A 72,089-nucleotide genomic window follows, 5' to 3' on the forward strand; every position below is an offset into this window, starting at 1 on the left:
ACGTCATGCGCGTGCACTTGTTTGCCGTGGCAAACCTCCGTACGAGCAAGCGATCGAGTTCCCGCAAGCATCGCACTGACTTAAAACGGCTAGCCGCTAGCTGCCAATGTAAAAGCTTACACAAATGGTAAAAAGAGTTTACAGGTTAGAATAAATTATTATTGGTATATTTGTTCTCCTATAAAAAGTATATTGACAGTCTAAACTTTCTATTAAGCATGCGGCGCATGCTGAGCAAGTCCAGGAAATTCGCCCCTGATCTAACTCCGTTCGCTAGATTAGGGGAAGTCATGAACGAAAGGACAACAGTGGAAATTTATTAATCTACAATTTTTTGAAATTATAGCCCAAAAATATATGTCAGCAAATGTAACTAGGAGTTTCTATTACAGTTTACTTTTTACAATGAACTTCCATGCCGTTTCCATGCTATACCGGGAATGTTCATGTATACATGAACATTCCCGGTAAACTGCTCTCATTTCTTTCATTAATACATTTATCCTCCAAACTACTCATATATATTCTAATTTTTTCACTGTTAAGCGTCAATATTACAGAGTTTAAAGTCTTAATTCTCCGCCTTATCTCATTTTACCCTAGAACCCTCAGATTTTGCAATCTAGGATAGAACTGTATTGTAGAGGCCCTTTTTTACACTATACTGATGTTCATTAAGTCTACCAAGTTTCTTTTGGTGACTCCAACATAATTCTTCTTTATTCTTAATTGCATGTTTTCATAAGGTATCCTGTAAACACATCTGCTTTCTCCTCACTCGTTAACTTATCTTTGTCATTTTTCAATTTACTGCAAATACTTGGCGCTCTTTCGAGAATTAGTTTAGAGCTTTTACGGTCTGCCATTTCTTTCATAATGTTCTTCATCATTTTGTTAAATGTGAACAATGGAACTATATTAAGTTTTCTGTTTTCAGTTTTTTGTAGGTGCTCGGCGACCGAACGCTTTCGATACGCCGCGGCGTATATCGAAACTTTTTTATGGTTTTTTTAAACGGTGCGCCGTTTAGAAAAACCATAAAAAGTTTAACTAGCGTGAATTGAGCTTCTATTATTCTGGAAAACATTTTGAATAAAATTCATTCGTTTTCATGCAATTTTATCTTTATAAGCATAAAATTAAAAAACTGAAGTAGCTCTAAGGGAAATCCTGGAGACCTTTGACTTATAGTCCCGGTAATTTTGCCAACACCTCATTGATAATGAGAAAGGTTTAAGTTCAGAATTTGAGCTTTCTAGACCCAGGTAGTTTTTCCTCTACGAACGCCAGCAGTGCTGCATTTTCTTCTAGGAACGAAAATAGCTTTTTTGACGATTTTTGCATTTTTCAATTGCTTACATTTTGGTAACCCCTTAACAGAAACTTTTGAAATTTTGCACACTACCCAAGAAGACAATTATCTTTCGAACGAGATATTTCAGATGATGGAATGGGAGAAAGCGACTCCCGAAATCAGTAAATTTAATTCTTGTATATAGCCAGTCAGTGACTTTATACTTGGCGGGGAGTCAATGTCGTGAATCTCAATATTCCAGCTCAATTATTCTGTCTTGCATATTTGCGCAGTGTGCATGGACACTTCATATCGAAGATCTGAAAGCTGCCATTTTTTATTTAATTGGGTTGGGACACGTGTGGTCTGAATAGCGGATTATATGTCGATTTTCAGTAGACATTCGTAGTAATTGTTCCTCCTTTAAACATATGCACTTCATCTAGAAAGTGAGCAGCCGTGTCGCTTTTTGTTTCAACTTTCTTCATATATAATATATAGAAAATTATAAGTAAAGTTACAGGGGTGAAAAAGATAATTTTCAAAAGTAATACTGCTGTATATGAATTACTTCGAAACGGCAAAGGGCCGATTGATCCTTCCTGTGTTCCAGGATATACAAAGTCCCCATAACGAACATCGGAGAGTAAACGATTTATGTTATGCAAGGGCTACTTTGAGGTTATTACCAGCGAGGATCAAGAACATAAAAATGACATCAGAAAATCCAGCCATAGTCCTACATTAGCGATTGTATTCCGCAATCACCATTAAGTATAAAAACTACAGACCGATGAATAAATAGACTATTACTTCACTTCATAAGTTAATGTGTCTAGATATAAAATCGATGTACCCGTATATAAAATTGAAAATGTCATGAAAAATTTAAATGAGTATCAGATACCAATAAACAATATAGAGTTTATTTTTAAACACAAATTATTTTATTTTAAAGTGTGTATAGATTATTACAGATAAAAATATGGTATTATCAATGGATCAGTAATCGGACCAAAGCTACCGGAAATGTGTGTGATTAATATCGACAAAACAAAGTAGCCAATTTAAGAGGTATAACATTTTAAGGTCAGGTAATATATGATGTTTGTTTAATTTATGACGATACAATTAGAACGAAACAAATAGAAGAATTTGCTAGGTTTACAGTTGAAAAATTGTATGCCAATCAATAGCATGATTTCAATTTCTGAACATTAAATGCGCAGGAAAATTGATTAGAAATTGTTTAAATGTCGATACTGGAATCCATCTTAACGAATTTCATTTGTAATTTTGTGTAAAAAGTTTGAGAGTGGAGGAAAATTATACTAAGTGAAGGAAATGGTCCAAAAATAAAACCTGCGTTAAAAGTAATTCGGATACACATATTCCCATGCTTACTAATAACGAATAAAATCGTCATCTATTAGAGATATGATACATGACTCCCATCTATCTTTCCATCCCTCAACCTATAACCAGCGAAATTTAATATCATCACTCCCTTAATACGCAAATAACCCTGCAGAATTTAAGAAATTTTCGACAAAAAGCACAGGAGTAAGGTTTAAAGTGGGTGAACAAAACCGTGCCCCCTACACATTCACTTACAATAACAGGTATTTTTAGAAAGAGGGGGAACTCCAGGTATCATTCAAAGGTACGACCTGGAGGTTGGGAGAGAAAGATAACGAAATAAGAGGTAAGGTTAAGAATAGGAGGTGAAAGTGGGTCAGGGTGGGGGTGAAAGTTGGGAGCTCATGGCGCCTGCAACGCATTTATTGACAACGTAATGAGCTTACAAAGTCAAAATACAAGGTACAAGATATAAAATAGAAATTACAGTATGACAGTAGGGTGCGCCTGGTATGACAGCTAAACAAGCCAATTGTTACAGAAAGCAGGAACATAGTTGACAAACAGTTGCTGTTACAAGAAATACAGGGTAACAATTTGTGTACCGATATGAAAGCGCGGGGCATTTACATTGAGAGGACGATAATGCAATTGAGAACAATACAATCAAGAAATTAAATATACTGTACAATTATACAGTGGATTGAACAACAGAGTGGAAGACAAAGCAGCCTCGATATAAGGCAACAGAATAAGCCAATTGCACTATTGAGTGAGATACCGGAACAATATTTACAAAATACTGCTGTTACGAGAAATGTAAGACATTATGCAAATTGGGTGCATTCCAGTACAGGTGCAGGACGGGTTACAGAAAGTAAACGCAAGGACAATAATAACAAGCAGCAGTTGATGCACGGAGAGCAGTAATGTATGAACATGGCGGAAAATAACAAACAGAAATACAATTATACATAATAACATCCATACAAAGAGGAAAAAACTTGCTTTTTGAATTTCTCGAATATTCGAAGTCCTCCGAGTCTAAAATTGTAAAAATATTCAGTGGGGGTGATCGCCATTCTTACTGTTATGTAGCCTATAATAGCCGGGAAAGTGAAATCTGAATAGCTATCAACCTTTCGTCATATTATTATTATAGTGAGTCAGAATATTATTTGCTCTATTTTAAATAAAATAATAATGTAATTTATCGACACATATGATAATCATAAGTAATGTATAAGCCATATTAAAATGAGAAAATAGTTTCAATACAACGTAAATAATAATTATGTAGTTAAATGTGATTTATAGCCGCCTATTAGCAGTCTTTATCATAGTTTACAAGAGAAATTTTCATTTATTTTAGAAAAGTTATGTCAAAAAGTTAAGATTAATGCGATGCTTTTAATCGAATCATGAATGTGCGATAATGTAATGTAATTATACACAGTAAGATAATAGAACTTACTTTAAATACTCACTTCATACAAAATCTTTAGCATTCACTTAATTCGCATCGGATAATCACTTCGATAAAAACTCGCTTTGAAAATTGTCAAGATATATTATTATAATTAATTGTTAATGTAACAATGGACATACGTGTGTAGTAAGCGCGGCGCGTCCGACGCTCGTGACACGCGCTGAAATCAGATAATTGCCCATTACATTGTATAAAGCTAATATAAATATATCGGATAGTTATCTCTAGTTTAAATAACTATTTGCGACTGGTTCCGCTAATATTTCTACGGCAAAAAATTGGTTCCGAATCGCGATTTAATATTTTTCTACGAAATGGCGCATTGCGTTGGGTTACTTAACAATTCTTCATAGACTGGGTCCGCAAAAGCCTTCAAATTTTGAAAATGAGTGTAAAAGCAAAGAAACTGAGTTCGTTCGAATAAACAGAAAGTTACTTTAAAAAATAAGAAAATATGTTTCTAAATTAAGATTGTGTGCAGTTCATGCAGTCCAAAAACGTGAGGATTCTCAAGGAGCGAAGAAAATCCTGAAATTAGTGCATTGATCGTAGCATTGCTTCAGCATATAAAGGAAATGACATAAAAAACTATTCTAGAGTAAGCAGAACAGAATTAAACGCCTAGATTTAGATTACACGAACGAACAAATAGAACACTAAAAGTATAAATTATTTTCTGACTAAATTATGTTTAATTAATTTTCGTCTGATAGGGACGAAACCGAATACAGAATTAAATAAACTTTAGTTTCTTCAGTAATGCTTGATTGTGGTGGTGATGTGATGTTTGGGGCTGTACGACCTGATTTTCTAAGATTTACTGACAATATTAAGAACACTAGATCATTTTTAAAGAGACTGGAATGTAATTTAATTGTATGTGGAAGAAAAGTGGTACGAGGAGACGATTTTATTTTCCAGCAGTATAAATATTCTAAAGATATTTCCAAGATTATAAAAGAATGGATGCGTTATAAATTGACAGAAAACTTTTCCATTGAAATCAAAGTACAGTTCTCCATTCCCTTGAGAATTTACCGCATATTTTGGATATAAAACATATGAAAATACAAGATAACTAAGAAAAATGTTAAGTATCAGTGGTTATTGGTAAATTTCTACAATTGTCATTGTTTTCGCGTTAAGTTTCTAACTTTCTTTAAAGATTGATAAAAATATATTTTAGAGAAGACAGCTATTATTTAATGCGATAAAAATTGGATATTGTATTATTAAAAACGCCGTAAGGTTGACGAAACTTTAAGGCAAGCTATCATATTTAATAAACGACCAACAAGAGGGAACACAATTAATTGGAAACCAGTGTCTAATTAACTTTAGGTTATCATTATCTTGTCACTTAATAGGATCACTGTGTGTTACCCGTGTGATGTAGAGTGATGGATTATCATCATAAGCAATGTTATATGTTACATCGTTATCTATTTTAATACTACGGTATTAAAATCTCGATTATTTTGGTATTATGTAGCAATAAGATGCACACGTTAATTACATTACGTGCTTGCTCCTCTCGTCCAGAAAGTGTACTCATTTACATCAATTAGACCTCACTTTTTAAACTCGTTCTTTGTGAAAATAAAGAGACGGCGTCAAATTGACGTTAAAGCATACAATTTCTATATGAAACGAATATGATCTTACACGTAATACGAGCAATTATTTATTGTGTCCTCGTCACATTGCAGGGCTGCAAATTTGTATATGCTGTTCATCTCAAATTACAGTAGAGAGTCGAAAATCGGAATCAATTGGGGACTGGGGTTGTTCAGATTAGTCATTTGTTCCGATTACCAATTATGTACGAAAAAATATATTAACCTGTCCGATGTTCAAATTTTTCTCCGTTGCGTGTCGCTTCGTGTTGAATTTTCGTCGATTTTAAGCCTAACGAAAATTTTTATAATAATAATCGAGGCTATCGTATCGTTAAAAATTATTTCTGCATTTTGTACAAACAAAATAAATATATTGAAGAATATAAAAACATGAAAATTATACTTTAGAAGTAAATTTAGTATCAAAAACGTTCGATTCAGCACGACACATTCCGACTGAAAATCGTGCCGATTACCGGCGATTCCGATTACCAGTGTTCCGATTAACGACTCTCTACTGTAGTAGTGGTTTGTTTCTGAACATCATACTTTTCCTGCTGGCAATACAGTCGTGCCAATCATCTTACCCCTTTCAGAAGAAAATTTAAACTGAAATAACGTGACTTCCGATCCGAACCGGAAGTTCATGCATCAGGACTTCCGACTTCTTTCCATATTTAGTCTCGACTTTCATCTATCTAGAATCGACAGTCATTCTTCCCGTTGTTATTTCCAGCAGAAGACTATTCTGTGTTGTCACTTATCCACTTACAGAAGGTTAATTCATTTGCAGAAAGTGCGTTAAAGTAATTCAGTTGTTAGAATATTGCTCGGAATCAGTAAGATAATTCTGTTCTTGAAATGAAAAAGGATAATCGGATTTAAAGCTCGATCGCAGTTAATTCTTCTTATGTAAACACAATACAAGATAATTTATCAAACACAGACTCTAGTAATATGTAATTTGATGTTTTTGTTTTTAATATTTTTACATAATTAAAATTACTTGATATTCAATTTTACATTCCTTCAAATCCCAAATAACTATACAATGTTTACTTTAAATTTGTAAATTTAAATATTCAATTAAACGTGAACAAAAAAAAAGAAGAAATATTCAAATTAATTATTCATTGTATTAATTTAATAATCACACATTAAAATTTTACGATTATTTTATGATTTTACACATTAAAATCATAAAATAAAATATATTCCCATATTTGAATGTATTCCATTCAGCATATCTTTTTCTAGAAATTTATCTGATATTTTTTTAATGAAATATAGTAAATTAAAAAATACTCTTGTATAAATAATATACAGGAAGTATTTGTAATTATCTCACTTATTTCTTTAAAATTAATATTTTTAGCTATTTTTTAAATAAAATAGTAAACTCCTTTGTTAAAATTTTAAAATGTAAAAGTAACAATTGAAAATTAACTAAAACTTTCAATCTATAATTCTTCATTTTATTAAGTAGAAGACGGGCATGATAACATGCAAAAAATATTGAAAAATTTAATATGTATACTGTACAATACAAAATTCAATACAGTACAAAGTATTTTTGTGAAAAGACAACGCAACACCTTGGCGATCAGTCTTTCTGGGGGTTTTTCTTCGGAAAATTGATCCCTATTTGAGTGATAAAATAGCGTTAGGGTTTTGCTGCACCCGAGAACTTAAATTTTGCTTTAGACTCGTGTTGAAAACCCGAAAAAGTCTTTACGGACAGAACTTTAACGAGGCACGAAGACTCAAATCTGAGAACAGTGTCAGGGGATTTATCCACTCGGTCATTGGTGGACAGAATTTAAAGAGAAGATTGCATTTAATATTAAATTGCATGACAAGGAATTGAAGTTTTTTCTCTATTGTTGCTGGGTTTGTAATTTTAAACACTTCGAATAAATAAATTTTGCTCTACATTTTCACACTTTACTTCATAGAAAACAGTAGTAATAAATTTTTATAAATACTTTAAATAAATACGGTATTTTCTTAATTACTGGAATTTTTAAATTTTAAATTACATATTCGAAATATTTTTAAAGCGTTCGGTTCGAAGCGGTAATGAATTCGAACATAAGTTGAGAATTTGACAATTTTCCGTAATGCGTCGAAATTTATTTATTTTATCCCTAATATCGATCGTTATTCGAATTATGGCTGATATAGGATCTGCTATTGAAACTAGTAATTATCAACTAAACAACGTGCAACCAATTATATTCAAACCGACTTCTGATGGTATGGTGATAATGATACAGAGAATAGCCTACAGATTTCGTTTTCGTCTACAAAAAGATAAATCCATGTTTCTTGCAGCAGCTAAAGTATTTATCTATGCAGATGATAAATTGAAAGCATACACTCTTTCTGAAATGCCGGGAATGTCTATATACCAAGGAGAATTAAAGAATGAAAATGGATCATTAATTATTGGTTATTTTTATGATAACCAATTTATAGGAATATTTCAACATTTATATAGCACATATTTCTTAGGGCCACGAAACGAATATACTTTTGACGAGAACGATAAAAGTGCAATTATGTATAACATCCGAGACATAGAATTAAGACCATCTTACCCGAATGGAAAATTAATGTGTGAAGCAAGAAGAAATGAAGAATATCTTAAAATGAAAGCTTATCAAAAAGATTTTCATGTTGATACTAAAATACAGATTTATAACTTGTTCAATAACAACTTACGAATGAGGTGAGTTTATAACATTTTACTTAAATTTTGAAAACCATCTTAAAACATTATTCGTATCAATTTTTATCTCTCTTTGAATATTACTGACGTTTAAACAATAATATTGGTATATCAAATATTGAACTTATTATGCATAGTAATATATCATTTATCTTCTATTCTCTGCATATATGAATAATTCAGCAAGGAGTTGTGTAAATTTCCGACTGTTAAAAGTAACTTCTATGATATTTTTAATTATAATAAATAAAAATTGTGTATGATTCAATCTGTTATAAGATTGTGTTATAAAAAAATTGTTATGTATTATTATTATTATAAAATGGCAAAATGTTTAATTCTGAGGGTAGTGATAGCATTTATAAAAAATTGTAAATGCTTTTTATATCCCAGTACGAATAGCTTTAGATAAAAACTAACGTTTTCGACCAAAACTTAGTCTTCGTCAGGCTATTGACCAGTAAAAAATTCGAAACTGAAATTCGAACAACGTGTTTAAAATTATTTTAAATTCTAAATTATTTAAAAATTGGAAACTAATTTTCGTTGTACATGCTACTGAAGTGATAAAAATATTGTTACATTTCCACAAATAAATAATACGATGTATTTGCTGGTGTAGAAACGTTAGCAACATGCTAGTGTTGTTTACGCTTTTTCTCATAGCACCACATCCATGACTACGAAATATTGGCGGCATCTTTCGCATTAATACAGTTGCCGGCCAGGCCGACTTTGTATGTTTCCAACGCTTTAAAGTTTGCGAAGATATTGAACTTGATCTGACATTTTTACCAATTTGACCCTATGATGGTCGGCTTGTATTTCAGGGTCTGTGGCGTAGGCAGCTAGGACGGTGATATGCCTTTGGTTGGCGATATCATACCCGTGTTCCTGTATTCTTTTGCTTAGTGAGCGCTTCGTGGATCCGATGTATACTAGATCTCGCTGGAATCTGTGGTCTCTGAGAGGAACCATATAGACACCCGGTGCTCGACTTTTCTCTGTCCTGTCTTTGTCATTGCGTAGCAGCCCATATATTGTGTTAGATCTCTTATATGCGATCTTTGTGCCTTTACGGTTAGCAATTACTTTATAAATGGAACTTAAGTGTTGGTTGTATTGCACTACTGTGCGTGATGGTTGCTACTGTGATTATGGGTGTCTACCTGTGTGCTATGTGTGTGGCGTGCCGTTAGTAGGTTGGCGTACCTGGGCGATAAATTATGTATTATGCTTTGACCATACCCGTGCTTTACCGCTATGTTTTCAATGCGCTTTATTTAAAATAATTTTAAATACGTTGTTCGAATTGCAGTTTCGAATTTTATACTGGTAGCCTGACAAAGACCAAGTTTTGGTCGAAAACGTTAGTTTTTATCTAAAACTATTCGTACTGGGATATAGAAACGGTTTTTAATGTGTTAATTTATTTCGAAAATAAAAAAATTGTATTTAGACAGAAACTATTGTTCTTTAAGTAAAGCCCGTGTTATTTGATAAATTATCATGTACGCATAATAATATTATTAAGTAAAATAAGTAAATTTAAAAATAAGGAATCAATAAACATAATTTTCATCAGTATAAAATAAATAGAGAAAGTTCATCTCTTATGGCACTTCGCACCAGAGTAAGTGTACGGTGGATCACGAGATACACGAGAGGATGCTTTTTTTATCTACTAATCATTCTTATAAACATAATTTTTAAATTTAATTTTCATTTTCAGACAAACCAAAATATGCTCGTTAGAACTTGTAGCAGATCATACATATACCGAATACATGGAATTTAATCAGGCTAAGATCGTTTCAGAAATGCTTTTATACATGAAGATTGCCGATCACATATTCAGAAATACTGATTTCGACGAAGACGGTGACAAAGACGATATCTCATTCAACGTCCAGAAAATTACCATATTCGAAACCAAAAATGATCCAGGTAATATTTTTGGAATGGAAACCAAAGATTATAAAGAATTTCTACAAAGCTTGACGAAGTATAGTCATCCATATTGCATGCTAATCTGCTTCACTCACAGAGATTTTTGGACACCAACTCAATGCGCAGTTTCCAAAGTCAATAAGATCGGAGGAATCTGTCGTGGACCGAAACCATTACAAAAGAACAATAATGTTGGTTTTGTTACCAATATAGAAAACAAAGAAATTATTCCTCGATTTAGAATACCGTTAAATTTAGTACACCAACTGGGACACGCATTCGGTTGCCGAGACGATCCTGAAAAAAATAAATTTTGCAGTCCCGGATATGTAAACCCCAGACACGGAAATTACATAATGCATCCGAATATATCTTATGGGGCTTTTAAGAATAATTGGCACTTTTCAACCTGTTGCAAAACCACTGTAAAAAACTTCGTGAAGCAATCAAGTAAATTTTCTATATATCTTACAGTTTAATATTATTTTTAAAATTAAGTAAGTTTATAGAAACCTAAGTATAATAAAAAGTTAATATATTCGTAATATTATGAACAAAAATATGGCATATTTCGTGACTGTTGCAGAAAAATATTTTTTCTACAGAAAATAATTAAACTCACATCATATAATTGAACTTTTAATAATCGGCAACAATTATAGACCTATTACAGTATTTACATACCAAACGTCGTAAAGAGATTTGCATAAATTACAAAATTACAGCATTTTAAACAAAGTAAGAGTTGAAAAAAGTACGGAATAATGATGATTAATATTTTGCAGGGCTCTCGTTTGTTCTAATTACTGCCTTTATTCCACGTGGCATTATAGAAATCAGTTTTTTCTACAGTTCTGGATCAACTTGTGACAGTGATTCTTTGTCTGCCTTCTTTAATTCCTTTATTGTTGTAGTTCTTTTTCAGAAATTATTTTGTTCAGTACATTCCAAACTTTTTTAATCGGAGATACAGTAGAGAGTCGTTAATCAGAATCAATTGGGGACTGGGGTTGTTCAAATTAGTGATTTGTTTGGATAACCGATTATGTACGAACAAATATATTAACCTGTCCGATGTTGAAATTTTTCTCTGTTGCGTGTCGCTTCGTGTTGAATTTTCGTCGATTTTAAGCCTAACGAAAATTTTTATAATAATAATCGAGGCGATTGTATCGTTAAAAATTATTTCTTTATTTCGTACAAACAAAATAAATATATTGAAGAATATAAAAAGCATAAAAATTATACTTTAGAAGTAAATCTAGTATCAAAAACGTTCGATTCAGCAAGACACAGTCCGACTGAAAATCGTTCGGATAACCGGCGATTCGGATTACAGGGATTCGGATTAACGACTCTCTACTGTATATCTAAACTGTTGCCAGGCCATTCTAAATGCTGTTCGTTATGTTTTTGAAACCATTGCTTAATTTATCTAGTCCTGATTGATTGTCATCCTGGTAGATGAAATCCTCATTACCAAATTGATCTAATATTTTAACGACCAAAGATTCTAATAACTCCAAATAACCATAAGCTTTCAACGTACTAACAGGGGTTACCATTCCACCAACCTTTTAACAGGTTATACGTCCCCACGTCATTACACTTGTAGCAAATTTTGCTGATAAATTTAAACAATCAGAATGGAATTTTTCATCTTATCTCCAGTATACTGATTTGCCGCCATCATTACCATAGCCAATACATATTTCTGATTCATCTGTGAACGTAACTTGTATTCAGTCATTAACACTCCAGATTTATGAATTTTGGCCCATTTCAAACGAATTTTGTTTTGCTTTTTGTCATATAGGAATTTGTTTAGTTTTTTCTTGGAAGTAAAATTTTTCTGCTAGACTCCTCCTTACTGTGATGTTTGATAACTGTCTCTCCCCATTTTGAATTAATGCTGTTTCATGACAAAAATCTGTTTTCCTTTACAATTTTAATTAATTTACGATCATAACCCTTGGTTGTAGATCTTGGTCTTCCAACTGTTGCTGAATTTTCAGTTTCAAATGTATTAATCTTGGAATTATTTTCGAAACCGTTCCTTTATAGAATTGTAATGTTTTTTCTATTATCATTTCTAATTTTCCTTCTAGGTGCATCGAAACTATTAATTGTTTCTTCTTTTCACTTCCTTCAGTACTGAATCCATCATTCACTTCAATATCATGTCCACTCCAATTTTATACTTTACCATAATGACGTTATAAAATTTATTTACAACAGTACTAATCATTTTAGTATGTTAAATTCAGTATTTTTAACACAATAATTTTTATTATAATAATATTCCATACTTTTGTTCATCTCTTACTCTAAAATACTGTAAATTTGTAATTTATGCAAATATCTGTATGATGTTTCGTGTATAAATTCTCTAATATGACTAATCTATATATATAATCGAGAAGAGTTGATGATAATAATAATAATAAGAGCCATAATCACAGATAAAACAATTTACCACAACAGACCAGACATCACACTCATTGACAAACACAATAAAATCACATACATTATAGACATATCCATTTCAAACACTCACAATATACAAAACGCATGCACTGAAAAAATTAGCAAGTACAAAAAACTCGTCCAGGAAATAAGGCATCTGTGGAGGATGGATAGGGTGCTTATTGTACCTGTTGTTCTCTCCTCTACATGTGTCATACCACACACACTACACAAAAGCCTGGGCACATTACAATTGAATAGAAACACATACATCACACTACAGAAGGCCACTATATTGAATACATGTCATATTGTGAGAAAATTCCTGAATACAGACACACACACTGATACACTTCTTTAATTTCTGTTTTGGTTACTATGCCTTGACTTTGGTCCGGCATAGTACACAGCCACCGGTGTTAACCGAGTATATCTCACTTACCCCAACATAATAATAATAATGATAATAATCAGCGCAGAGCCCAAACGGTTAAGAGTTGAAAGTTGAAATTTGGTACACAGTTAGGATACGTCACGAAAACGCACGCTAAGAAAAGAGTTTTCGAAATTCCTCCCCACGGGGAGAGAGACAGGATTAAGTCTTAACACTTTCATCAACAATGGAAGTGTTACGTAACAATGGAAGTGTTAAGAGAAAGCGAAGTGCAAGACGCAGATGCAGTTTTTTTTTCGAAATCGAACATATTTTTAGACCTATCTAAAAATTCTGTAATTAGTCTGGAAACAGGGAGGACCCAATTCTTGCATTCTGTGAAAACGGGTAAAGTTGACTATAACGTAATAATCTTAATATTCGCTAAAACAGTTAGGAGTTGAAAGTTGAAATTTGGTGCACAGTTAGGGTAACGGATATAAGTTTCAAAGAGTTAAGTAACAATGGAGAACAAGAGAAAGCGACGTGCAAGATTTACGGGCGCTGGAGAAAAGAAAAGAAAGAAAAAAGAGTAATATGTTAGAACACATTCGATTTTCAAATTGAAACAGATTAGTTCGGTTTTTCTCGACCTTTCTTCTTTAGAACATTCGAAGAAAATTGAACGATATAATCAGAACAAGTCGTGAAAATCGAACAATATTAGAACATTCGATTTTCAAATTCGACCTTTCTTTAGAAAAACTTAGTTCGTTGATGAAATTACTCTTTTTTTGTGACTATAATGTAATAATCTTAATCTTTGCTATCGTTACTTTTGCCCGAGCAACGCCGGGCCTACTTGCTAGTATAAATATATTAGACATATTAGAGAATTTATTAAATGTTCAATAATATTTTCGTGAGTTTATTATTTCAGGATCGAAATAATTTTTCTGCAGCAATTGTAAAATATTTCATACTTTGTTTCAGGGGTTGTGCAAATGTTAATACAATAATATAAATGTTTTTTGTTTTTTGTTATAGGAATAAAAACGTGTCTATTGAGAAGGGAGCTATCCAATTGCGGAAATGGAATCGTAGAAGAAGGAGAATACTGTGATTGTAATTCTTTAACAGAAAATTGCTCTGCTGTTCAGAAGTGTTGTAGAATTAATGAATACCCGTCTCAGTGTACACTGAGAAATGGAATGCTTTGTTCACCTAGCAAAGGACAATGCTGTGACGGCGATTGCGATATTATAGAATATGACAAAAGACAACCATGTTTCAGTAACATAGAATGTTTTAATGCTACTACGTTTTGCGATGGAATTTCTTCATTTTGTGCCGGTTTAATGCAACCAGACGGCACGCCTTGCAGACAAAATTCTCGAACCTGTCACCAGGGACAGTGCAAAAGTAACGTTTGTCTGGATCACAATATGAAGCCTTGCCAATGTAAGGCTCGTCATTCGGAATGTCATATTTGTTGTATGAATGAAACTCATTCATGTCGAAGTGCAAAAGACTTCCAACTTTTTCCATCTAAAGAAGAAGTTTATGTAAAAATTCCAGGTAGTTCTTGTGATAATGGATACGGGATATGTTCCAGGTACGGTACGTTCTATTATGTACTGAATTGATATAATTTCCAAAATAGTAAAATAATATGAAACACTTATGATGAATTGTCAGTCAGTCGGACAAAGTAATTGGGTAAATCATTCTTAAAAAGCTCCAACAACGAGTTGACTAACTTTCCTGGCAAAAAAAATTGTGAATGGCGCCATCTGACGTGATAATTAATCTTAAACTATTTTTATATTATTAATTATTTTGAAATGGAAATAATCTTAATTATGAGGGTAGAAGCTAGTTATATATGCAGGGTGGGCCAGCGAAAACGAAACGGCCGAGTGTTCGTCCAAGCAAATCGCTCGGACAGGTCGATTTTACTCTCAAGGGAACATCTTTTGCAATAAAGTTTTTGGGATTCTGAAAATTAACTAAACAAACATTTTTTTCGAAATAAATGTTTGTTTAGTTAATACAAAATAAATGAGTTTTTAAAATTTATTGTTGTCTGTTGTATTCAGAATCGCAAAAACTTTATTTAAAAAGATGTCCCCTCGAGAGTAAAATCGACCTGTCCGAGCGATTTGCTTGGACGAACACGAACACTCTGCCGTTTCGTTTTCGCTGGCCCACCCTGTATATAAATTCAAATGCAAATAAGGAATAAAACCTTCACTAAATCCCACCCCATTCGAGATTACTGTATATCTCTCGGCCCCCAACCTTTAACCACCAAATTTAAAATATTTTAAATTCAGCGTAGTGTTTAACTTATTATTTATTAATCGTGTATGCATACCTGATTGTGTGTATGACGAAACAAAAATACTGATAATTCTGTCATCCATACGATTGTGTACGAATACCACGGACAGGTGCTTCTGCCAAGTGTACTGGTACGGGTAAGTGTACTGGTCCTTAAAGCCGGATACATGTACCGGTACATATAGTATATACTCTTTAACGACGTTTTACTCGCTCGTCCCAACAATCGTCTCTATAAATATACTAACAAGTAAGCAAAGCTACTTGTTAGTATATTTATAGATTTGCGTTTTCCATGTAGTCACTATGCTTAGGCCTAGAGATACAAGGTCTCAGGGACGCAGAAATTCTGAATAATAATAGTAATAATAACATACATACATACATACAAGAAAGATATCGGCCGTATACGAAGTGTTTAGCCGGCAGAAAAGAGGGTAAAGGAAAGGGGAGGGGAAAAAGGAGGGAGAGGAGATATACAATACTCAATACTTTTATTCAGTCTACACAATGTACTGTACATTGCCAGCATCCCTGAGCACAGCTGGCTTAAGATACAGTATAATACATTGTACAATGTTTAATTAACATTAATATAGCAAGTTAAGAAATTACAAATGAGGGGAGAACCGCGAAAATGATTATAATTTACAAAAGAAGTTACAATAAATAACAATACTATATACGGTATACTGCACAATGAAGTGGTGCTTAATCAACATTGGGCGAGTTTTCCATCTTTATTTAGTTAGTTCCACTAATAAGCGCCACTTCGTTGTTGGAAAACTCGCCCAGTTTTGATTAAGCGCCAATTCATTGTGCCAGTATACCAAATATAAATAAGAACACGGTTTCGATTGAACCAAAAAATACTATATACATTATACATTAAGCGTAATAATGCTAAATAGAAACATCAATAAACGATTAAAGGTAAAATGTGCGTAAGAAGCATTGATGCTACATTGCTGATTGAACAGGTAATAAAAGTTAAAATACAAGTTAAAAGGCAGCTATATACCATCAGTTGAAACAAAGCATGGGAAAGCTAATTGCCATCCGTGCCCCTGGAGTGAGTGCTCTCAAGATTTCCACTAAGAGATATAAATGTGAGTACATGATGGAACATTGTACGTGTGTGAATGAGTTGGTGCGGATTGCAAAGCCAGTTGTACCCTTCAAGAATAGCAGCTCTCATTAAACTATCCTTAATGTGATTGTACATATTGCAGCGAAAAACTTAGTGAAGTGATGTTTGGTCCTCCTAAATACCACAATCGCATTGTGGATTGCCCCCAAGGTTAAATCAATGCAAGTATTACTTAAAGTTGCCGTGGCTTGTAAGAAGCTGAGTGAGAGTGTAATTAGGGAAAAGTGGCGAAGAATCTCAGTAGTGTCAACCTTGGGGATAAAAGTGTAGGTTAGCCTACCAGTGGTGTGACGGTCCCAGCTGCCTTCCCAGAGAATGAAAATTATATACAATAATAACATACAAGAAAATAATATTAGGTACAGTACAAACTAGTCGTAAAAGAATTAGTGCAAACTAAATATTTATGTAGGAATAAAATTAGACATGTCAGTTTAGTAGTATTAAGATGTGAGTATGAATAGAGTGATCGTTTTCAATAGCACAGGACTTTGTCCTTTTCGTTCTGGCTCTCGTTACGGCTAAACATAACGTTACCAGGCACGGAAATCATCTGTCATAGAAACACAGTAAGTAAAATCAATAATATGATATGTGCTATTGTATTAATAACTTTACTATATGCATTGTAATTTTATCACAATTTTAGTCTACTTCATCTTGTACAAGAATATTCAATTTAACCTGTACAAAGAAAAACATTACTATTTATTGTACCAGATCGTAAACAATAAATTAGTTTTCACGTAATTTAAATTTAAAAAGCATACGTTATATTTAGAATATTAAAAAATAACAAAAGAAACTAAATCGTCTTTCTTACTATCCTATCCAATCACCAGGAACAAAAACAGTCTTTTTTCACAGAAACGATTTTTTATTAGAGGCCTCAGCAGAATTATATAAAACAATTTTAAAAATTCACTAATGATAGGCCATAACAATTTAAGAATACATAATTACATAAGAAAGATGACAGTAAATTTCGGATCGTGGCTTACGATTTCCGGATCTGTGATCTGTCAGAAAAAAAGACGTTACGACTACTAAAACACAGTTCAAGTATATTTATTTTATAATTATTTACAATATATATATACAGCAATATTTCTTGATTGCTTCTAACAACAGTCTTAGGCCAGGGTTGTTTCTCTTTGTTCTAACGGTCCAGTTGCCTTATATTTAATTTCGAGGGTCGTTGGTCGACTAATCCGGGATGAGTCGGTAGCTTTCCTGCTTAGTCGATAGACCTCCTGATTTAGTTTCTTTTATTTTTTTAAATTGTGAATATACCGTCTATCTTTTTAATTAAAATTATGTATATATTTTTAAAATTTTTTTGCTATTTATTAGTAGTATATTATCTTTTAGGAATGGATCTTGTATACCTAAAACTATTTGGAAGATGTATAGTATTTGGAATTATCTTACACCTCTACCGTTCTTACTAATTATTGTCATTGCCATAAGTTGTTACCAAAGTCATCAACACGAAAGACCGAGTATAGAGATATTAATGAAAAAGTACCCTTTAAGAAACGAGGAAGGAAAACCCGAAATGAAACGGAAAGTAAAGAAACCTAGAGGGGAAATTACGAAAAAGCATCGTTTAAGAGAGAAGGAAGAAAAACCGGAAATGAAACTGAAAGTAAAAAAGAAACCCAAAAGGAAAATAAATAAGATAAAGAATAATGCCTTAGAACCTAAAGAATGATGTCAATTTCTTGAACGTTACAACATTTGAGTAATACGACAGCCTAAGTATTGAACACTTGAAATAAATACCTTTTCACTTTTATATGTAAATGTATTCTATAATGTTTGCGTGATTAAAATAAAAGCAACTTGAATTTTCTTTATATTCAGTAGCAAATGTATGCAAATGTAATGTGTGCAAATGCATGTAAATGTAAAATACTACGCAAGATTAGCATAATTCCCGGTAAGTATAAATTGTTGCAGAAATTTAAATTTCTTGGTGTGACATGAGGAAACAATATTCTGGTTATTTCGACAGTGCAGCTGGAAGTTTTTTTTTTATAAGTGATTATTTATATTCAATTCTATACATTAAAACATTTCAGCAAACTTGTCTCAAGCATTCAGCAAAGGAATACTTCACGATAAATCAAACTAATGGGAATATATATGTAGAATTTTTTAAAATATGTGTTTTTATAAGTCTTATGCAAAAACGTTCAATTTATAAAAAAATTATACAAAGCACATTTTCTTTTATTAGTTAGTATTAATAATATTTTCTATGTAATAATATTAGTTAGTATTAAATTCATAACACCTGTAGTAGACAAAAAAACAGCCTACAAGTTTCGACTACAAAAAGATAAATCGAATAAATAAATGTTAAACAAAATCTTGTTCATAACAGACGTACTGTACGTTATTATTACCTGTCGCAGTAATAATAATGTGCATCTATTATGCTATATCGATGTCACAGTAATTAAGTGAATATATTTTTAAAAATTTTTTACAAATAAATGGCGCTGCATGTAAAGCCAGCAAATTGAATGTAAAAAAAATTAATTGATATATAGAAAAGCAATGAATATTTTGTATTCTAAGTTTACGAAGTATGTTTAAGAAACTGCCGGGTTTCACAGCAATTTGCCTGAATGGCCTAACGAGCAAACTAAAAAAACAAACATCCTCATTTACAGTGAAACCTCCATAGACGAACACTCCCGAATAACAGACATTTTTACAATCCCCAGACCCTTCAAATAAGACATCTATTATATTTACCTCTAAATATATAGATTACACACTGAATAACGGTTGCAGTCATAACCAACCTTACGAAAACGCAATGTTCTGCCTTCAATATTCCGAAAGAATTAATTACGTACGAAATACTGTATTTTAAAACGAAACAAATCGGTTAAAATACTCTTTTAGACAACGAATTTTGATCGAAGGTATCGAATAAAGACTGGCTTAAAATAGGAATAGGGGAGGAGGGCAGTTTATAAGAAGTCAAACTGTTAGAGAAGTTTAATCTGGTTAAATTGTCAATCATCATTTATCTTCAAACATATTAATGTTATTAAACTTCTGTCTTATTGTTGAAATTAAGCTTATGATACCGAAAAAAACTATAAACTTTTCCGAAGTTTTTCATTTATTCGATAAGAACCGTAGTATAGTAGTAATGAAAAAGAAACCTAAGATCATAAATGCGAGAAAACCGAATATCTTTCTACACTTAAAAGCGGTAGGCAAATCGCCTTTGGAGCACGACTTTTGAACTTACACTAAACAAACGTCGTTGTCTTAACCGTTTTGGTGGGTAAAGTGTAATCTATATATATAATCGAGACGAGTTGATAATAATAATAGTAATAATAATAATCAGCGCAGAGCCCAAATGGTTAGGTATTGAAAGTTGAAATTTGGTACATAGTTAGGGTACGTCACGAGAACGCACACTAAGGGCTGTTTCACACTATGACCGACTGGGCCGACCGGTCCGACTCCTAGTCGTATTGCCATGGCAACAGCAGTCGGTCAACAGACTGGTCGTTCCAGTCGGACAGATTTAAAAAGTTAAATATTTGTAGTCGCGTCGGAGCAGTCGGTGAGCTACAGCCAATGAGGGCTTCGAAGCTATAACCAATCAGAGTTTAGATTTATCCGAAGTTAGAAAATGGCGGAAGGTAAAGTTTCTCGGAAGCTTTAATAAACGAAGTTAGAAAATATCCATGGCTTTATGATATTCGGCAAGCCGATTATAAAGGCGACATTGAAAAAAATAATTGGTTAGAGTAAAGCGAAAGGTATCCAGCTAAAAAATAGTCTTAAACTTCATATTAACGAATAGACGTAGACATATCTAAATGTAATTTGATACGCTGAATCGATTGGTATTAAAAAAATATTACTTACGATCAACCGTTTAAAAGTTACGAACGATTTTTTATTTCCGTCTATTTGCTTCGTTTAAGAACAACTTTATTAAGAAATACGCAGGCACTCATCGATATTAACAAAACGAATTACTTTAATTCACCATAATACATTTCATTTACAAGAGAAAGCGACATTAAAAATGCTAAAATGGTGTCGTTAGCCCGCGAACACACGACAACCTTATAAAGACGGCCATGTTTTCTGTTTAAATTGAAAAACTTACCACGATTGGCTAGTGTTCTGATCTGTAAGACGCGTTCCGATTGGTCCTTACGAGTCGGCCACCGACATAATCGTACTCAGTGTGAATTCTTTTACTACTAGTCGGTCCGATTATAGGCTCGGTCGGATCGGACCGGTCGGACCAGTCGGTGACAGTGTGAAACAGCCCTAAGAAGGGATTTTTCGAAATTCCTCCCCACGTGGGAGAGGGACGGGATTAAGTCTTAACACTTCCATCAACAATAGAAGTGTTAAGAGAACGCGACGTGCAAGACACAGATGCAGTTTTTTTTATTTTTGCGGAAAATCAAAATATTTTTAGACCCACCTAAAATTTCTCTAATTAGTCTGGAAACAAGGGAACCAAATTCTTGCATTCTGTGAAAACGGGTAAGGTTGACTATAACGTAATAATCTTAATCTTCGCTATCATTACTTTTGCCCGAGCAACGCTGGGCCTATCTGCTAGTTTTTAATAAAATCAATTACTAAAAAAAGAAAAAATGTTCGAAAAGTTACACCTAGTTGATAACTACAAAGCAGACAAATCCCTGTATCAATTTTTATTAGTCGCTTAAAATATAAATGACATTATAAATGTAATAATTCCGAATATATTTCTCATCTCTTGAAGTGGATAGCACGACATTCAAACGAGATTTAATTAAAACGAAATTTTTATAGCTTAAAAAATAAATAATATATTACGTTATTATAAATAATATATTGTGTTATTTTTAAATTATATGCTACATATATTTTTCAGTATATTCACATTCCTAACGTAAATTTGACGTTTTCGTAATCCACCGTATTCTTCACTTTATAATGGACTGGTTTAAATACAATATGACCGCCGGTATATGCCTCCGAATAGCGGATACCTCTAATTAGGGAACAAACTTCTCGATCTCAATGGTGTCCGCTATTCGGAAATTATACTGTATATTTACAAATATACATCATACACACCCCATATTATTCTGGCTTCTGAATTGCAAGTTATAGTAAAATACTAGTATAGAATATAGATCTACATTTATGATATCATTGGAGCAAATGATACTGTTTCTTCTGATTCCGCTGCAGAACTTCTGACACTCCCCGTACCAATATCTTTAGTCAGCGTAGGTCCTACTCACGCTGCTCTCTTTCAACACATAACCTATCTACTTCGGTCACAGAATCGGCTTCTGCAGAAAAATCTGCCTTTGTCGTATTCTCATTTTCAGCAATTTTCCTCCTGACTTGATCCAACTAAATTTTAAATTTTAAATGAGACGATTCCACAGATGTACTGCAGTCACATCGATTCCGTGTTCTCAACTTCAGTTAAGTTTGACTTAAAGATCGCTGGAATTCCACCGCGCTTCATCTTCGTACATGCCATATCTAAATTGCATTGACTTACATCACTAAAGTCCTGTCGGCCAAATGTTGTAACCCTACGTTACTAGGTTCGTAAATAAAAATTAGATACGACGAAAACCCAAAACATTAGGTTTATTTACCTTTGATACCATTTAATATAATTATATTAAGAGTTATGGATTGACATAACTCTCACCTGCAGAGTCTTCCCACCAAAACCAACCGTTTTTCTTTTTTCCTCTAGGGTGTGCAAATTTATTGCGATCCTACTCCTGATACCACTGTCAGGTCCGTGTGATATTCGTCATAACTCGATATCGATACGTTTATTAAAAAGGCAGAAATTTTGCCGAAGAAAACATTTTTATATGCCAGAATAGCGCGACAGAATGAATCACTTCAATAATAAAATCAATGGGATCGGTAAACTTTTAAAAAATTTAAAAAGGATTATCTTTTGCTTTAAAACAAGTAAAACTACTCTTTTAACCTGACTTTGAGGAAAACACTACAAGTTCAGACAGACGAACTAACAATGAAGAACAACCTCAGTATTTTTTTAAATCATTACCAGTTTTATTTTTGATGGAAGACCATACGCCAGTTACATTCCGATTGCCAGCGCCTATATGTTCAAGCACCCACCCAGGAGATGTAAAGAAAATAGAAAAATTAATTATAAAATCTGCAATAAAAAAGAAAGGTAAAAAGATTTTTATCTTACGTAAGAGAATTATAGGTTTAAAAAAAAAATACATCAGAAATAACAACAACGTTAGCAATCAAAAACAAAATAATTTTGATTAATATAATCTTGTGAAAGTTCGAACCCACCGGAATTAAGCCGGTAATGATATATCCTTTTTTTGCGTGGTTCCCACGAAAAAAATATGAATCAGAAGGAAAAAGGATATAAATCCAAAGGAACAAATCTGAATCAGAAGGAACAAACGGCGAAAAATGCTGGTTGGTGAAACTGGACACGCGACCGGGACGATAAAAGGGCGACGAGAGAGAAAAAGGGGGGTCGGTTACGGAGTCTCGTTAAGACAGTGTGTGCGTGTGCATGGAAGTCCGAAGGAAACCGACCGAAAGACTACTTTGACCCTGTAGCAAACCGACCCGGATCTCGAGGTATGACCCCATTTCGTGTAAACTCTCCCTCCGCAGATCCGAACTCAGGCGACAGTCGCTCGCCTCTTTTGTAATCGTAATGTTATTTTTCATAAATCGTTGTTATTGTTTTATCTGTTATAATGTCCTTTATTCGAATATTATCATCCGCCGCTCTACTGTTGAACTCATTCACTTCCTCCACTCGCGTAACGCGTAATGCGTAACTCATCCGAACCGCCATCTTGACGTGGGCAAGTCTAACGGACTTGTTAGCCGAAAAAAGGAGGAACGAGACTCTGTCCGCCTCCCAGCACCCACAAATTGGTGTCAGGAGTGGGGTTCGACTTCTTCGAACTATCGATAAGAAAACAAAGGCCATATTCGAGTAACATGGTCGATTTGAGTCGAATTAGGGACTTAATTATAAGTAGAGGCATAGGACAAGTATAGGAAGGATACCCAAGCTGCTTTAAGTTAGAAGAAATAATGGAACCCAATCCTCAACCCACGGCAGGGCCTGCAAACCCAGCGAACCTGCCACCGATCCCAAATCCAGGACCAAACCCCCTTACATTGGGCGGTCTAGGCGGAATAATTCCATGGCTGCCCGTATTCTCAGGAGACCCGCAAGGCCCCCGTGTAATGGACTTTTTCGATTCGTTAGCGGATATTATGAAGGTTGCCGCATGGTCGAAAGCGCAAATGCTGGCGGTAGCGAAATTAAAACTAGCGGGGATAGCCCGGGAATTCGTATGAAAGGATCGGCGAATGAAGGAAGTCGACGATTTTGATAAATTCAAAAGACTTATGCTCCAGCGCTTCGATCGAGTGCCTCTTACTTTTTGATTAAATAGATTTTATTCTTGCGTGCAACGAAGGGATGAAGATGTCCAAGCGTATGCCACCCGGTTGCAAGTGCTAGCAACAGAGATAGAAATCACGCCGGAACCCAGTGCGGATGCGGCAGAAACCGCTATCATTCAGCGAGTACAGAGAAAAGAGTTAGACAAATGCCTAAAAGTCCAATTCTTGAAACGAATCACGCCAAGGATCTAACAGAGAGTAATGAGCCATGCCCCGAAAACCTTTGATGAGGCACTAGATGCCGTGATTAATGAGTAAACAATTGAAGAACTCACCGCGCATTTCTGTGGGAACATGCGAACAATTAGAAATTCGGAGCAATCGACCGATCATCCCTCGTTAGACGATTTAACCCAGTTAATGAAGATGCTGCAAGAACTTAAAGGTAGAATGGATGGGCTCACTCGAGGTACAATTCCCCGTGATTATAGGACCCCATACGGGAGACGAGACGGTCAGAGAAGTTTTGCGAATCCCAACTGCAGACCTGACCAACTGAGCAACCAAAATCAACACCAGAACCGATATAATAACAATAACGACATAGGAAATGATAGAAATAGAGTTTGATTCAGATCCTAGTCTCCAGCAGAGGATCGAGATCGCTGGAGAGGTCAAGTGCAAAGTGTCAAAGGTCAACGACCTCGAATTAGATCTAAAAGAAATCCTATAGTTGAGCGGAAACGACGATATACTGATTCCTGCAGAACTTTTTCTCCCCCTTATACCAATTCGACAGGAGAGGAGAGCGACACGAAATGGAAAGGCAGGATCGGATTAACGAGAACCTCTTCCAGACCTAAACCTATCATTTTAGTTTACATTAATAATATTCCTGTGAAGATGCAAGTTAATCTCGGAGCTGAAGGCACGCTTATATCAACTAATCTAGCAAACAACATGAAGGGTAAAGCGCCTGTTAAATTTGGTATCCAAAGGAAGATGGCAAATTCACAGGGAAATTCCGTCCTGACCGTAGGCACAGTGGTTCCCATCTTTAAATTAAGGGGACACAAGTTCCCCCAGTTTTGCAGAATCGTTCGAGCAGAGATTACCTCTCCGTGTGACGGCATAATAGGGCGTGACATTCTCGAAACTGTGTGATTGAATCTCGATTTCCATAATAGCAAGGTGATTCTACCGGATTTAAAGGTCGTTCACTTTTCTTCACCTTCCAAACCCGTAAAACGGAAGATAAAGGGATCTAAAAGTCAGCAGAAATGTCCTCCTGAACCAGGGCAAATACGAACGCTCCGAGCGCCTTTCACCAGGGATGCTATAACAAATCGGAAAAAGAAACAACGAAGAAGTACGGCCCATAGGAAGATTAAGCGACCGAAAATACAGCGGAATAACGCTGATATGACCGTCAATCAATCGGAGGTATCACAAGGAGAAGACACATTAAGGACCACGCCACCACCTAGCGAACTACTCGACCTTTGGGATGAAACTATTCTGGCCTCTGTACTCCCTCCACTACCGAAAGAACCGTTGGAACCAGAAAGCGAAAGCGAGTTAGAAGAATCCGAGCTAGAAAGCGAAATGTGTGAAGCGGAAACGACTGGGGAACAAGAAATCATGCCCCCATATGCACTTCGAAGTTGCAGCCCGGTGAAAGACCAACCGTGGGTTATGCGTAGATGTAGCCGCATACCTCGATTAATTTCTCCTGTGACAAGTCGATCGTCCTCCCCTTAAACTTTAAGTTGACTATTGAAATTATCGATAACGCTATAATCACATGCTGAGCGTAGAAAAAGGTCGATCGAATTCTAGTAAACAACCCTTCTATATATATATATATATAGTCAATCATAACCTATTCCCTCCCCCTTGGAGAACCATTACACTCCAAAAAAAAACGGACGTTAATGCTAATACCCATATTTCCCTATTTTAGGGAAAAGAATTTGACTCGGGAGACGTGCCCTGGTCAAGTGACCATAGTCTACTCCTTAGACACCTTGTCAACTCAATCAGCTTTAAATTCAGAGATAGAAGCCATATAACAAAAAGGGACTAATTCATTTATTACGATACAGTTATTACGATCTCTTCTAAACGGGGCCTTAACCATAAATATATATCCACCAACTTCCAGAAGGTTACGCGATGGTCCAACTTATACATCCGGTTTTGCTATTTAAATATTATCCAGGGTAGTCAAACGTGGTAGCCCTAACTGTCAATTTAAGCATCTTTGCAAGTCGAGACTAAACATCCAAGGATTACGCTATCTAGGGACAGGCAGTCCTATATGCTATGGCAACGTCACGACTTAACTATGTGTAAGACCGCATACTTCCCTATGTACTCATTAGACTGCCCCATACAACGAGAGCTGCAGAAAAAACTGTGAATAGTCACTATTTAGTAGCAAGGAAACCAAGGTCAAAGCCAAAGCAAAATTTTGCAATAATTGTTAATCTCATTGAGGGTTCCTCCATAACCCCACTAACCCAAACAATTATCCATATATGTATATTTTTAGCGCTTCTCGTATTCATAGTTTATATCTTTCTAATTAACAATATTAAAGTTTCGTATATTCATAGGAATATCGGAAATTGTATTCGATTATTAATTTTTACCTTTAGAAGTTTTGAATATTAGCGTTTAGAGAGAAATGTTTATATTTTGTTATCTAAATAATTAGCTATAATTCTCCGAGAGAGAGTAATATCCCGATCTACGTATGTGTTTACATACCTCTATCCTCTATGCCAATGAACTTTAATCCAATTACTTTCTATGCTAATACGTTTTTGAATACCAAGACAGTATCAACCACCAGTCACACCGGACGAATGTCGACTCATACAACGTTACCACCATTCGACCCACCAAAAATTTCATCTATGTGCTCATCGAACTGATGACCAGCTCTCTTTACTTCCTATTAGGAACTTTACAAAAATCCTATCAAGAACTTACCTGCGATTTTTCGTCGACCGCTACCATCTAATATCCAGTAATATAACATCAACTTACGAACCAACCTACCAAGAACAAAGGAAATCTAACAACCACGTGTTTCCTCAAAATACGAACTTCCACTCTCACACCCAACCCGATCAACCGATCAACTGATTGACAACCGATCAACAAAATAGATCGAACGTACTGTAACCAGCCCACCTAGCCATTTGATGTTCTAATATTGTTTCTTAAAAAAAAGAATACAATTGTAACGCGTTAATCTATACAATCTCGATACAATCTTAATACGCTGCAATCTTATTACGATGTTCGATACAATTCTGTCAAGTCAATCTATACAAGTGTAACGCGTCTCAAATAACTTAGCTATACTTATTATAGTAGTATGTATCGACAAATGAGAGAGTAATAATCCATGTACCCCCGATATAAAATTAAAATCAAACTAGTCCTGTTTAGGACAAGTTCGATTTAGAAAGTCCGATGTAATGTTAGGACCGGGTTAAACCGGCCCAACAGATTTTAAAATTTTATTGTTCAAATCCCCTCGGGAGATCATCAGCGATCAAGATTCAAAGAATGTGCAGCCTTCTGCCGTCAAACACGCTTCCCTCCTCTCCGGATCCGACCTCTGAGTCACGGAAATCGACTCATCACCCACCGTCGCGATTGGTGATCGCAGCGGACTAGACCTGGAGTATATAAAGGGGGAAGATATCTAAGAACGGGGTCACTGAAGGTCCGCATAAGACGCCCGACCCGTAGGATCAGTCCTGAGAATCGAAAGCCGAACCCCCGAAGCCTCTGAAGCCCTGCCGACAACGAGCCGCCCCCGACCGATCCTCCTGCTTACCTCCACGACCGGAGAGCCGAGACGATTTCACCTTCGATTCCAAACGAGATATCAGAAGATGAGGTATGATCCCCCAACATGTGTAAACTCTCTCTCCCGCGATTAGGGACGGGACGCGTTAAATTTCTGTATTTTGTTTGTCCGTCTAAATAAATCGTCATGTGTTTTCATACTGGGTCCGTTTATTCGAATATCGCCGTAAACTTATCGACGAACCCACACACTTCCTCCACTCGACCTGACAATTAATTACCCAATCCCGACAAGTCGGGATATCATAAAAATTTAGCCATCCTTGACAGTGGGGCGGGTCTTGCCGACTTGTTTGCCGAAAAAAAGGAGGTACGACTCCCGTCCTACCTCCCGGCGTTTCCCACAATCTCAATAAATATGCTAAACTTACTGCTAAATTTGATTATCCTACTAACGATGAAAAACAGGAATGGATAAATAATTCAATTATTAACCTTACAGACGTACAAATACCAGATGATTATTTGAGGCTTTTATCGAGCAGAATTGAAATGAATTTCCCAATGTTTAATAAGTCTTTACCTATAATAGCGGAAATGGAAAATGCAATAAGGAAACTTCCAGGTAAAAAAGAAGATAAAGCGAAACTAAGAACGGCTATGAGTAAAGACCTGATGCGATTTAAAGGTAAAAATAAAGGTTATTTAATAGATAAGAAAGCAGTTCAAATAATTAAAATAATAAAAAGATTAAATAATTTTTAATAAAAATAATATTACTTTAGTTAAGGCTGATAAATCGCACCAGTTGGTTGTATTAAAACAAGAAGAATTATTGTCTAACAAAATAGAAATAGTATCATCTGATGAATATGAATTATTGCAAAGAAATCCTGTTGAAGAAATTAAAAGTAATCTCACTAAATTGTTAAAGAAATACAAGAATGAATTTACAGCTAAACAAATTAAGAATATTTTGGATTTTAATTATGTAAGAGAACCTAAGTTAAATATTAGAATTAAAACACACAAACCTGAAAATAGTTGTAGACCCTTAGTGGATTTTAAGAAAACAGTTTTATATAACCTGGAATGTTTCTTAAAAATCTTCTTGCAGATAATAGAAAAATCCATTTACAGTATACAAAATACAGATGATCTGATTAATGGATTATTGAAAAGTAAATTCAAAAAAACTTATCGCATTATGAGTCTTGACATAAAATCTATGTATCCATCCATTACTTTAGAAATGATTAAAGAAAGCCTTAACATAAATAAAGTTCCTGAATATATAATAAAATTAATAGATTTTACTTTTAATAATAATTATTTTAAAATGTCTACAGACTATTACAGACAGAAAGAAGGTATTGCCATGGGATCGGTCATCAAACCAAAATTAGCAGATATTACTATGAAAATAATGGATGAAAAAATATCAAAATTTAAAGGTATTCAGTATTATGCAAGATATGTTGATGATATATTAATAGTATATGATTCAAAAATAGTTACGTGTAAAGATATAAAAGATCATGCTAACAGTTTATACAGAAATTTAAAATTTACAAGTGAAGATGAGTTAAAACAAGAGATGAAGTTTTTGGATATAGTCATAAAAAGAAAAGAAACAAGAGTATTATTTAGTAAATACGAAAAGCCATGTAATATAAAAAAGACTATTAATTATAAATCTTATTGTCCTATAGACACCAAGAGGAACGTATTTGTTATGGAATTAAAAAGATCTTAAATAGAACAACCCTGCAAGAAGATATGGACGTAGAATTAAAACAGCTTTTTAAGAAATTTATGTTAAATGATTATCCCAGGAATATCCTTCGTAAGTGGTATAGCTCACATTTAAACCATAGATTTAATGTTAAAAACGAGGTAAAAAATACAGTTTATATAAAATTTGTTAACATATTTAAATTATATGAAAAATATAAACCAATTTTTAAAGAGTTTTCTGTATGTATAGTGGCATGTCAAAAAAACAAGATGTACAGTATGATTAATTTTGTGAATAGTGGGGAAAAAAAACAGCGCCGATGAATCAACTAGGAATCGCAGGAGTGGTTTATGAGTTAGTTTGTACCTGTCCAGTGCCAAACTTTTACATTGGAGAAACAGGAAGAAGGCTCGGCCTAAGAATGAAAGAACACGAGGCGGCGATCAGTACAGAGATCAGATACAGAGAAAAGAGTCAGTATTATTTTTACATTGTAATGAATTCAATTGTAACATAAATATTAATAATGTTAAAATATTATATAGAAAAGAAAGTTGTACTGAAAGAAAAATAATAGAACATTTTTGTATTATGGAACATGCAAATGTTATGAATTTGAATACCGGCATAGCCGTCGATGCATGCTGGGATAGATGTACTTGACATAAAAGGAATGTAAAGACCGACAGTTTAATTGTTCCACTGAAGAGGCTCAGCCATCGAGCGAAATGCATTTGGAATATGCGAATTTGTGATAAAGATGAAATAAAACTGGTAATGATTTAAAAGAATACTGAGGTTGTTCTTCATTGTTAGTTCGTCCGTCTGAACTTGTAGTGTTTTCCTCGAAGTCGGGTTAAAAGAGTAGTTTTACTTGTTTTAAAGCAAAGGATAATCCTTTTTAAATCTTTTAGAATGAATCACGTATGTGCGTGTGTGTTTGATACGGTCATTTAATAAGATCGTTTATTGAAAAACAGACCCTTAGGATTTGTTCCTCGATCATACGTCCCGATGCCGGTCCGTCGTTTTCATTTCCCGATTGGCTTCTTATACGTTTCTAGGAATATCTCGAGACTGACTCGAACCGCGGGCGAGGTCCATGCCGAGTTCCGATCCCAACCAGATATGATCGATCTCAAGATTTACATTGTTTAAAACAAGAGCCGAGTACTGGAAAATATATTTTTTTCTCATTTCGAATTCCTTGTTTCGGGGAGCAATTTTCGGCAATGGTTCGAGCCATGACTTCACAATATGAAGAGACACGATGAATTTTTTTTATTATTTTTGTAATTGATAAATACTTCAAATAAGTAAGTTTTACTCCATATTTTAACACTTTCATTTCATAGAAATCTGTGTTAATAAACTTTTATAAATGCAGTATTTTTTTAATTATTCGAAGTTTTTAAAATTTAAAATTACGTATTCGAAATAGTTTTTGAACACGTTTGATTCGAAGCATTAAAACATTCGAACACAAGTGCATTCTTTGACAATTTTCCATAATGGGTGGAAATTTATTTATTTTATCTTTAATATCGATCGTTTTTCAAATTATTGCTGATGTGGAATCTGTTAATGAAAGAAGTAATTACCAGTTAAGAAACGTAACAACTTTTCAATACAAACTCACTCCTGAAGGTATGTTTATAAAGATACAGAGAACAGCCTACAAGTTTCGACTACAAAAAGATAAATCGAAGTTTCTTGCAACAACTAAGGTATTTTACTACAGATTCCATCAAATTAAAATATATAATCTTCCAGACATATCGGGATTATACCAAGGAAACTTGGAAGGAAACAGCGAAGGATTAATTATTGGTTATTTTTACGATATATTTGCAAATGAAGAAGGTTATGATAAATTTATAGGAATTTTTCAGCATGGTTCTAACACGTATTACTTGGAGCCAAAAAACGAAAATCCTTATGTACAGAACTATAAACGTGAAATCATGTATAACGTCCAAGACATAGAATTAAGACCTTCTTACCCGGATGGGAGATTAATGTGCGAAGCAAGAAGAAATGAAGAATATCTTAAAATAAAATCTCTCCGAGAAAATTACCATATCGATACTAAAATACAAAATTATAATTTATTCAATAACAACTTACGAATCAGGTAGGTTTATTATTTTTTACGTTTTAAAGCAATTAATTTTTAGAGGCCAGCATAAAAATTATTACTCTATCAAATTTTATATTATTATCTCTCTAAATGAGAATTTTATTATAGTAAACATATTTTTATAATCGCTCACTAGACTGCATTTCATATACAAAATAAAGTTTCACAAAAACCTTTTTAAATTGCAGCCGTATTTATTACCAAATTCAAACGTTTTCGGTCATATTTAACGACCTTTATCAAGAATAACGTAAATCGAATTCTGCTACGTTTGTATTAACGATACATTCGTTTTGAAACGTTTTCAACGAACTTATCGATAAATTCGTTTATTTTAAAACGATCCAAAACGAATGCACATTAAGAAGGGATTTTTGGAAATTCAACTCCCAGAGAAAAAGGGGGAGAGAGTTAGTTTTAGTCAGTATAAAGTGTAAATAATAAAGAAGGAAAGTAAATAGTGGCACACATAATATACATTTTGGAAATTAATAAATATTTTAATTATTTACACTTTTCGGGTAACCCAAAAACAATAAATCCAAAATAAACGCTAATATTATTGTTAATTGTCTACTTGGACTTTACTTATTAATAGGACTTTATATTGGTGTTTAAAGATTGGCAACTGGCTCTCATTACTGTGCCAATCTTTAAACACCAGTATAAAGTCCTATTAATAAGTAAAGTCCAAGTAGACAATTAACAATAATATTAGAATTTAAGGACAGTAAGGCTTTTACAATTTCCAAAATAAACGCATTTGAACGAATATTTGAATTCGTTCCAAATTCGAAAAATTCGAAATACAATGTTCCAAACAAGTTATCTTAGATTTTAGAATTTAAAATTAATCATTTTATTCAAGTAGCCTAAGCTCAGGGCCGGATTATCGAATAGGCAAAGTAGACAAATATCTAGGGCCCGTAATTCGGAGGGGCCCGGCTTCAGTGCAGAAGATTTCCTTGTTTGAAAACGAGTTACAAATTATTTAAGAAATTCGATAGGACAGAAAAGGCTATATTTAACAATTCTTTTCTTACTAAGCTCCACTCAACTAGCCACTACCTAAAAAAAAAAAAAAAACAAGGTCAACAGCCACCCGTGCGTCAGAAGTAATGTACAGTACGCCACGGGATCTCTCGTGCCATCTAGAAATATTCCTAGGGCCGCGTCTCGTGGTAGTACTGATGTATGGATGGTTGATTTATTTTCTAAATCTACACTTATACGTCGCGACATCGCATATTCGATATAGCGTTCAAGTTGCTCGAGTGCGAAGATATTACAATTCAATAGTGTTTTATAAAAGAGTTAAAAAGGATGACACTACGGTGTGACTTGGGGTGACACTACGATATCTGCACCGGGTGTCACCAATGCTAGCTACGCTAATGTCACATTATATAAGATTTGTTTAAAAGCAACTTATTTAAGTGGGGCCCCAATTTAAATTTTGTCTAGGGCCCGCTAGAGGCTTAATCCGGCGCTGCCTAAGCTTATCATATTGATAGTTCTTGCACCCAGTGAAAACGAGTAAGATCGGCTATAATCTAATAATCTTAATCTTCTCTACTGTTACTTTCTGCCCGAGCAACGCCGGGCTCATCTGCTAGTTTATTATAATTTATCTTAAATTCAACTGAATACATAAAAAGTTTACAGGCTAAATTTCTCTGTATTACTTTGAATAAACATACAATTGCATTTAACATTAACACATTTAAAATACTAACTCGTATTATTCATTATCCTCAGTGACTATATTGAGAATAAAAGCTGTAAGTTCAAGCGAATCAAATATAAACAAATATTCCATAAATTAAAGTAAGATGCTAAGATGATGATGATAATTGAAAATGACTGAACACGTTTGTTCATAAGTTAGATGTTTTACTAATATATATAATTATTTTTACATAATTTATTTGGAGCAAATAGTTTTAAATTTATTGATATTGAGATTTCAAAATATAAATATAATAAAAACTAACATATGTTAACGACTTGAAAACGATAATAATAATAAACAGAAAGTATTCAGTGATAGCAATTATACATTGTTTAGAAAGTTGTTTAGCAGTCCAAACCTAATCAAATTTAGTATGGTGTTATTTCAGGACATGCAAAAACATTTCCGTAAAAACCATTAGTACAAAAACTTGCTATTATTTCACTGCAAGCAACATACATTTTTAATTTATATAAGATACACATGCTATACAGACAGGATTATATCAGACAGGACAGAATATATGCAGGATTGTATTGTCTCTGTTCAGAAGACAAAATTTAACAATTAACGAAACTCACTCAGCAAATAATAGACTACACAACTACACCTTAAGTTGTTGAAAAAAAATTTATTTAAACGTAACTAACGTTTTCGACCTATTCGATAAGCCGTCCTCAGGTTAATTAAGAAAAAATAATAGTGTTTTAAAAAGAATATATAAGATATAAATTCAAATACAAAAAAAAACCAATGGAACAAATTCACGAAATTCAAAATTAACGGAAGAATTGTAACAATATATATGTTACCAGCCAAACCTAATTTCAGGCCAAACTAGTTTGTCCTAGCCTGTCAGGATATACTAGTTTAGTCTAGGACAATCTAGTTTGGTCTAAATACTTTAGGCTTAACTAGTTTGACCTACGCCGAACTGATTTATGTACTACAACTAGGTGCCAGTGTAAAAAAAAAAAAAAATGATTTTGTGTAATTCGAAATGCCACCACAGTACACCCTGTGGTTAAAGTGTACCTAGGTAACCCCAATGGCGGTGCATCGGTTAGGTTGGTTTGGTTAGGTTAACTACATTTTTAATAGACGTTTCCTTTTCTCTTTTTGTCCAAGAACTACCGTGAATCAATAACTAGTGACGTTAAACACTGGGCAGCCTGCCGGCGGCTCCCCTCCGGAGAAGTCCTCCAGAAGCACCCCCATTGGGGCTACACAGGTACACTTTAACCCATCCTATAAAAATAAATAAAAGATTAAATATTTTATATGTTACACTATGAAGCACAAATAAGTTCATTTTTAATTTTAGTTTGATTCTAAAAGTTATTTTTATTATTTCGTTTGAATTTTTGAAAATATTTTCGAAAGTTAATTACTTTTAAAAGTGCATGGCTTAATAAAAAAAAATACAAACTGATAAGTACTGATTAGCTTATTTTTATTTTATAGTTTTGTACAAGTGTTGTGTCACTTCTAATCAATATCGTTTTTTATAATTAAGTAGACTATGTTTGAATAAATTTTGTTCATCTAATTGATTGCCTTTTAATTAATTTTATTTTAACCATTAATATATTTGAATAATAATTCTAAATCCGTTTGGTCTAGGACAAACTGTTTTTGCCAGTAACATATATATATACATCTATAAATATAAAATAAAATAATAATCAGATATAATATTATATATCATGTAATAATATCGTATATAAAAAATTAAGGCATAAGTCAATGGAGAAAATATATATCCTTTTAAGGTGTGACCGTAAAGAAATTTTCGCAAAATGTTTTGATTTGAAAGTACGAAGATTTGGTATTTACGAAAATAAATACTTTAAAACAAAATGCTGCATGGTTCGATAAGAACTCATGTACTGAATGAGTGGTGAGAAGGCAATACTAAATAAACAACAACTAACCCGTTATACATAAAGACTCCAACCAATGCCGAATTATCGGGCTAGAAAACGGCTATAGCAATATTAATAATTAAGATAATTTAAAACTAGAGTTAGGCGTTAGGCGCCATCTCTTGCTATATTTAATAATTAGAAATTTAATTAAAATAATTTAAATAAATTTAGGCCTAACTGGAAGAAAAGAATCGGCCTGAAGCGGGACTCGAACCCGCAACTTCTGCTCACTGTGCAGATGCGTTGCCAATTACGATGGTCGTAGCGTAAGCTTATATATACTGGAAGGGAAGATCAGACCAGAGGTCCGGGTAGCGTAATTGGCAACGCATCTGCAAGGTGAGCAGAAGTTGCGGGTTCGAGTCCCGCTTCGGACCGATTCTTTTCTTCCAGTTAGGCCTAAATTTATTTAAATTATTTTAATTAAAATTCTAATTATTAAATATAGCAAGAGATGGCGCCTAACGCCTAACTCTAGTTCCAAATTATTAATATTGCTACAGCCGTTTTCTAGCCCGATAATTCGGCATTGGTTGGGGGCAATTACTAATAAATACCACGTAAAAATTTAGTATCCTCGAGTATAACAAATATACACATGTTTCGCTTAAATCTGACTTCAACGAACATTTACTAGAAAAACACATACTCTCAAAAATTAATGAGGAGAAACACTCCTTAAAATTTCTATTTTAGAAATAAAATACTGTATAGGTATTTAGGCAAAAGCTATTGTAATTTAGAGAAAACTCATGTAAGTTGATAAATTTCTATGTATATAATGATATTATTAAGAAAACACATAGATATAAAAATTGAGTAAATATAATTTTCACTAGTATATAGTGAATAGAGAAAGTTCATCTCTTGACCATCCTTTACATCAGAATAAACCAATGGCATGATGCACTTTCTCGACCTACTACTGTACTAATTACTCTTACAAACATAATTGTTTAATTTTATTTTCATTTTCAGACAAACCAAAATATGCTCGTTAGAACTTCTGGCAGATTATACATATACCAAATATATGGACTTTGATGTGGAAAGAATCACCTCAGAAATGCTTTTTTACATCAAAATTGCCGATTATATATTCCGAAATACTGATATCGACGAAGACGGTCTCAAAGAAGATATCGCATTCAGTGTTGAGAAAATTACAGTTATGGAAAACGATTATCATTTCCGTAATATTTTCGGAATCCAAACCAATGATTACAAAGCATTTCTACAAAGCTTGACTAAGTATAATCATCCATATTGCATGCTAATCTGCTTCACTCACAGAGATTTTTGGACACCAACTCAATGCGCAGTTTCCAAAGTCAATAAGATTGGAGGAATCTGTCCTGGATCGAAACAATTAGAAAAGAACAATAACGTCGGTTTTGTTACCAATATAGAAAATAAAGAAATTATTCCTCGATTTAGAATACCGTTAAATTTAGTACACCAACTGGGACATGCATTCGGTTGCCGAGACGATCCTGAAGAGAACCAATTTTGCAGTCCTGGCGATTTAAATTCCAGACATGGAAATTACATCATGCATCCGAATATATCCTATGGTGCTTTTAAGAATAATTGGAAATTTTCTACCTGTTGCAAAACTACTATAAAGAATTTCATACAGCAATCAAGTAAATATTCTAAATATTTTGTAGTTCAATAATACTTTTGAAATGAAATAATTTTCTATTTGTGTAAGTTAACTATAAATTTAATTTTGTATTATTTCTCTTTTTAAACTAGGAATAAAAACGTGTCTGTTGAGAAGCGAGTTGTGGAAGTGCGGAAATGGAATCGTTGAAGGTGGTGAATCGTGTGATTGTGATTCTTCAACAGAAAATTGCACAGCTGTTCAAAAGTGTTGCAGAATTAATGAATACCCGTCTCCGTGTACACTGAGAAATGGCATGTATTGTTCACCTAGCAAAGGACAATGCTGTGACGACAATTGCGATATTATAGATTATCGCAAAAAGCAACCATGTTTCAGTAACATAGAATGTTTTAATGGTACTACGTTTTGCGATAGACTTTTTTTATTTTGTCCCGGTTTAATGCAACCAGACGGCACGCCTTGCAGACAAAATTCCCGAACCTGTCACCAGGGACAGTGCAAAAGCAACGTCTGTTTGGATCACAATATGAATCTTTGCCAATGTAAGACTCGTCATTCGGAATGTCATATTTGTTGTATGAATGAAACGAATATATGTCGAAGCGCAAAAGACTTCCAATTTTTTCCATCTAAAGACGATGTTTATGTAAAACTTCCAGGAACTTCTTGTGATAGTGGATACGGAATATGTTCCAGGTATGGTTACTTTATACAATACGGGCATTTTATTTCACGTGTTGTTGTGAACGCAACAGAAGTTATACAATTTCTATGCAATATTTTCTTTAATATTTACAATTAATCTTGGAAAGCAAGGTAATACTTATAAAATGTAGGTTTGGTATCGAAATAGAAGAAATTATTGTTCAGATTTGTTGTCATATCTTCCGGTTATAAGACACATTATAAATTTGTCTTGACGACAAAAGCTGCTGTACTGTACATGTTCCACTACGTCCTCGTAATATACTATATACTTTAATATAATACTATTTGATATTTGTAAATAAATAATAATATTAGGTGCCTATTTGCAAAGTCAGAGTGGCTTAAAATTTAGTCGATTTCACGACAGATAAAACATTTCACTAACACTCAACTGTTCCAAATAGATTATTAACATTTTTTAAAGTAATTTTAAAAAATAATTCTATATTCTAATTAGATACTATTATTTATTAAAATTTGAACAGTGCTTACAATGTAATTGTTATTAAATTTTCTCAGTTTTATTACTTAATCACATTCTAAAACTAATTAGACGTGTTACTTATGTTTCATTATTCTCTTCCAGAAATGGATCTTGTGTACGTAAATCAATATGGAAGATGTACAGCGTTTGGAATTTTCTTACACCTCTACCGTTCTTACTAGTTATTGTTGTTGCCATAAGTTGTTTACGTAATAATCAACAGAAAAAGGCAAAGAAGGAACAGGAGAGTGCATAAAAGAACAAGTTCGAATTTTGTTAATGAAAAACTGTCATTTAAAGGAAAATATAATCCGAAAGTAAAGATAATAAAAAAATATGCCTTGTAATTTAATGAATGATTTTCATTACTTGGATGTTATTAGAATTGAATAACCCGATAGCATAACGAAGTACTGAACACATAAAATAACTGCAAGTTTACTCTTATAATATGTAATTAGATTTTATTATCGTTTTTAATATTTTAATTATTTAACGATATTAAAAACGAAATTTCTTGAAATCTCAAAAACTTAACATTTTAAGTATTTTATTTAAAATTGTAAATTTAAATATTCAATAAAACCGTTTCAAATGAAGTATTACTTAAATTTAATATTACCAACCTCTTTATACATTGAAATTATGAAATGAAATATATATTTCAATTGTTTTTGGCTAATTATTGTGATATTATACAAAGTCGATGACGTACTGTACAGTTCTGTCGGATCAATGACAGTCGCCGTCCAAACGCTTTCAATATGTGGTTAGTAAAAAGTTTTAATTTGCATAAGTTACATAAGTCTTTTGTTATTATGGATAACATTTCGAATAAAAATCGTTCGTTTCCGTGCAATTTTACTCTTGTCAGCGTAAAATAAAGCCACAGAAGTAAAATAACCTCTCTGGGAACCCCCTTGAATTTTCACCTATCGCCCCGGAAGTTATGTCAGCATCTCACTCATAACCATCCTTAAGTTTAAAATTTGAGCTGTATTGACCTACTACTTTTCTCCAGGAAAGTCAGAAATGCAGGATGAAGAAAAAAAAAAAGAAAATACATCTGTTTTGGCGATTTTTGCACTTTTCGATTGCTTATATTTGGGCAATTCCTTTATAGAAAATCTTGAAATTTTGCACAATATCTAAGAAAACTATTATCTCTAGTAAGAATTATTTAGGCTTCTAGGAAGGAAAAATTAATCCTTGAAAATCGGCAGCTCTAATTCCTTTGTGTTACATATAGTCAGTCATTCAGTAAGTTTTTCACTTGGCGCGGAGTCGCAGCCGTGACTATCGATAGTACATACAGTGATACCTCGGTTTTCGTTGATAATCTGGCCGATAACAATCGGCGAAATCCGAAACCGACGAAAACCGAGGCAATTATTTCCATATGAATCAATGTAAATCCAATTAATTCATTCTAGACACTCCAAAATACATACCAAAAACACATTTTATAGACACTTAACATAGCGTTAAATACTAAGAGCAATAAGAAATTAACATAAAAGACTAATTAGCATAAAGATAAAAGCATTAAGATTAAAGATGAGATAATTAGCATTAGATGAAAGGCCACTATTCAACTCAACAACTTAAATTTTGCTTTAGAGATGTGTCGAAAACCCCGAAAATGTCTTCACGGACAGCACTTTGGTGACGTTCGAAGGAGCAAATCTAAGGCCAATGTCCAGGGGTTTTATTCACTTGGTCTCAGGTGGATAAACTTTAAAGGGAAAATGTCATGCAATTTAATATTAAATGCGAAAGAATTGAAACTTTTTATCTACTTTTGCTACATTTGTAATTTTTAAACACTTCAAAGTAAACAAATTTTGCTCTATATTTAACAGTTTCGTTTCATAGAAATCTGTGTTAATAAACTTTTATAAATAATTTAAATAAATGCAATTTTTTGTTAATTAATTGAATGTTCTTCAATTTTAAATTGCGTATTCGAAATATTTTTAAAAACATTTCATTCGAAGAGGTAACAAATTCGAACATATGTTTGATTCGTTGAAATTTTTCCATAATGTATCGAAATTTATTCATTTTATCCCTAATACCGATCGTTTTTCGAATTTCGACTGATGCAGAATCTGCTATTGAAACTAGTAATTATCAGTTAAGAAACGTGAAATCCATTCAATACAAACCGATTACTGGAGGACTGTTGATAATGGTACCGAGAACATCCTTCAAGTTTCATTTTCGACTACAAAAGGATAAATCGAAGTTTCTTGCAGCAGCTAAAGTATTTATCTACGTAGACGATAAAATTAAAACAAGTACTCTTTCTGAAATACCAGGATCGACTATATACCAGGGAGAATTAAGGAATGAAAATGGATCGTTAATTATTGGTTATTTCTACAAACACCAATTTATAGGAATTTTTCAACAAGGTTCTTACACGTATTACTTGGAGCCAAGAAAAGAATATTCCCTTGACGAGAACGATAAAAAGGCAATTATGTACAACGTCAAAGACATAGCATTAAGACTATCTTACCCGAACGGGAAATTAATGTGTGAAGCAAGGAAAAATGTAGGACATCTTAAAATGAAACCTTTCCGAGATTATCATGTCGATAACACAATACAAAATTATATTATTTTATTCAATAACAACTTACGAATGAGGTGAGTTTATAACATTTTACTTAAATTTTGAAAGGGGCGATCAGCTTAAAACATTATCTGTACCAATTTTTATATCTCTTTAAATAAGAATATTACTAATATTTGAACCATAATATTGTTATATTAAATATATTACTATGCATAATAAGGTTTTTTTTTTAACTCTTTCCGCCCTGTGGGTACTGAGAGGGCCTCTTTTAGTAGGCCCATTATGGGTTCGGCCAGGCCCACAATGGGGCGACCGGGTGGTGAGGGACGGGGCCCGACATATCCGAACGGACCACCCCCCGAAAAACTCCTGGGGATTATTCGACCCGTTTGGATTCGATCCCGGGTCCCCCAGAGCGGTAGGCTGCCACCTTGACCGCTCGGCCATCCGGCCTGCATAATAAGGTTAATATAATTTATCTTCTATTCTCTGCATATATTAAAAACTTTTAAGCGAAAATTCAATTTTGAATAATTGTACAATCGTATTTACCCGGAACACTTATGAAATACGAACGAATATTTTTCATCGTCTTCAGTGTCTACCTCAGGCACAAGCTTTTAAGTTCGAACAGTTAAAATATAAATAATAATTCGATAAATTAAATTAAGATGTTAACATTGATGATGATCATTGAAGATGACGGAACATATCTGTTCCTAAATTAGATGTTTACTGATACCTATTATTGATCCTATATGAGAAGTATCATATGCTTTGAAAAACTAACTTTTTGACACTTCTCAAATGCAATGTGAGAAGTATCATAAAGTTAATTTTTCAATTCTGCCAAAGTTACGTCTTCGATACACAACACTTATTAAACATCAATACAAATAGCATTTCTATTTTCTTGCTAGAAGCAGTAAAAGTGCTATAATGGTAAGTTTTAGGGCTTATCATCTTTACAGAAACATTTTCCTCATGTTTCAAAATGTCAATGTCTGATTTGTTGCATTTGGACTACTACATACATCTCTACATTTCGTTAAATAAAGGGTCTTTAAATAAATTTATTGGTGTTGAAACTCATTGGGAATATTGTGTTCATAAATTAGTTTCACATAACTGACGGAAAAAATTGAAAATAAATATATAATGAGTACTTTCGTTTGTTACATTCAAGCTTCAATAGAACGTTTAAGAAACAGAAAAATAGAACATGAGTATATCGAATAGATTTAAAATCAATATTTAAAATATTGGATATATAACGTACATAAATTCATATTTAATAATTAATATCTTATTATAAAGGTTCGTATTAAATAAAATCATATGTATATAGAAAGAAACTTGAAATAAATATTTGGGCATCTGAATTGAGACAAACATTTGAAATTTGAGCTGATGGCGTAGTGTAAACTCCTTTACATCGGATTTAAACACCTTCTGCCAAGAATAAAGAACAGATACATCACACCTTGTTGATACGGCTTCAGAATTATCTGGCATGCTCTACCCGTGTGATCGCTATATGCTACTATTTACACATACCTTGTTATTTGTTTACTACGGTTTTATTTCTGTGTAGAGTATTGCATATCAGCGAGCTACCAAAAATAATCAGTACCGAAAGAGAGTCATGTCATTTATTGCCTTCCTGCAGACTTCAGAGCTATACACTCTCAGTAATCTGTCATTCTTGCTAAAGCCCTAGTCTAATGCCCCTATACAAGAACTGGCTGGTCCATTGTCTTGCACAGATCAATGCTAGTCATGACATTAATGTAATTGAAATCAAAGATGATATGTATTATTTTCATTTTTTAAACCAGGTATAGAACTCTCATAACTTAAACCCGGAAATTTTGTTCTTAAGCTATCTGTAATTATATCTCTATGTTCGCTGACACGTTTACACGGGGATCTAATATTAATTCCAATCTAAAATATATGATATGATAATCTAAGGAGGTTACTGTGGAGTATTCTGTGCACTGTCTAGTGTTTCTAAACCTTTATTGGCTTTTGGCTGTTTTTCAACTCAGTATTTTTGTATGGCCCTAATAATCGCTCGGGGAAAAGTTAAGAAATAAGCAATCAAACTTCCATTTTTTAAAATATTACAAAATAGGTTTTTATTTAAGATAATTACCGGTATATCATATATCGCTGAATCATTATAATTTTTAACCTTCAACTTCGAAATGTATGTACTTACGGTATTACTACATAGCTTATATAATTGTTACTTTATAAAATACAGCACACTCGATTTTACACCAATTTCAGAGAGAACAAATGGTAACGCTAAATTGAAGATTTACGGTATATGTACTCTATATATATATATATATATATATATATATATATATGTATATATGTTACAGCCCTATATTTTAATAATAAATAACCTTCGAAACAAAATGAAAATGACATGCTATGCATACACGTGCAAGATTCGAGTTGTCTGTGTACAAGAAATAAATGTATTGTCTGATAACAAATACACCATTTAAATTTAAAATTTATTATCAAATGTACTATTGTATTTCATTTAAACATAATGTTTTAATAAATTAGTTATCGTTTATATATAATTTTAATATTTTATTCTGACTGTGGGCCCCTAGAGTTTGCCCTGTCTCCCCAAAACTTGACTTTTGACCTCGCTCCCTTGAAATTTTCCAAGTGAGCGAGGTCAAGCTCTGAGAGGACATTGACCGCGCTTGAGTCATACATCATAAAGATGTGTACAGCATATCTCTCCAACCACTGAATATAAATTACTATATTCTTATTTATATATATCGCTTTACTATATTTCGCTTAAATTTGACTTATACGAAAATTTACCCGAAAAGAGACACACACTCATAACAATGCAGAATTAGCTAAAGAGCATACAAATGAATTTTGTACTTATTTCCAGACCGAAACATTTATATTTATACAAAAGCTATTGTACTTTAAAGAAATTCCCTGATATTTGATAAATTTTGCAGTATGTACTCTACTTGTAATATTATTATTAAATAAATAAATTAAAAATTAAATAATTATAATTTTGATTAATATATAGTAAATAGAAAAAGTCCATCTATTGTGGCTCTCCTTTACTTCAGAGTAATGGTGAATCATGAGAATCACACAATCATTTTTTGATTTATGATGCAATTTTCGATCTACTAAACACTTTTCAGAAGATTATTTCTTTATGTTATTTATTATATTTTGTGGTTTTCAGACAAACAAAAATATGCTCGTTAGAACTTGTAGCAGATCATACATATACCGAATATATGAAGTTTAATCGTGGTAAAATCATCGCAGAAATGCTTTTATATATCAAGATTGCCGATTACATATTCCGAAATACTGATTTCGACGAAGACGGTGACAAAGAAGATATCGCATTCAACGTTGAGAAAATAACCATATTCGAAACGAAAAATCATTCCCGTAATATTTTCGGAATGGAATCCAAAGATTATAATGAATTTCTACAAAGCTTAACGAAGTATAACCATCCATATTGCATGCTAATCTGCTTCACTCACAGAGATTTTTGGACACCAACTCAATGCGCAGTTTCCAAAGTCAATAAGATTGGAGGAATCTGTCCTGGATCGAAACAATTAGAAAAGAACAATAACGTCGGTTTTGTTACCAATATAGAAAACAACGAAATTATTCCTCGATTCAGAATACCGTTAAATTTAGTACACCAACTGGGACATGCATTCGGTTGCCGAGACGATCCTGAAGATAACAAATTTTGCAGTCCTGGCGATTTAAACCCCAGACACGGAAATTACATAATGCATCCGAATATATCGTATGGGGCTTTTAAGAATAATTGGAAATTTTCTACCTGTTGCAAAAGTACTGTAAAAAACTTTGTAAAGCAATCAAGTAAATTTTCTAAACATCTTACAGTTTAATATTATTTATAAAGTAAAGTAAGTTACTATTTATATATATATCGACAATAAATTTAATTTTGTATTATTATTTTTGTAACTAGGAATAAGAACGTGTCTATTGAGAAGAGAGTTATCGAATTGCGGAAATGGAATCGTAGAAGAAGGAGAATCGTGCGATTGCGATTCTTCAACAGAAAATTGCACAGCTGTTCACAAGTGCTGCGGAATTAATGAATACCCGCCTCAGTGTACACTGAGAAATGGCTTTCTTTGTTCACCTAGCAAAGGACAATGCTGTGACGATAATTGCGATATTATAGAATATAGCAAAAGGCAACCATGTTTCAGTAACATAGAATGCTTTAATGCTACTACGTTTTGCGATGGAATTTCACCACTTTGTTCTGGATTAATGCAACCAGACGGCACGCCTTGCAGACAAAATTCCCGAACGTGTCACAAGGGACAGTGCAAAAGCAACGTTTGTCTTGATCACGATATGAAGCCTTGCCAATGTAAGACTCGTCATTCGGAATGTCATATTTGTTGTATGAATGAAACGAATACGTGTCAAAGCGCAAAAGACTTGCAATTTTTTCCATCTAAAGACGAAATTTACATAAAAATTTCAGGAACTTCTTGTAATAATGGATACGGTATATGTTCCAGGTAAGTTTTAGTAATTATGAATTAAAATAATATCCGAAATTATATCAATTATGTGCAAAAGTTATTATGAATTCTTAGTTTAGTCGTACAGAGTGACTGGGTAAATCATTCTTAAAAATCTCCAGCAACGAGTTGCCTAACTTTCCCTGTCACAAATAAGAAAATTGTCCCTAGCGCCATCTGTTTTGAGATTTTATTTAAGAACATTTTTATATTATTGACTAGCATGAAATGGTAAAAAGCTTAATTTTAAAGAGAGAAATGAGTTTTATAAAAACAAAAATTTTGCAAATGCTAATAATGAATAAAATTTTCATTGTGTCATACTCCGCTCGAAAATGGCCGGATGCCGAGCGGTTAAAGTGGCAGCCTATCGCTCTGGGGGACCCGGGATAGAATTTTTCGGGGGTGATACGATCGGATATGACGGCCCCTGTCTCTCACCACCCGGCCGCTCTATTTTTGTCCTGGCCGACTTCATAATGGGCTTGCTGTAAGAGTCTCTCTTAGTGCCCACAGGGCAGAAAGAGTTTAAAAAAACCCACTCGAAAAAAAAAGACAGCTTCCTTTTTCTTTTGCCTTTTGATCTTTAATACTAAATTTTTAGCATAAATTCTAGAAATAAAATTTACAAAGACTTAATAAATGTTGATAAATATTTCCAAATATTTTAAATTAAGCGTATTTAATACGTATATTATTCATTTAGCCGGATACATAATACCTGACAAGTAGCTTACAGGTTACCTTTACAGGCATGCACGTCCCGACACCTGGATCGTGGGGATCAGTTTTTTCTGTCTTTTCCACACGTTTTTTTCTTTCTTATGCACACGTTTAAGTATGACAGACAGGTGCGCCTGTACAGTTATACTTGCCACGAATACCGGTATTCGTGTATTCGTGTTTAGAAATTCTATTATTATTCATAAATCTGCTGATCTATCAATACTAAACTAGATCAAAGGCGTTACCAACATTTGAATAGAATGTTCGAAAATAAACAAAATGATAAATAACTGATTACAACTGATGAATGTACAGTACAATGGCGCATATAGAAATATGGCGCCCCCAAACTATTAGGTCTACTTTTGCACGGAATGATTCTAAATTGTAGTTTTAATTCTGAAGTAATTTTATCTTCTACAGTTTTAAGTACAAAAATCGTAAAAAATCAATTTCTTGTTTTTGAATCTGGTACAATAAAATGTAACAGCTCGCTTCGCTCACCCACTATCCTCGCGAGAATGGCCCTCTTCGAAAATACCCGAATCGCTTCGCTTCCTTAGCTCAATCCCATTGCATTTCGTTTTCCACTGAGTTTTTATCTCCATTCTCCAAGGGCTTCTTCTTGTTTCCAATATAAACAATTCGTAACAAAAATTTCGGGAACTTCATTCATTTTCGATGTTGCTGTTTCTATTTTTTTTTTCCGTACGTACGAAAGTGTCGTAATGACTTTAAGCTGACTATTTTATAGAAAGTAGAAATGTTACTTATTACTCGTGTATTATCTTTCAGAAATGGATCTTGTATACGTAAAACTATATGGAAGATGTATAGCACTTGGAATTATCTTACACCTCTACCGTTCCTACTGGTTATTGTTGTTGCCATAAGTTGTTATCACAGTAATCAAAATAAAAGAGCAAGTATAGTGTTATTAATGAAAAAGCATCCTATAAGGAAGAAGGGAGGAAAACCCGAAATTAAACGGAAAGTAAAGAAACCTAGAAGGAAAATGAAGAAGATAAAAAATAATGTGTTAAAACCTAAAGAATGATTTTTATTTCTTGAACGTTTTACAACATTTGAATAACACGACATCATAAAGAAGTATTGCACACTTGAAATACATATAAAAGCGAAGGAGAATTTGATTGTATTTTGCAATGTTTCAGTGATGAAAGCAACTTGAATTTTCTTTATATTCAGTTATATATTTCGTGATTATGTATTTAAATTCACATCTATAAATTAAATAAACATTGAATAATATTTTGTGTCAATAAATAAATATAAAACAAAATTTATCAATTAAATATTCTTAAATAAAACATTTTTAGTTTTCATGCAAATATAAAATAGTGTACAATAAGTAAATGCATTATTGTACCCAGCAGGGTTCTCATACGTCTCACTTCCACTTCCCTCTTCACTCTTCTACATTTCCCAAATCACTCAAAAAACCTGTTTTTCGCAACCCTCCCTTCCCTTAAGACCATCCCACCCACTATCTTCCCCTTCCTCAAGATGATACTTTTCTGATGCATCCTGTTCACTCTCCCACTTACAATTTGTGGACCATCCCATCGTGTAAAACTCTACTGTAAATTAAAACAATCTTCATATGTCCCTTTTATTTTAACGGTGCACTACCTTCACTTCGTCATATTGGTTGTTCCAAAGAGTTTTTCTATTGTTTTTACCGTAACCAAGATCACGGTTTCCCAAATTTTATAATCTTAACTCGGCTCTGTGTCATGTATACTGGAGTGTTTTTCCAACACTATGTACTGTACCATGCCGTCATGTTTGCAGCAAGTTCAAAACTTTTTACATCTATGTTGTTTGTTTTTCCCTTTTGTAAATCACTATTTTAGCTTATACCTGTTAATCAATAATCGCCATCCATATTTTATCTAATGTCACAACTCCTGCACTTCTCATAATCCATGTAAGTTTCCTAATGATCTTTTACAATTTTGTAACATTACAATAAATTTATGCTAACTTGTATGCATCATGCTAACCTGTATGTAATTTTCCCTGTGTAGTTATAACACAAGAGTTGAAAAGGGACATAATTGTCCGAAATGCATACTCAAAGAAATAAAGAGTTTTTCTAAAGCTTGTCCATCCTTTTTATTGATGGTATAATAAGTCAAGCAAAAAAGAAAAGCCACCTTAGCGCTCGAATAATTGAACACAAGACTAGACAAGAAGCGTATCGCATAATTAAATGCATTATAATTACACGCACCGTGAAATTTTGATATAGACCCTTTCAAATTATAAAATATTTATACTCCTCAAAAGTGAAATTGCAACAGCACGAAGGAATGCGCGTAATCACTTGCATACTGCAGGTCGGTGGAAATGACAGACATATGCAAATGATTAAAAGAACACAGATATGAAACAGACAACTGTTTCGTATCTGATTCATATCTGTGTTCGTTAGGAAACACAGCTATTTAGCTGTCTGTTTCCTAACGAATTCACTAATGAATATGACCACATTCGCAGCAATATAGACCACTATACGGTAAGGCATACTAATGTGACCGCAGAGTCAGCATCACGTCGTTGGTGCCACGACAAGATGATACCACTATAACCTTTCTGATTGGCACAGAAGCCGCCGAGGGCTGTTTATTTCCGTTTGTATTCGATATCGCGATATCCTACGCACGCGACTATGTTTCGCGATATCGCGAAACATAGTCGCATGCATAGGCAGTTGGATTCGGGATGGAAGAGGTCTAAGTTCTTGACAATGTAGCGGAAGAAGAGCACTTGGAAACAAGCTGAACAAAACAAATACCCGTTTATTTGAAAGAGGATATACATTCTTTATTTAGTGAGAAAACAGAATCTTGACACGAGTCGCTACGCAAGAAAGAGAGAGCTCACATTGGATCGCGCGTTGTGATCGTTCTGTTGAAACGTTCAAACAACGTGAGTTCGTCTTCAGTAGTAGGGTTGTGCGGACAGTTCGATGATAGAAATAATTCGGAAATAGGTGATATCGTGGGCCGGCTAGTTCCGTTGGTGGTGTAGGTGATATCTGCGTACAGAGAGTAAGTGATATCCGTAGATGGAGGAGGAGATATAAAAGGCACTGAAATAACACCTGTTCGAGGCATTGAAGACTACTCCCGAATCGGCCGTTCGTTGTTATATGGGTGTGCATATGGGTTAGATGGGAGTGATATACGGCGAGGTTGCCGGCCAGGGATGGAGGTAAATTCCGTTCTGGCTGGTGAGAGTTTGCCGTGCGACGCGCAGTCAGGCATTATCATGCGGGAACACCGTGTCGAGTGAGGCCTGCATCAGTGTCTGAACCATAGGCCCCACAATTCGTGTGACATATTGGTCTGCTGTCAAGAGTACCGGAAATGTGCCCCAAGTCTGTCCACTGACTGAACATGATGCTTCCCAAAGCGTGATATCTGATTTGGAGCCGGTAAGACGCTCAGCGAAACGGGCTGGTACGTATCTTTCCCCGGGATACCCCACACCCGTATAGGTTCGTCATTCTTCTGCAGACAGAAGCGGGACTCATTCGTAAACAAACCCGATGTCATTCGGTGGTCTAGTTACAATGACGGCGATACCATGCCAGGCGTGCAGCCCTGTGTCGAGCGGTTAATGGCATCGCCGTTGCCGTGCGTGCAAGACCGACTTCATGCAACCTGTTGCGAATGGTTTGAATGGACAGATGCACCCGTTGACGGCGACAGACGGCTTCGGATATCCGGATATCGCGTACCGTGGTGTATGGCCCGTCGGCACCCGTTTGCCACTGCTCGTCTCTCAGTCTGTGCATTTTGTCGTGTGTCGGTGCAGTCCATTCCCTCTTTGGCTGTTCGCAGATTTTCCTGCGTCCATCGTGTGACACATCACTGGATGATGCTCACGTCGTGCCGAACACGCGATGCAACTGTACCCATCGAGTAACTTTGGTTGCGCTGGTCCAGGATACAACCTCGATTGATACATTTACAGTTTGTGTGTTTACAGTTAATTATTTATTTAATATAAGGTAAATAATTTCACGTATATTAATTTCCAAGCTAATATTTGTGTTCATCTCCGTCATTTTAAGACACATTTTAGCGTATTATATTATTAAAAGATCTGTCTTAATTTATTTATATTCTTTATAAGTATAATTTTAACATAAAAAGCCTTTTATGAAGATAACTATTCACGATGATACTATGCAACGAGCAAACGTCTAAGGTTGAAATCATATAAAAGTCATGTAAGGAAATGAAGTACTTTAAAATTTAGATTTCAAAAATGAGCAAAAGTAATTTTAAATAATCTTGTTATAAATACATAAATAGATTTATCTATTTATTATTACTGTCATCAAACAATACAGGCTAAGGTCTAAGCTGAAGAAGTAAAAAGAGAGCACTTCGCATTTATTAGAAATTTAATCTTTTAATACTTAAATAAGTAATATTGAAGTGGGGATGAAAATCTATCTTTGTGAAACTTCGATATTCTCCAACTGCCATAGTAACTTTGGCTTAATGTTATCATTTGCTTGATACATATTACAAATACTTTATTATGTAATAATTAACACGAATTTGTGTTTGATACTTCGAAGAATAATACAACACGGTTTCACAAAAATCAACCATGTAATATTTAAATAATCAAGTTACAATTTTAACTTAACAAGATTCACTCCAGTGGCCTAATTACAACGTTCAATGGTTTTATCCACTGAACACTTGTAGTTAGTTGATCGCCTGTTTGTGACTCACCAAAAAGAGCTGGTTACGTAGAGTTATTCGAGTTTTTTCAGTGCCTAAAACCTAAATGGAGGCCCATTTTCTATAGAAAGTCACTCACTTCACAGATAGCTCGAGTGTCGTTTTGCTTTATTTCACTAATCCAATGCAATTTATAATGTTTAATTATTTCAATTTCAAAAAGCACTGGACGTAATTTTGATTCTTTTTAAGTATCTGGAACTAAGGTCGAGGAGATTTGACAAAAAGATAGACATGAAGTTATCAATAATAAAATACTTATTTCAGGAATTTTACGAAAACAATTGCTTAGACGATGACTTAGGACTTGCGATTTTCAATACAGATCAGAACATAGCTCATGAGCTCTTTGCAAGCGAATACCTCATACTGAATTCTTATGATGTAAAGTTTTTTTAAAAGTATTTTTCATTAAATAAATATTTATATTCATATGCATAAATAAAACCATTATTTCATAAAATTATGTTTTATTCAGATCTCTAGTAAGGCAGAAACATAAGCTCAAATCACAAAAAAATTTCACGTTAACTACCTTGACGATTAAAAAAAGTCTACTGTCTATCCAGAGGTCGTTAACAATTTTGTGCTCGCTGGTAGCTTTGTATAATGTAATTTTCCTATTCGAATGTCACCGTACCGGTGGATCCGATTGGAAGAAGGAACTGTTGCGGAAGGGGATTGAAGTTAATTCGACCACAAGTAGTAGCTTACCTTCTCCTGGAAGAGAGGATTGTCAACGACTATTATAATACTTAATACTAGTCTACCATTAATTTAAAAAGTGATCTGTTCAGATTGGGTATGGCCCCATAGTTGCTAACCTTAACGTCCGAAAGACTTCATACAACCCTTATTTAAGTAAGAAATCTTGTAAAAATGCAAGAATAATTGCTTTTATGTGATCCCATAAAAGATAAGCTGAGCTAAAACATCTAAGTAAAGAAAAATTTTGAAACTTATGGCATAAGAATCTACTATAAACATCCAAAACACCTTATTGCTGAGAACAACTATTTATTAACTACAACTAACGTTTTCGGCCCAATTTATGGGCCATCTTCAGGTTACAGTTGTTCGACTCTAATACAAAATCGAACACGTTCAAAATTAAACCAAATTAGAACATACGTTTAAATTAAACTAATAAATTCTTCTTGCCCGACACTCTTTCAAGAATTGTAATCTGGAGTCAATTTTTACAATTTTCACAGCCAGTTTCCTATAACTCCTATGTAGACAGGCCGGTGACGCCATAAGAATCGTAAAACTGGATTTGACAGTAACACTCAATCTTATAATATAATCGAGATGAGTTGATGATGATGATAATAATAATAAGCGCAAAACCCAAACGGTTAGGAGTCGAAAGTTTAAATTTGGTACACAGTTAGGGTTCGTCATGAGAACACACTAAGAAGAAATTTTTCGAAATTCCCATGCGGGGGAGAGGGAGAGGATTAAGGCTTATCCTAAGAAACAACTTCTACAGTACTATTTTAAATGCGATTTTTTATTTTTTTAACTGCGCTTTAGTAGGATACGCCATAAGAATGCACCCCCAACAAAAAATTTTAGGAAATCTCCCGCGGGGAAGAAGTAGAGGGTTAAGGATTACCTTGAAGAACTCGGCTTCTATTATACTATTTTAGATGCGGTTTTTTGCGTTTATGATTGAGTTTTAGTAGCCATTAGAATGTACACTAAAAAGGGATTTTGCGAAATTTCCTCCAGCGGGAGAGAGAGATAGGATTAAGGATTACCCTGAAAGAACTCGGCTGGCTCATCTGCTAGTTTATATAGCCTATATATAGGTTATGATGTCATTCTATAAATAATTAGGCCCAACTTTTTATTTATATTTCATCGATTATCTTTCAGAAATGGATCTTGCATACGTAAAACAATATGGAAGATGTACGGCGTTTGGAATTATCTTACTCCTCGACCGTTCCTACTGGTTATTGTTGTTGCCGTAAGTTGTTATCACAGTAATCAACATAAGAGAGCAAGTATAGTGATATTAATGAAAAACTGTCGTTTAAAAGGAAAGAGAGGAAAACCTGAAGTCAAACCGAAAGTAAAGCTAATAAAAAAGGATAGCAAAGAAGACAATAAAAATGTCTTGGAATGTAAAGAATGATTCCATTACTTGAACTTTATAACATTTCAATAGCACAATGATATAAAAAAGTATTGAACACACAAAATTTCATTACACTCTTATAATATATGATTTGAATTTTTTTACTGTTTTAAATAATTTTAAATAATTAAAGTAATTTGATATTCTATTTGATATTATTTGTAATCTCAAAAAATTACATTGTAATTACTAAAATAATAATGATAGATTTAAAATGTACTTTAATACAGTCAAATCTCGGTTTACGAACTTAAGTCATCGCTAAAAGTGGTTTAAAAACAGATTTGTTCTCATACTTAAACAAATTTTTCCACAAGAAACAATGTAAAATGGATTAATCCGTTTCCAACCACAATACAAAACTTATTTTTTACTTTGTTTGCTGTATTTCATGCATATAATGTTTCTTCCACATCCATACTTATATAATATATATATATACAGGGTGGGCCAGCGAAAACGAAACGGCAGAGTGTTCGTGTTCGTCCAAGCAAATCGCTCGAACAGGTCGATTTTATTCTCGAGGGGACATCTTTTGCAGTAAAGTTTTTGCGATTCTGAATACAACAGACAACAAAAAATTTTAAAAACTCATTTATTTTGTATTAACTAAACAAACATTTATTTCGAAAAAAATGTTTGTTTAGTTAATATTCAGATTCGCAAAAACTTTATTGCATAAGATGTCCCCTCGAGAGTAAAATCGACCTGTCCGAGCGATTTGCTTGGACGAACACGAACACTCTGCCGTTTCGTTTTCGCTGGCCCACCCTGTATATTATATAAGTATAGATACGGAAGAAGCATTATATATATATATATATAGTTTGTACGTGTGTGTGTGTATATATACAGGGTGGGCCAGCGAAAACGAAACGGCAGAGTGTTCGTGTTCGTCCAAGCAAAGCGCTCGGACAGGTCGATTTTACTCTCGAGGGGACATCTTATGCAATAAAGTTTTTGCGATTCTGAATACAACAGACAACAAAAAATTTTAAAAACTCATTTATTTTGTATTAACTAAACAAACATTTATTTCGAAAAAAATGTTTGTTTAGTTAATATTCAGATTCGCAAAAACTTTATTGCATAAGATGTCCCCTCGAGAGTAAAATCGACCTGTCCGAGCGCTTTGCTTGGACGAACACGAACACTCTGCCGTTTCGTTTTCGCTGGCCCACCCTGTATATACACACACATACAAACTTGAACATGAAAGCAAAATGTTCTCTCACCAGTAACCGAAAAACAGAAACCGAAACCAATACTTTACAAAGAAGTGTTATTAATACAGACTCAACTCTACCTGGATGAAATATAATTAAATCTATCCAGAAAGACAACAAATACTTTATCCACACTTTCCGAAATATTATGTTTAAATTGATTGGGCTGCAATTTGAAAAAATTTTAAACCTAAAAAATTCCCACTGTCATACGTCTGTCAATCTATCTTTTCTTAATCTCAAGAACGGAGTTAGATGGAAGACGATAAAATATATGGAAACTTTAGGGGCAGGAGGCCCCGATTAACTATAAAACAAGTCACGTTATTTAAATTCAAAAATTCTCCCGAAAGCAGTTAGATGACCGGCACGACTCTATTGTTAAAGGAAAAGTATGTTGTACAGGGGCAAGACACTTCGATTTTGAGATATTTTAAATTAAATACAGTAAATTAAAAATGATTAAAAATTGCATTCCGGTACTGTGACAATGTCACAATAAATAATTGCTCGTTTGAATTCAATTTTAATTTAAATTAGTTAATTAAGTAATTTTTATTTTAATTTCAGTTTCAGTGTAAAGGCCAGTTTTAATTATGGTGTTTAAATTTAATTATTATAATATATAATATTATATTAATAAGTTTTTGTTACTTAATTTTACTGAAGCATGTTTAAATACGAATTTTGAATGCTATTTGCATTACTTGAATGTGAATTAATGCGGTTTGTTTTTATTAATTAATTTGATTTAAATTCAACTAAATATTTTTGAAATAAATTTAATCTACTAGTTACATTGTGATCTTATATTCTCACTACTTTAAAAACTAGTGATAATATAAGATTGCAACGTAACTAGTAAATTAAGGCTAACAAAATAAGGTTGACAAAACTGCCTTATTTTAATAAACAGATTTATAAATTAATATAATAAATAAAAATTTACACTTTAAATCCTGCAGAAAGTAACAAAAAAATTGTTCATCATTTTGTTAATTAAAATCATCTTGAAAATCAGATTAAATATTGATGAATTTTGCTACGGATAATTATGTAGAAAGAAAATATTTAAATTATTTAAAATTAAATATAAAAATAAAATAAGGTATTTATTCTTAATTAAACTTTATTGACATTACGTTAAAAAAATAATTTGAATTTTTACATTCATATTAAATTTTATCTGTTTTTGTTTTCCCGACTGTTATATATAACAGAGGAAAAGTATGGCGATTGGTCATTAAATGACCATTCCCGAAGATTACATTTTTGGACTTGGAGAACGTTGAAACGTCGAGAAATACAAAAAATTCAGGGGTTTCTTCTGTATGTATTGATGTTAGTGTGTGGGGCGGCATAGTTTTCTTCACCCTATTTGAAGGTTAATAATTCCTGTGTTTTTGTCGAAAATTTCCGATATTTGGTAAAGAGTTTTATGTATTAGGGGAGATTGATGTTACTAAACTATGGAGATTAAATGCTGAGGGGATAGAAAAGGGTAGGACAATGACATTTTACTCATTATTAGCATGTACAATTTTTATAAAACCCATGTCTGCCCTTAAAATTAAGTTTTTTCTCATTTTCTAATAATTAAAAATATAAACAGTTTTTAAAATAAAATATCATGAGATGGCGCCACCAAATGTTGCCGGAAAAGTTAAGCAACTCGTTGCTGAATTTTTTTATATTGTAAATGTATTTAACTTTTAAAAAAGTTCATTATAATGTTTACCAAATAATCAATATTTATAAAAATATAATTTAATTTAATATTTTAATAATGAAATAAGAAGTTACAATAAATTTATTTTATAAATGTTACTTAGAAAACTTTTTAAAGACTTTAATCGGTTAATGTTACCTATAGTTCCAAGATGGCGGCGCTTCCGGTCGCCATCTTGGATTGGTCTGGAGACCGCGCGTTTAGCGCTATTTTGTTCGGAGATCACGTGTCTCCGAAAATATAATAAACTAATAAAAAGTATCGAAAAAAATACGGTACAATTCTAGGTCCGAATGACGCGGTTGGGACTTTAACAGAGCTGTAGAGCATACTGATAGGAACAAAAAAAGTCTAATGAACTATGGGTCTACGAGCGCGCCTTCGCGAGATATAGGCCCCCCAAAATGACTACATGTGAACTTTTCTAGACCCTCAAAAATGGGGTAAAATTTAAAAATCTTCGCTAATTCTGTCGGGCGTTTAACGGCAGTCTTGCCCAAATGAAGCCCTATTCTAACGACACTCGTCGACAACGACCAAAGAAAAGCCCGATTAACAAGACTAATTAGGCAACGCTTTCTCTGACGCCGCTCCTACGTAAACAGAGAGCGCTTCTTCTATCTCGAGCTATCTCTAACACGCTCTAACTACCGAAAAGGCCAAGAAAACAGATCATGTACTCACCTTCGACAGAGTCTCCTCCTCTCGCTACCTGACGACGTCTAGCATGTTTCCGATCTTGTGTAGAACGGGGTGAGGTCGCCGCCTCCTCCTCGGCTATGTCCCGGAGATCGACGACGACGAAGATGGTGTCCGAACAATCGCATATAATCCAGGTTTCGCATACAAGTATCCTTCGGTAACGAGCACTATATATATGCACACACACACACAAGCTTCACTGTTGGACGACGACGAAGATGGTGTCCGAACATTCGCATATAATCCAGGTTTCGCATACAAGTATCCTTCGGTAACGAGCACTATATATATGCACACACACACACAAGCTTCACTGTTGGACGACGACGAAGATGGTGTCCGAACATTCGCATATAATCCAGGTTTCGCATACAAGTATCCTTCGGTAACGAGCACTATATATATGCACACACACACACAAACTTCACTGTTCGCTGGGCATTCTTCTTCTTGGTTAAAAGGCTTGCCCGATATTGTTCAGCTTCTATTTCGCTATCTCTAACACATTCTAACTACCGATAGAAAAGGGCAAGAAAACAGATTCTGCACTCACTTTTAACAGCGTCTCCTCTTGCTTCTCCCGCGACGTCCTCCTCTCGCTACCTGGCGACGCCTAGCCTGTTCCTGATGTTCTGTAGGTGAGGACGGGGTGAGGCCGCTGGTCCCCGCCTCGGCTAGGTCCTGGGGGTCGATGACAAAGGTGGTAGTGGTGTCGTCGCCCGATGTTGTCTGAAAAAGCACATAATCCAGATTTCACATCCGCAAAAAAGTATCCTTTGGTCGCGCGCACTATACACAGGCTGCACTACTCACTGGGCGGTTGTCATCCCCCTGCCGTTCCTCTTCGTCGCCCTCGTGCACGGGAACATCGAAATAGGGCACGTCTGGCGGCAGATGTTGATCCACGGGCACACCGATCGTCTGGAGTTGAAGACCCTGGCGACCGGGGCCCGGGTAGACGGCCACGATGTCCCGTAGAAACTGCCGGAATTTGGCCGATGTTGTTGGCCACTGGGACAGGAACCGCGTCCTGTACACGTACGTGCAGGTGTAGCTTTGCAGGCTCCTGTCTGTGCGGAGCGACTTTATGGACTTCTTCAGCCAGCTATTTCTGCACTCGATGTTCTGAGTGTGGGCCTCCGGGTCATCAGTGTCCACGAATCTACAAAAAAAAAACAGATAAATGTCGCTTCTCCATAACGCCCGTTCATTTCTTTCAATTAGCACATAGCACAATTTCGTGCTTCTTACCTCCCGGGGCCCCGCTGGCTGTGGTTGACGATCTTATGTCCAGAGAAGCCCAAAAAAGCCGCACAACCGCGATATTGGGCCGCGCTGTCGGAAACGATGATGGAATGGAGAGCGATGTATCTGAGCATGTGGCTCCACAGAACACGTATTCTTTCAGGTGGACAACAAAACCAGACGAGAAAATATAACACGTCTGAAATGCGCCAATGTGTGCCGGACAGTGTGCCTTTCACGATAACTGAACAATAAAAGGATGTAATGTTTCGCTACTACTTCCATGCCAGTACATCAGCTCTCGCGTTTCCCGACAGTAGGCACCAAATATTGTAATTTGGGTGCCTACACCTACGCGGCCGCGGTTGTATTTTCGCCTCCGGGTGAAGGTCTCATCGATCTGAAAAGAAAGAAAAAATAACATTAATATAGACAGCCATTTCGGCAACGTCAGCAACGTGGGTCGACGGTCACCTCGACGTGCAAGCCTTCACCGCCAAGCTGGATGTTTTGAGCATGGGAGACGAAAACTTCCGCAACTTCCCGGCAGAAGTTGTACCAATCTACCGCTGTCGCGAGGGCCACGCGGCATTGCTCCGCCGCGATGGTGACCGGCAGCTGCATCACCCACGAATAGACCAATGTCAGCACCTGTAAAATACAAAGAAAACACATCTGTTATACATACGTCATCGTAATCGGCACGATCAAATTACAGAAAGCGACAATCGATTGTAATATCATACTTCTAGTGCTGACAGTTTCGCCCGTTCGAAGAAGGTGTTGTGGGTGCATGACAGGCTACCGGTGCACACGGCCCTCCTGACGGTGCCGCCTGTCTGTCGTTTAACTGTCTTTTTTTGTTTCAGTTTTTCGCAGCGGTAGACGAATCCGAACCTCTCAGATGGAGCCGGTTCCTTCAGCATGGGTCCTGCAAAATTACGACAAACACATTGAAATTGCTTCGAAACGTACCGAAACGCAGCGCTGCGAATATCGGCTGCTCCTGTATATGCGAGAATCAAGCGATGCTTACCTCCGCAACGAGGACACGGCGGTATGGAACCGGTGAGGTCCGGATGTGGCACGAGCCCCACAAGATGGCAAAATTTCTGAGCGGCCTCTTCGGTGGGGAGGTAGGTACGAAATTCGTACGAGGTCAAGTTGTCAAATATGTCGTCGGGATCCACAACGGGAGACGCTGATCCGTCACAGTGTAAATGGCATTCTACAAATACAAGTCAATTACAAATACTCCAAACACTGTTAAACACTGATTGTCAAATACTGCTTTGCAGTATTTGACAATCAGTGTTATACAGTAGAGCGCCGTTAAGCCGCGGAAAGAGCTTGGATCCCAATTTTGCACTATCGCAGATTAAATATTTAAATGCTGGCTTACAACTTCAAACAGGTTTTCATAGAAGATGAGTCTTATATTTATCAATAACGAAGAAAATAACTTACAATGAAATTCAAAGTAGAATGGCGAAGATCGAGAATAAGAACTAGAATAACGAATATCGAGAATAACGTAAATCACTTCATTTCTTGTAATTTATGCATTATCATAAAATCTTTCGGCCGCGGACCACGTACGCCGCGGCGGAAATATTGAATTATGGGTGTACTGTACGGGCGAGCCTTCGCGAGATCCGGGCCCCCCAAAATGCCTATATAAGAACTTTCGAGACCCTCAAAAATGGGGTAAAATTTAAAAGTGAAAATTTTCGGAAGTACAACTAAAAATTGCGTTTCGAAGGCTTTCGGTAGTTTGGACCCCTATTGCCGTGGGTTAATGGCGCTCTACTGTACTGAAAAATTTGTAAACATACTCTACATACCTGAACGCAGTTGTGAAACTAGGAACAATGGCCCGAAGGCGGCGTACGGGCTTATAAAACTTCGGTAGGCCGTGCCGCGGTCACGTGACCCGCGGCCGGCTCGCCATTGGCCGCGCGAGGGGCCCGCTTCAACTTCGCGGCCGATGTGGGGCCGCGTGGTCGGGCGCGCTGCATCTCTGGCGGAGGTGGGGCCCGCGTGGACGGTCAGTCATGCTCATATTGCAGGCATGCGTTCCTCGGCCTCGCATGCCTGAAATATGAGTTCCGAATAGGTTCTGGCAGAGCGACTTGACGGGCGGTGCGTACGGGAGTGGACCGGCGCCTGCTAGGACGGGGGTTCGAATCCCCGCTCAGGTAAGAGGCGTAATAATAATAGATACTTGTATTTACAGGCAATAGATGGCGACTCCGGACGACTGCGGGCGGGAGACTTGGCCCGCGGGCCGCGTGCGAAGGGGAGACGACGGCGGCGGCGGCTCGGACAGGAGGGGGGAGGCGCGCGGGGGGACTAGGAAAGGGGGGGCACGCTTTTTTTAAACACTGAGAGGCGGAAAAATCGAAAAAAAAAATATTGGGTCACGTGACCCGGCTTTTTTGCCCGCGAACCCGGGTGATGTCGGCCCAACTTTCGAGGGCCATATCTCGCGAACGCGCACATATACAGGTATGGTTGCTTTGACATTTTTGCTCCCCCAGGGGGGTCGACAGTTTGCCCCCCCTCCTCCCCGCGTCATTCGGACCTAGAATCTTGCCAAAAATACTCACGTTAACGATCCCTTTTTTATTCGATCCTACTTTTTTTCCTAGTTTGGTAGATTCCACTTCATTTTTTGGCAGGTCTTTTCTTCCCTGATGTCGTCGTTTCTGCTACAACCGTAGAAGACTTTTTGGTTGTCTTTTTATTCACATTTGCTGTTGCCTTTTCCTTTTCCTTCTCCTTCTCTTTTCTTAGTATTTGCTTGTTATTAATGTTCGGAAGTAGTACACACGGAACAGATTGTAGATCTAACCATTTTGGAGTTGTTCCAATCTCTAGATACATCATAACCAATTGTCTTACAAAACATTGGAAACTTTCTCCAGGTTTTCTTTACACTGATTGATGCATTAGACAGTGCCGAATGCCATAATTCCATTTTGCCGTACATTTCAAACAATGTGAGGGCGAAATGAACGACAAAAGACCACCACAATGGACATTGCCAAATGTGCTTTTAAAAGTTTCCTTCGTATGCTGAATAGTTATTACAAATCTTAGAAAACAGGATTTTATGTCACTTCAATACTATACTTAACATGTTTTAGCACACGAGTTGCACATTGCATGAATTCGTTGCAGTCCTAATTTTAAAGCAAATTTAAAACCATTAATATCATTTTCCCACCCTAATTTCGAAAAGTTGTTTTCATCTATCTATTAGAATGTACGAGGAGTACGACCTAACCAAAAGTTCATCCGAACTAATTTCTACCTAACTACTTGACACAAAATTATCAAAAAACCTAAAAAAGTTGAAAAATTTACAACATATTTAGTTGTTATTTATGTCGATTTCACAAATACTATCGTTTAGGCTCAACATATTTACCTTTTTAACTTTTTTGGAAAAACTATTGTAAAAAATAGAAATCAAATATTCTACTATAGATACAACGCAACACTGTCAGTATCGTCTACCTACTGGTTAATTTGCATATTTTCGCGAAAAACTACCGTCTACCACGTCATATTTTACAAATTTGCATAATCGTTCACTTTCTTTTTTTACATCACGTTAAACGTCATTACGTTTTACGTCAGTCAATTACATGATAGCTCCCTCTATCGCTATTACCTCAAGACACCCGGATTGGAGATAACCGGAAGCGCCGCCATTTTGGAATCATAGATAACATTAACCCTTTAATCATATTTTGATGTTAATAATAATTTAATAAATATAACAGAAACATTAAAATAAGAAACTTAATTACATTTATTTTGATTTTTCTTCGTGCCGATCGAATAAATTTTTATAAATATTTTTAATTGTTAGATTTCATATTTTAATTATTAAGTAAATCCTAACCTTGGTGTAAATTTCTTTATAAAGTATAGAATAAATAATAAATGATGTTATATATGAGATTTTATAAATTTTTATTCAATTAAATTAGGTTTTCTAAACGAATATTTTCATAAAATAGATGTAAGTAGCTCTATTGATAATATATATTTTTTTAAATGGCTGCATAATTATTTTTATATAGTAAAAAAGCAAATTAAAGTATTTACTATATTATTAACTTTTGTATCAACATAGCTGAAAAATAATATTTATGGATAATTTGTGTATAAAGAGTTACTTTTGAATTGTATTGTACAACCGTACAATACAATTTTTATTCATTTTACAGCAGTGAAATTCTTTTCTAACAATGTTTATGTATAATATAAGATTATGGTAGAGAGTCGTTAATCGGAACACTGGTAATCGGAATCGCCGGTAATCAGCACGATTTTCAGTCGGACTGTGTCGTGCTGAATCGAACGTTTTTGATACTAAAGTTACTTCTAAAGTATAATTTTCATGTTTTTATATTCTTCAATATATTTATTTTGTTTGTACAAAATAAAGAAATAATTTTTAACGATACAATAGCCTCGATTATTATTATAAAAATTTTCGTTAGGCTTAAAATCGACGAAAATTCAACACGAAGCGACACGCAACGGAGAAAAATTTGAACATCGGACAGGTTAATATATTTATTCGTAAATAATGGGTAATCGGAACAAATGACTAATCCGAACAACCCCAGTCCCCAATTGATTCCGATTTTCGACTCTCCACTGTATATCTCTTTTCCTGTTTTATTTAGGGTCAAAAGAATTTTATAAACGAAATATTTGTCAACATAACAGAGAAATTACGTATAGAATATGGCAGATAACAAAGAATTTGAATTAATTATTGAACTTAATTAAATCAAGCACTGCTTAACTCTTGGACTCCATATACAACGGACGTTCCCTAAGATTATAATGGAGCTGAAAAATTCGTAGCCTCTAACTTTCCTGTGTTTAAATATATTTAAATACGTAAATGCTTATCATATGTTAATAAATACCTAAGCTGTTTATGATACATATATAAGCTATATGTATTTTCGCGGAATGACAGGCATGCCGGTATATCCGGGAGAGACCACGAAATCAGATATTTCCGTATGATAAAAGCCGGATGCTAGTTTATCCCAGAGGAATAAACCGTTATGCCGATTCAAGTGAGGTTATACATTCCTTTCTAGAGGGCATATTAAACAAAACGAACAAATTTTTGTTCTGAGACTGTGAAATTGTCAGCATTACATCAAAAACTAAGATTATGTTTAATTTCTTCATTTTGTCTTCTTTCTAACGACGTAAAATATTCTTGGAATTCCGAAAGCACCTTTTTTTATGTGTATTTTACTATTATTTGATTCAATAATGCAACTTCGAATTCTGATTATAGTGACTGTTCTGTTCACATGCTTGATTCTGTGAGGAAAAACCAGTTTTGTGCATTTTTCTTATAATTAGAACACTATCATTTGTTCGTGCCTTGTATGTAACTTACTGTTTCAATAATATATATTAATGCTAACTATTCCCTCAACTATTAAAATACATATGAATAAAAGATTTCGCTTTATCTCTTTCTGTCTAGTCAACGTCAGAAACATAAAATGGCGTGAAGCGGTAATGGGACTCAACGAGAATCAAATGATAAAGAAGACGATGACATAGATGCAAGCAATGGTAATAATACCTGCATCATCTGTGGAGAATTTGGTAGAAACATAGAATTGTGGTACAGATGTACTGTCTGTGCTGCTTGGGCACATTCTGAAAATTCTGAATGTAGTGGGTTTGATTCTCCAGATGTTATTTGTGTTCATTGTATTGAATGATTAAAGTTTTTAATTTAAAGTGCTTAAACTTATCATTAAACACAACACATAAACTATTTTGAAAACAATACATATATAAAAAATTAATAATTCATATGCAAAAACTTAAGTTTTCTTGTTTTTGAACAAATATTTCTAACGTTTCAGTGTTTTTTAAATGTTTTTATAAGATGATTGCCATTGCTGGGTAATGGTGCTCAGTGGAATATTTTTTTTAATTAAGAAAATTTGGAGAGAGATACTTTGATACATGCACTTTATTTCTTAGAGTACACTGTTTGCATCATAATATTGTTAAGTCTTCTTAATAATGTGGGAAACGCCGGGAGGTAGGACGGAAGTCGGACGTCCTTGTTCTCGGCGAATATTTCGGCAAGACCCGCCCCACTGTCAAGGAGGGCTAATTTTGCGCGATATCCCGACTTGTCGGGATCGGTCAGTTATTTGTCAGGTCGAGGGGAGGAGTGTGTGTGGGGTCGTCGATAAAGGAAGGCAATATCCGTATAACAAGACAACACAGATAATGGTTTATGGGAACATAGGAACTACTACAGAAACGCTACGTATCCCGTCCCTAATCGCGGGAGAGAGAGAGCTCACAATGGTTAGGGGATTCATACCTCTCGGTGATCGTTTTTGATCGAGGATGTTCGTCGACTGGGGCGTTTTCCTGGCGGAGCGACAGGTGGGCGGCAGGATTGGCTTGTCGGCGGAGGCTTCGGCGTCTCGACTTGGCTTTCGAATCGGATACGGTGTCGCCGGGCAGTTCGTCTTCTTCGGACGTCAGCTACCCCGTTCTTAGAGATCTCCCCCCTATTTATACTCTAAGTCCCTTCCGCCACGATCACCAATCGCGATAGAGGATGATGACTTGAATTCCGTGACTCAGGTCGGATCCTGAGAAGGAGGGAAGTGAGTTTGACGGCGGAAGATTGTACATCCTTCGAAACTTGATCGTTATCGCGGATCTCGATCGTTATCTCCCGAGAGGACTTCGAAATAATTAAAATTTAAACTCGGACCGGCTCAATTCGGTCCTTACAATAACATGCAAAATACCTTAGGTGGGCCCCATGCCACTACTTTTCCCTACACCGATTAACGTCGCTATGTGTGAAATTTGACAGAAATGTGTTATTTGCCGGTCATTCCGCGAAAATACAGTATGTTACATATAGCATATATGAGTAATAGGCTATATTATGCAAGATTTGTTTAAATGCACTTTACGATGTTCGCTTAAGTAATTGAAATATTAATTTAATTTATTAAAAATCCACCAACGTGTGACTTTGAGTAACTTTTCCGGAAAAAATATTTAGAATTGTGGTGGTGCCATCTTTGTTATAATATTTTCTTTAAAATCTCTTATTATTAATTATAAAAAAAGATTAACTTTGAGGGAAGAGGTGAGTTTTATAAAACATTTTAAATGCTAATACCGAATAAAAATTTTATTCATTAAGTTCAAAACTAAATTATTAATAAATTTATATAAGAACGTGACGAAATTTATTTTATTATTAAAATGTTATTAGCATTAAAAAAGAGATTTTACAGTGAAAATTATGAGAAATAAAATAATATTATTATTATTATTATTATTATTATTATTATTACTCAGTCTTTGATGCTTTATTTATTATATAATAATTTAATAAATTTTAAAAATAATTTAGCAGAGATGTTCACTAAAGACTCTAAATTTTATATTTAAAAAATTTAAAACTTATTTCCAGAATCAGAGGGAGAGAAAGAAAGACAAAATCTCTCTTCAGTAGTAGAATATTTTTTCCTACTAATGATTATTCTTGTAATTAAATTGTTGAATTATAATTAAACAATTTAATTACAAGAATATTTTCAAAGGCTGATAATACGTATGACGAAAGATAAAGCTAGATTTATATGAAGAAGATCTATTTATATCTCTTACACAATCTATTTGTCTAATTAATGACATATACGTATTTATAAAATTTATTATGTTTAGAACTGAATTTCTGTCATCCAATGAATCTATTTTATACACAGTAATTTTTGCCGTAAAAATAAGAATTTAAAATTCAAATTAATGACTTAATTCTTATAATATTCTCACTATATACTTTTCTCACTATATACATATTCAGGTAACAAAGGCAAAGGATAAACACTGTTTTTGAGCTCAAGAAAAAAATGAAATTAAATGTACGTAATGAAATTTTTCTTCATTAAATTACTTCTTAAATAATAATATTTTAGTATTTTTTTTTACTTTCGTGGGGCGTAAAAACATCAAAAAATTCCAAGTACCCAAACTGATTGTTGTGTTGCTTATGAGAGTTCTCATCACGTACAAAAATATCGCGACCCTGTCACAAATAAAAAAATTGTAAATGAAAAATTTGGATTCGCACTGCAATTGTGTTAAAAATTACTGCAACTCTCAAACAGTCCTATGGACTTGAGACCTGATGAAGTTCGTATTGAACTGTATGGAGATAAGAAAGTCTACTGTCCTTTTCTGCAATACACAATATAACGGGTTTCAAAACTTTTCATTATCACATTTAAAGTAATAATTTAGTTTTTAAAAAATAATTTTTAAATGAATTTCATTAAATATGATCTGCTCTTAACAAAGAAAAAAATTCTTAACAAAAATTTTTTTTTCTATTCACTATAGTGACACAATTTTGTTTTTATTTGCAAGGCTGTAAACACGAGTAATTTTAATATTAAATAAGAAATTTACAGTAAACCTTAAAAAATTGAATAATTTTATTTATTAAAAAATTATACACATGTAAATTATTCATAATTAATTTGGCAGAATTCTTTAAATTCTACAGCAAAGATTTTGCAGTCATCAATCATCGCATTGTATTTTTAATATGCTTAGAGAAGAATCTGACGAAGATTGAACAGGAAATTTTATAGGAAAAAAAACATTTTATACAATCTGTTAGGCTAATAATATCTTCATTATATCTTAAATTAAGCTTGAAATAGATTATCTGATAAAACTTTTTAAAATAAAATTTCCTTACACTTCATTTTTATAAAGATTTCTATTCATTTCAATTTGGTAGATTTAATTACAATTTCAAAACGTTTATTTAAGTTTTATTAAATTTATTTTTAAATATTAAATAATTTATAGGCTATAATTTGAAAATTTGTCTAAGGTTTGGTTTATTTCTTTATGGCAACGCGACACTGCCGATGAGGGTGCCCACTGGAAGGATTTTAGATGGGAAACTGGTCCCAATTTAGGTGTTAAAAAGGTGAAGAAAAACCCGGAAAACGCCACGTGGCCAGCCTGTTGGCGAGGAGAGAACCCACAAATCCCTACCAGTGTTCGGTGGTGTTATCCACTCGGCCACTGATGGGCTCGTATTTTAGAAAGGAGTTACTTTGACGACTAATCATTGTATCTGAATTTTTATGCAGTCGTAATATTTTCGATAAGCGTATTTATAAAACAAATAATAATAAATTGTTGGTGAAAGTTGTAGCCAAGTTGTATAATAAATTTTATATTGTTCCGCCATGTTTGTACCGAAAAGTTTGTTAACTTAGAGAAGAATCTGACGAAGATTGAACAGGTTTGTACGTGTCTCACCTCTCTATTTCGGAAAAATGTCTTATTATGAAGGAACGAGAGACGGAGCTAATATCATACATGTGTTTTAATATAAACAGAGTACATATTCCAATACAGTTCTAATAGCGTGTTTTTTATTTATAGGACACACTATTATTTTATTGTATTGACACGTGTAAATATTGAATATGTTTTCGTTTAGATTAAAATGTGTTCATTTGCTAAAAACTTAATATTGTCTTTTTTGGTGCGATATCTTCAAAATTGATGAAAAAATATAAAAATGAAAAAAATATTTATTCTAACATGTCGTATACTATTCTAACTTGTTACTAGCATTGATTTTTCCTCCTACCCACAGTGCGTCATCTTACCAATCCTAGCAGGAGAGACGGCAAAAAGAAGTACCTTAAATATATTTGTTATAATTAATTTTTAAACAGCACTTTCTCTAAAGAGATTAACAATCATGGAATGTTCTACTATGTTCATATAACAAGTAAAAATTATTACTCTTTCCATTTCCGACTTCGAGGATTCTATGAGCCAAAACAAGACAAACAAATAGCAAGGAACAACAATTATTTTATTAATTTATCCATATGCATTTCGCCATTCTAGGCCTCATCAGTGGATAAATCAAATATGAAAAATAATATTTATTCTAACATTGTCGTATACTATTCTAACTTGTTACTAGCATTGATTTTTCCTCCTACCCACAGTGCGTCATCTTACCAATCCTAGCAGGAGAGACGGCAAAAAGAAGTACCTTAAATATATTTGTTATAATTAATTTTTAAACAGCACTTTCTCTAAAGAGATTAACAATCATGGAATGTTCTACTATGATTCATTTATTAAAGTGTGCCGTATTATTGGATACAGAACGATTTTCCGAACAATGCATCCTGTTCCCTCGCTTTATCTTCATATTATCTGTAGTATTACTGGCATATGAATTTGTTGTTATAAGTCTACTAGCCATGTAAATAAACTATTATTTAAGTAATACGAAGCCAAGATCAGACGCAATCTTTTATAACAAATTAAATTGGGCATTTGAAAGTACACATTGCAAGCTATTTTTCTACGTAGTTGCCATTCTTTTCTAAACATTTTTCCCAGCGGGAGACAAAGGCAAACATTTCTTTCTGAAAAAATTTTCCACTTGACGATTTGAACAAGTCTTTAACAGTATCTTTAACTTTATAATAAGTTGTGAAAGTGTAAACCATCAAAACTTTTCTTAAGAGGTCCAAAGTAAAAATTAAAGTGTGCTAAATCCGGACTAGGTCTGGATAGTCCATTACTTCCCAATGGAAGTAATGAACTGAAGTCTGATGTGCAGTACGGCAAGTTGCATTATCGTGCAGCAATCAAATATTGCAGGCGAGTTAATTGGCGAATTGAGCTGAAAAACTTAAATACTGTTAAAGATAGAGCCAAGGAAAATCATTTTTTGCTACTCTTTATCTTTGACATAAAAAAACCAATTTAATTATATACAATATCTGAGAATTACGAAAGAACGAATTTAAAAAAAGAATCTAAAACAAAAATATAGTATTTAAAACAATTCTTTTTTCCATTTTTATTTGTTATCAAAAATGAGTTTCAGACTTCATCATCTTGAGTAGTAAAATAGCATTATTTACTTTGAAAGAATTCGTCCGTCAATCTCCATAAATTACAGAGCTTGGAATTTACGTGCAGCTATAAAGATAAGTTTCCTCGATAAACATCAACAACATCAATCAGCGATGATAACCGATGCAGAGTCATAGCTTCTGCATAATGATTTCTCAAGTTGCTGCTTTCCATATCGTTAACCATAAAAGAACTATTAAGTCACCCCATTAATATTATACTATAAAACAGTTTAAAATAATGCAATATAAGATTTAAGAACTTTTAAAAATGAAAATCGATAATAATACAGTATATAATCGTATAAATTTAATACTTTTGTAAACAAATTTCCAGATTAATTGTGATCTTGAATGCTAATTTAGATGTTAAAATTTGAGATTTAGGAAATCTAACAGAATACATTGTATACTCTTTCAATATTCATGTCATATTAAAACACATTTAGTTCTTCTAAATCTGTTATCACAGTAGATTATGATGTTAGATAACAATCTCCTAAAAGTACAATTTCGATCGAAGGAAGTCAATCAATATAGTTATTTACATTAAAATTAATATAATTTAATTCGGCTGCAATTTGAAAAAATGTAGAATCTCAAGAACGGTGTTAGTTAAATGAAATTGAAAACCAGATATGAAAATCTTAATTTATTTAAGTTTTGCTTCTTTTTACTATAAAAAACAGTTAATAATTAATATAGTTTAAACAGAGAAATATCATATGTAACGAGAGATCCAAATCCATTAACTTTAATGATAATAATAACAGAAATTTTAAGAATAACATAAAAGGAAGCACAACGCTATCCCTCACTTATCCATTCTAATTCCAATAATCACAGCCATTGAGTCCCCACTTTTTATACTTCATTTTTTGGCTTTTCTGCAGTTTGGGCATAAAAAAGATTTTCATTCATTCCCACCATTCGTCCAGCCAGGTGGCGACGGACGGGTTCTGACATATCAGAGACTATAGAGCTATCGAATTCAATGAGATTCGTCGTTAAAGATGCTTCATTATATCACAATAGGTCAATTGTAGCATTATTAAATTCTATAAATGTAACAAGATATCAACTGAGTATTGCATTTCGCTACATTAAGATATAATTAGATATTATTTTATTCATAAACAATCAATACGTTTATTAATCATATACGAATATTGTTTTAATGAAAACAATTCTAGCTTCTTGCAGGAGCGATAGGTTATATTTATTTATTCAATAAACCAGTTTACGAGACGTGTTATTAAGTTGCATTTGATATTAGGCGTATAACCTCAAGTTGTAATTAATTTTATATTTTAACTGTTTAATTTTTATTTTTTATTTTTATTTTTTTACTTTCCGGCTGCTATATATAACAGAGGGAAAAGAGATCGAATCAAAAAATGAGTCCCAAGTTTTTACATTTTTGAAGTCAGAGGACCTTGAAAATACGTTGAGAAATGCAAAAGAAAAAAAAAATGTGGGTGTTTTCTCTACGTATGAATAATTCTTCACCTTTAGGTGATAGGAAAAGACACCATTGCGACTGTTTTTACTATGTTCTGGTAGTCTGTTTGGGGCGTCCAGAGTCTGATTCCGTGTACGTGTGCCCTGACGTAACCATTTCCCCAACACTTGCTATCAGTCAGTTCAGAAAGGTCTAGATGGTGAGAATTATCGTAAATTCAATATTTCAAATTAGTAACAACACTACAATACGTACAGCACTGCTAGTTAACAATTAACTTAACTGTTATTATTTTTTTAAATTCACGATTATAAATCAATATTTAAAATTTCTGGTATCTATAACAGTGTCGAATGTTATACTTCTATCTTGACAACTTAGATCTTCTCCATCTGTATATTGTCGTATTTTATTACTCAAACACTAATGCAGTTAGTCGTAAAAACTTGTGACAAAATCTTTACAAGTGCTAATTTGAACACTATTTTTAGCAACTCTTTCGTACATTTTTAGGTGTAATTCAGAAAATTTATATAAAACTTCGAAGCAACTTTATAATTTCAATAAAAAAAGCAATTTTCAAAAAGGTTAATTTTTGAAAATTAGAACAAAATAAAAACTTTAACTTCTAGAACTAGGACAAAGATTCACTTCACAATATTTTCAATCTGAAATAAATGTATAAGTTGTACAGTTGTAAAATATATTAACAGTAGAGTAAAATTTTAGAGATAAAAAGTGTACAAAAGAAATCGATTTGCTAATGTTTCATTGCATTCCCACAATGTGATAAGGAACACATCAAGAAGACACCAAGATTTATGTTCGTGTTTCCTCTTTCCCGCATTATCTCAACATCTAAGAGTCAGTTGTCTTGATGAGTTGTTATCTCTCTCCTAAATATATTCATATATCATCTATTAATCTTTTCTATTGTGCCATTACTTATTTGATCCTTTGCCTTCAATCTCTCCCTATTGTTTATTTTTAATAAGTTTTCTTTATTCAGACTATACAAACTCTACTCGCTACACAGACACATCAACTTATTCTTGCTTCTTTTATTTTCTTTGCAATATTTTTACTCGTTCTACTTGTCTGATATTCTCATTTTTCAGTTTCTTTCTTAATAATACCGCCATTACTCATTTTGTTATTGTCATTTCTGACCTTTCCACCTTTTCTTCTCTTTTCTTAATATATCTGTTTAATGCCGCATCACAGACTTGATTACTGTTGATTATACTGTTTATTACTGTTGTTTATACTATTGATACATAAAAGTATACGTATAACAGAGAAAAATATTAAAATAATTTATTTTTAATTAATTATTTCATGAAAAACATCTTTAAATGACAATTCCTTTTTGATAACTTTTCTCTAAAATATGAATTTTAATTGAATATAATTAAAGTTAATAAATAATAGTTAATTAATTTACCTAATTTTTAT

The 72,089-nt window shown here is 34.0% G+C and overlaps 4 protein-coding genes across 5 annotated transcripts; all 4 read left to right on the top strand.

Moving 5' to 3' along the window:
* The first annotated feature begins 7,853 nt into the window (after nucleotides 1-7,853).
* LOC136985922 (disintegrin and metalloproteinase domain-containing protein 10-like) lies at nucleotides 7,854-18,518 on the top strand. Of its 2 annotated transcripts, none has more exons than XM_067283321.1 (4): nucleotides 7,854-8,492; nucleotides 10,225-10,892; nucleotides 14,329-14,896; nucleotides 18,146-18,518. In XM_067283321.1, exons 1-4 carry the CDS (start codon nucleotides 7,882-7,884, stop codon nucleotides 18,486-18,488), a joined length of 2,190 nt encoding a protein of 729 aa, XP_067139422.1. In that variant the 5' UTR covers nucleotides 7,854-7,881; the 3' UTR covers nucleotides 18,489-18,518. The 2 variants fall into 2 exon arrangements, with proteins under 2 accessions (XP_067139422.1, XP_067139423.1); XM_067283322.1 differs by having other exon boundaries at nucleotides 14,329-14,901; nucleotides 18,146-18,373.
* A 7,121-nt stretch (nucleotides 18,519-25,639) lies between these two features.
* LOC136985966 (uncharacterized) lies at nucleotides 25,640-29,801 on the top strand. Its single transcript, XM_067283386.1, has 3 exons — nucleotides 25,640-25,916; nucleotides 28,548-28,733; nucleotides 28,831-29,801. Exons 1-3 carry the CDS (start codon nucleotides 25,640-25,642, stop codon nucleotides 29,799-29,801), a joined length of 1,434 nt encoding a protein of 477 aa, XP_067139487.1.
* Nucleotides 29,802-31,294: 1,493 nt separating this feature from the next.
* LOC136985967 (disintegrin and metalloproteinase domain-containing protein 10-like) lies at nucleotides 31,295-38,715 on the top strand. The gene is made up of 4 exons (XM_067283387.1): nucleotides 31,295-31,917; nucleotides 36,562-37,229; nucleotides 37,342-37,909; nucleotides 38,508-38,715. Exons 1-4 carry the CDS (start codon nucleotides 31,295-31,297, stop codon nucleotides 38,659-38,661), a joined length of 2,013 nt encoding a protein of 670 aa, XP_067139488.1. The 3' UTR covers nucleotides 38,662-38,715.
* A 1,578-nt stretch (nucleotides 38,716-40,293) lies between these two features.
* Nucleotides 40,294-47,449, top strand: LOC136985924 (disintegrin and metalloproteinase domain-containing protein 10-like). Its single transcript, XM_067283325.1, has 4 exons — nucleotides 40,294-41,060; nucleotides 44,240-44,907; nucleotides 45,020-45,587; nucleotides 47,112-47,449. Exons 1-4 carry the CDS (start codon nucleotides 40,450-40,452, stop codon nucleotides 47,371-47,373), a joined length of 2,109 nt encoding a protein of 702 aa, XP_067139426.1. The 5' UTR covers nucleotides 40,294-40,449; the 3' UTR covers nucleotides 47,374-47,449.
* Nucleotides 47,450-72,089: the final 24,640 nt, after the last annotated feature.

The sequence above is a fragment of the Centruroides vittatus genome, unplaced genomic scaffold, assembly GCF_030686945.1.
Source record: "Centruroides vittatus isolate TY-2023 unplaced genomic scaffold, ASM3068694v2 contig_983, whole genome shotgun sequence".
Classification (NCBI taxonomy): domain Eukaryota; kingdom Metazoa; phylum Arthropoda; class Arachnida; order Scorpiones; family Buthidae; genus Centruroides; species Centruroides vittatus.

Bases quoted from the DNA above. Each gene is read 5' to 3' on its own strand.
- LOC136985967 (XM_067283387.1), top strand. From the start codon at position 31,295: ATGGGTGGAAATTTATTTATTTTATCTTTAATATCGATCGTTTTTCAA. The intron at 31,918-36,561 runs GTAGGTTTATTA...TTTCATTTTCAG, and splicing joins AATAACAACTTACGAATCAG to ACAAACCAAAATATGCTCGT. The intron at 37,230-37,341 runs GTAAATATTCTA...TTTTTAAACTAG, and splicing joins GAATTTCATACAGCAATCAA to GAATAAAAACGTGTCTGTTG.
- LOC136985966 (XM_067283386.1), top strand. From the start codon at position 25,640: ATGACCGTCAATCAATCGGAGGTATCACAAGGAGAAGACACATTAAGG. The intron at 25,917-28,547 runs GTAGATGTAGCC...TTAACCTTACAG, and splicing joins AGACCAACCGTGGGTTATGC to ACGTACAAATACCAGATGAT. The intron at 28,734-28,830 runs GTAAAAATAAAG...ATATTACTTTAG, and splicing joins AGACCTGATGCGATTTAAAG to TTAAGGCTGATAAATCGCAC.
- LOC136985924 (XM_067283325.1), top strand. From the start codon at position 40,450: ATGTATCGAAATTTATTCATTTTATCCCTAATACCGATCGTTTTTCGA. The intron at 44,908-45,019 runs GTAAATTTTCTA...TTTTGTAACTAG, and splicing joins AAACTTTGTAAAGCAATCAA to GAATAAGAACGTGTCTATTG. The intron at 45,588-47,111 runs GTAAGTTTTAGT...ATTATCTTTCAG, and splicing joins GGATACGGTATATGTTCCAG to AAATGGATCTTGTATACGTA.
- LOC136985922 (XM_067283321.1), top strand. From the start codon at position 7,882: ATGCGTCGAAATTTATTTATTTTATCCCTAATATCGATCGTTATTCGA. The intron at 8,493-10,224 runs GTGAGTTTATAA...TTTCATTTTCAG, and splicing joins AATAACAACTTACGAATGAG to ACAAACCAAAATATGCTCGT. The intron at 14,897-18,145 runs GTACGGTACGTT...ATTATCTTTTAG, and splicing joins GGATACGGGATATGTTCCAG to GAATGGATCTTGTATACCTA.